The sequence below is a fragment of the Procambarus clarkii genome, chromosome 49 (assembly GCF_040958095.1).
Source record: "Procambarus clarkii isolate CNS0578487 chromosome 49, FALCON_Pclarkii_2.0, whole genome shotgun sequence".
NCBI lineage: Eukaryota > Metazoa > Arthropoda > Malacostraca > Decapoda > Cambaridae > Procambarus > Procambarus clarkii.
Window position 1 is genome coordinate 7721701 of NC_091198.1, and position 72089 is coordinate 7793789.

The following is a 72089-nucleotide window of genomic DNA, read 5'->3' on the forward strand; positions in this document are numbered from 1 at the left end:
CACTGTTTGTTTTAGATTCAGTTACTCTGAACAAAAGTTCCAAGTAACGGTGAATACCAGAATTATCCTCACTAATAAATAAGACTTAATTGAATTCCTCAGTGATTGATTGAAATATGATTCAATCTTGCAAAATTAAAGAACAATATACGAGGTGAAAAGAAATAACCTATATCGCGAAGAGAGGTGAATAGATGAAACCTTGAAAAAACAGATGTATCAGAGACACGTAAGAAAGTACTCATTCAGTGAGGGTGGTAAGCAAGTGGAAGCAGTGGAAGTCGGTAATATATAGTTAAGAACATACGGTATATCATTGAACAATCTTTTACAAGATAATTAAAAGGTCCAAGAGTTACATGTAACTTTTTCTCAGTGAGTTAAGTAAGCATAATTAGGCAAGCACACAAAACAGGGTCATATCTCTCCCACTCAGTACGGTACATGAGGCGTCGCCCACTGCTGCTACACCCTCCGGCAAGCACGCCCATGCTTAAGTCTCCACTCATGCCGTCTCGCACACCCATCTCCAGATATATAGCATTGTACGCTCACGTCTAGTCCGCCCCCGCATGTCAACTCCCACACGCCCATGCTTGTATTTCTGCTACCGCATGCCCACCCATACAGGCTCATGCACACACTCCCACGCCCGTGTACACTTCTCTGGCCACCTTGACTCACCTCTGAGCACTTGACCCCGTCCCATGTCCGGGTGCTGATCTGAAGACAGGACCCCCATGAATTTGACTACGTTAAAGAATCGGGGGCCTTCATGAATTTGTCATAGAAGTGTGGAAAAGAATTGGCTCTGAGAGGCTGGTTCTAGGATGTCAGACAAGGTGTTGTTTCCAGGAGACAAGACAGTGATGATTCTACGTGAGTAGACAAGGGTTGGTGCCAAGTGACCATATAAAAAGTGCTAGGATAAAATAAAAACTGAATGGTAGATCATGCAGTGTTGAAGCTAGAAGACCAAGAAGGTTATATGGGAATTGGGAGATCATATAAATGCTAGGAGACGAAAATAAATACACGATAAAAGGAATATGTATATAACATGGATCAGTGGATGATAAGCTGCTAGGATATTAGGAATGGGTATGAGAAGACCAAAATGTGGTATTGGGAGTACAAGTGGTAGCCAAAAGAAGACCAATGAATAAATACTTAAAAGAAATAAGGGCTATCAACAAAAAGAAATAAGGGCTATCAACACTAGAAAAACAATGGTGCAGGGTAAGTAGCTAAGGGATGATACAAGAATCAAGGGGGATAGGGCTAAGAAGTCATTTTAAAGGGAGAACTACTGACTGGCACTGGTAGAGTGATGTAGAAATATTAAACTAAGGTGGCACTGGTAGAGCAATGTAGAAATATTAAACCAAGGTAGCACAGGAGCAAGTGTACCCCGGTAAGTGGTTGGTTGGTGGTAGTGGGAGATGAATGGTAATCCTATCAGTCAACTGTGCTTACATTACTGTACGTACAAGGGTTGAGCTGGGTGGAAGAGCACCCAGTTATAGTTAATTACACTACGCTAAGAAAAACTGTAAAAAATTGGCAATTCTTAAAATAAAAGATTCTGGTAAATAATGATCAGAGGGTGATCACCTCCAACCACAGCTGTTATGAAGAAATTTGCAACATTAAATTATTGTGGATACTATACACAAATTCTACACCCCCAAAAAATTATTCCATCTATTATAAATCTTCAGAGGGTATCGTTTGCAACGATACCATGTCTGGCAATGCCAGAAATATTGAAGCAGCTACGCATTTTCGCTTTTGAGATATCGTAAAGATATCAGCACCCCCACCTCTTCACCATTTCCTTGATTTAAACTGCAAAAAAGTGTGTGAGAGTACAACAGGCTCACCATAGCCCGTGCTACTAGGAACTTTTGTTCCTAATAGCTAAATCTAAAACAACAGCTACATGCACAAATGTGTCAATAGGGGTTGCTGCACGGACCCAAAAGGAATCTGCCTTACCATACAAAAGTCGAAGGTTTCATGCTGATACGCAGTCCAGATAATGCATAGAAACAAAATTACTTGTTGCATCACTTAAACTATGTACATAGTGAAGTAATGCACGATGATGCCAAACATGGTATTGAATTGAGTGTTACCAGCAGCGATGGTCTCAAGTTGTATAGTTAACAGAATAACGTTTCTGAGATAGGAATTTATGTAAAACAAAGCGTGAGCCACGCCTCTCCATTATAAGCTTTAGAAATCATTTTCTAATTACACAAGTTCTTAGATTTCTTAAAATCTTGGTGAGGATGGGAAGAAGATATTAGAACGCTATACACGTCAGATCATGAAGTATAACTGACAGCAGGGATACGGAATCTTCGAAGGAGGTTATTTTTATACAGTTTAGCTGGACAAACCCATCAGATGAAACTGGCGTACCCTTCACAAGCCATGGGCTTCTTCCTTCCAGACAGAACAGTGGACGTCATTGACTAAATGAAGAGGGCGTGATAGATTATTTTGTATTTTTTCTTATCTTGAAATGCACGAATTCACATACCGAGCCTACATATCCTGTACTCTCATACCCCCGGACTTACTCGTATCTAGAATTACGAAACTGAATAATCTTTTTAAACTAGATGACCCAAGCTCATACCCAAGTTAACCTCACAATTGTGCATTTGTCTTGCCCATACCAACACCGCCCTGGCCGGGGCATGAACTCTCGGCACTGGAGGCCAAGGTCAGTGCTCTAACTACTAGGCTAGTGGCAGGTACGATATAAATAAATTTGACTTTTAGTTGATGATGTGCTTCCAGTAAGAAAATATGCACGAAGTGTCTAGTTGGTATACCCCAGAAAGGCAAAGAGGTGGTTAAATATTGTGTTGAAGGATACTAGAAGATATAAACCTCACATCTTCATGTCCCCTTAAAAATGCCAAGGTTATGTTTCAGCTAGGTATTTATATTAGATGAAAAACATTGGTTAAAATCCCTTGCTATAGTAATCACGAATAACTTTACTTTAATGATAAATATTTTTTGTTGGTTAGCGAAATTTAGTGAAACAAAAATATATATGAGCGTATTTAGCTAGGGACCCGAATTTGTGGTAGACAACGTTCCCTATACACGGTCTTAAGTATTTAAATGGGATTATCTTATAACTTTACTTTTCTATCTGCTGCAGGCGTCTTATTATGTGAACAAATCTTATCAGGTAACTTTACACTTTGTATTCATATTTAGTATTCTTACCGCGACGAATACAAATTAGAAATTGTAACTTGAAAAAATTTACGGTTATGAACCTGTTCAATCCTGTGTTAACTGTAAAAAAAATTTGATTGTAAAGTAAAGGCTCCTAGCATTGTACTGCCTAAAATTAAAGATAACGTGTTGCTTGTAAAAGAGAACACGCTAATAACTGGAGACAACACTGTCACTACGTTTATACTGATTTAAAGACAAAATCCACAAAAGTCTTCATGATCTCGATTCTTGTTAGTGGAAAATGTTTATAAGTTTGTGACTAGCATATATTGGCAGTCCATCATGCTGTACAAAATAGTATGATGATTATATACGTTGTGCTTAGATGTATCATCGGTTGGTTCGTTTAGCCTAGACTTTGCTCAATATTAAATGCGCACAGGGTGGTTTGAACAAATATTATATTTTCTCTGGGAATATAGCACTGTGTTTACTGACTGCTTGATGTTGCATTGTAGTTTTCAACTTTGGTAATGTATGGACATCTCATTGTATTTTTAAGGTCATTGTTATGTTTTCGTTATTATGCAAGCACTAAAAAAAATAATTTTAGATTTTATTCTACAACATAGGGATTACAACAAAATTCTACTGTATTATACTATACGTTAGCATCGCAGCAGGAAAAACACACACACTATTTGGGCAAGACTGAAGTTAGTTGTTTCATTTACTATGCGTCCCATACTCAGAACTCCTAAGTTCATTTAGTTAAGCAAGTAACAATTTTACGAAACTAGTTACACTAGTTACACAAACTATGACTTTTTTCGATTTCTGTTATAATTAATAATATGAGATATAAAAGTTTTTACACAAAATGGCTAAATTCTGCCATTAAATGAACTTTGTCTGGTATACACACAAACATACACCAATTTATTACCATTCATCCATTATTAATATCAAATGTAATGTATACTGTCTAGTTTTTTCCTCTCGCCATTACTTGGTGCACAATGGTTGTACTCTTCAAATCACTTGTGTTGTCCCGTATTGAGTACTGCTCAGTACTCACTTCCTCCTTCAGAGCAGGAGAGATTGCTGAAATAGAGGGAATACAGAGAACATATACTGCACGCATAGACAAGATAAAGCACCTAAATTATTGGGATCGTCTCAAAGCTCTCCAAATGTACTCACTAGAAAGGAGACTCTGATTCTGCTATTGAGTTCAATAGGTTCTTCTCTTCCATTGGTTCATCCCTTGCTAATGATATTCCATCTTCCAGTACTGACATTAAGGACTATCTTACAGGTAACTATCCACAGTCTATGTACCTAAAGCCTATTAATTCCACTGACGTCAATGAGATAATCCTTTCCCTTAAAACCAAGTCTGGTGCCCTTGAGGAGATACCAACTTTAATCTACAAAAAAGCCTCCAGATCTTTAGCCCCTGCTATTGCTTTGCTCTTCAACAAGTCACTTGAACTCCAAACCTTTCCAGATATTCTAAAAAAGCGAGAGTAACGCCTGTCCACAAATGTGGTGATCTCACAGATGTTAACAACTACAGACCTATATCAATCCTGCCAAACTTGTCAAAAATTTTTGAAAAACTAATCTATAAGCAGCTTTACTCATATCTAGCCAAACTCAATATACTTAGCCCTTGCCAATATGGCTTCAGGCCCAAAAAAAGCACTAACGATGCACTTATTAGTATGCTTAACTCGATCAATACAGCTCTTGATAAAAATGAGTTCCCTGTTGGGTTATTTGTGGACCTGCGTAAAGCTTTCGATACTGTCAACCACCAAAACCTTCTTCTTAAATTACATCATTATGGTGTCAGAGGACACTCCCTACAATACCTCAAATCCTACCTTACTGACAGGCTCCAATGTGTTTCTGTGAATAATACAATTTCTCCCACCCTACCCATCAACATTGGTGTTCCCCAGGGCAGCATACTTGGCCCTCTCCTCTTTCTCATCTACATTAATGATCTTCCAAATGCCTCCCAACACCTCAAACCAATTCTATTTGCTGACGACACAACCTTCATTTACTCCAGTCCTGATCCCCTTGCTCTGAATGCCACAGTAAATACTGAGCTTAATAAAGTCCATCTGTGGCTAACTGCCAACAAACTCACCCTTAACATTGACAAAACTTTCTATATTCTGTTTGGCAATAAATCCTCTAATCAAATAAATCTCAAAATAAACAATACCCAAATTTGTAACAAATTAGATGGCAAATTCCTTGGCATTCTCATTGACCACAAGCTGAATTTCCAGGGACACATTCTAAACATATCAAAAACTGTGGGCATTCTTTCTAAGATCAGATATTATGTACCACGCCCTGCCCTGGTGACTCTCTATTACTCCCTTACCTATCCATATCTCAACTATGGTATTTGTGCTTGGGGCTCTACTACCCAAAATCACTTACGTCCTCTAATTACTCAACACAAAGCTGCTATTAGGACAATATCCAATTGTGGCCCCAGACATCACTCAGTACCCCTACTCAAATCTCTGAATATGTTAGACATTAAGTCACTGCACATTCTCTCATGTGTATTATACATATATAAAACGCTAAACTATAATGCCAATCCTGATCTCAAAAGCTTCATAGAAGGTTGTAACAGAACCCATGAGCACCACACCAGAAATAAATACAGTTTTGATATTCCTAGAGTACGACTTAATCAAACCAGAAATGCTCTACAAATCAAGGGGCCCAGGATGTGGAATGACCTTCCCAACCATGTTAAAGACAGTACCTCTCTCAACCAGTTTAAGTTAAAAACGAAGCTATACCTAATAAATTCCCTGTAACTCACCTTACCCCTCTGTTGTCAACCCATGTATGTTTTTGTTTTTTTTTGTTTTTCAAATCAACGCTGTTTGAATGTAATTTTCTGTAATAATTTGTAATTGTATTTGTGCTGCTTTTTCAACAATGTTCCCCCCTCTTTTACCTCTATTTTTATTTGTACTCAACACATCTTATTCTTTTTAGCTTTAGTCATTAATGTTTTTCCTGCCCGAAACGCTTTGCGTAATAGTGGCTTTAGGCATTGTATGTACTAGCTCTATCTATAAAGCCAACAAACTTTGTAAAATCTCTTTATGTATGTACCTTACCTAAATAAAATTATTATTATTATTATTATTATTATTATTATTATTATTATTATTATTATTAGATACCAAATAATATACACATGGAAAATACTAGAGGGACAGGTCCCAAATCTGCACAGTAAAATAACAACGTACTGGAGTGAACGACATGGAAGAAAATGCAGAATAGAACCAGTGAAGAGCTGAGGTGCCATAGGCACAATCAGAGAACACTGTATGAACATCAGAGGTCCACGGTTGTTCAACGTCCTACCAGCGAGCATCAGAAATATTACAGGAACAACCGTGGACATCTTCAAGAAGAAACTAGATTGTTTCCTTCAAGGAGTGCCGGACCAACCGGGCTGTGGTGGGTATGTGGGCCTGCAAGCTGCTCCAAGCAACAGCCTGGTGGACCAAACTCTCACAAGTCAAGTCTGGCCCCGGGCCGGGCTTGGGGAGTAGAAGAACTCCCAGAACCCCATCAACCAGGTATCAACATTAAGTCTGTCGCTCTCAACCAAAGACGCCCACTGGGAGGGAGTTAAGAACAACAATTAATGAGAAAATCCAATTACAATTAACCCAACAATTAATATAAATTACAATTACAATAAATCCAACAAATATTAACTCCGGATATCCGACGAACAACCTAACCAGACGTTATATGATGATATCCTTATCAGTAGAAATAAAAAGTAATTGCAGTTACCTAATACCAGTATTGTGTAAAACCTTATTATAAGATACAGGATTTGTAGATCAGAGTTTAAAGGGAATTTGGAAGTAATAATAATGCACCTAACGTCATCTGTCGGCAGGAAAGAACACTTTCAAGTTTTTTTTTTTTTCAGGGATATTCCTGCGCGGGCCCTAAGCCTCTGGCTGGCCCACTAAGTGTTGCTTGTTTCTGTTTTACTTGGCCGGAGTATGAGTATTTATTACTCGTATGGTCGCTTCAGTAAGATTTTGCCATATGTGTTTAACAACTTCTGCTCTGTTGAATCTAAGTTGAAATCTTAATGGGTTTGTAACTGTGCACTGTGTTAGATAATGTTCCAGTGGTCTGTCGGGCATTTCTCCACAGTGTTGACATTTCCTCTCATCTTCCGGAACCTGTAAGCCTATTTCCCATGCACATGGGTATCCAAGCCTGATGCGATGTAAGTGTACTTCTGTTGCTCTACTGCTCCCTTTCATCAAACTAAGTGGTTCGTAGTTGGTTGAATTCTTGTACCAACCCGCAGATCCTGATGTTGCAACTGCTGTGTTGTGGTCACTGTACATCTTTTGCATTGCTCTGTTTCCAATTACTTTCTTAATCTGTGACAGACTCTGTGGTATGTAAATGTCTACATTTCTTCTCTTAGTTGCAAGTTTTGCAGCTTCGTCTGCAATGTCATTTCCTATTATTCCTATATGACTTGGCACCCAGTTGATAAGTATCCGTCGGCCTAGTCGTTTGAGTGTTTGCATTAATGATATGACATTTGTGATCAGATGTATGTTATCACATATGTGTTCTTGTTGCAAGGTTTCAATGGCGGTTCTCGAATCTGTATGTATGATAACATGTTGTCGGTGTTGAGCAAGAGCATGTTCCAAAGCTTTTTGAATGGCTAGCATCTCTGTTTGTAAAGTCGAACACCCATTTGAGAGCCTCCAACTATTTACAGAGTTTCCTGCTTTAACTGCAGCTCCGGTTTCTTGTCCCTGCTGGTCTACTGATCCATCTGTGAAGCAAGTAAAGCTGTCGGATGCCATGTTTGCTCCTATATGCATCTGTGCAATGTTACGTAGCAGATGAGGATTTGTCTGGTTCTTTTTTCCTTCAATTACCATAATCTTAAAGTCTGCTGGCAGAGATTCCCAAGGGGCTTGCATAACAAAGTCTGCGTGTATTTCGTCGACACCCTTCTCAGTGACTGTGTTTGTTATATCGAATGTATTGATGGTGTTTATCGCACAATGGGTCCACCTGTTGCTATTGGAGGCTCTTCTGTCCAGAGTTAGTGCTCCAGTTAGTTATATCTTTAAGTGAACTGATTCTAGGTCTAGTCAATATCTTGGTCAGCATGCACGCAGCGATCCCTTTTACCCTTATTTCAATCGACGTTAGCTTGGTTTCTAGTCTTAGGTTCAGTATTTTAGTCCATCTGGGAGCTCCTGTTATGATTCGCAATGCATCGTTTTGAATAACCTCAACGTTTGCCCACTGACCAGGAGAAAGAGTGAGTAAGGCAGGCGCTGTATAATCAACTAGGGAACGAACGGCGTGTATGTAAAACATTCTTAACACTTTGTGTCCCACTCCTAGACGGGGACCTGTGATTTCTCTCTTTATATTTAGTCGTGATTTTGCTTTCTCCTTTAGATATTGAATTTGCTTGTTACTTTCAAGTGGCCTGGTAAATTGTTGCCATAAGATACAGCTTATGCCATCTGTTGGCATCAAATTACACTATCAACAACAGCCACCCTTCAAATTACCGCTAACGCCATCTAGTTCGTCGCCCATGCACTATCAATAGCCAAACAGCAGCCCATAAGGCGGGTTGTTGGGCGGCATACTCCCCCCCCCACACCCCCGAGCTTCCATGTCATTGGTAGAAACCCTGTTGACATTCACCACAACAGCCAATCACAGGAGGGGATCAGCTAAAGGTGCCACCCACTTAATAAATCATCTTTATTCAACACACTAGCCCTGCTTATGACATTCTGCTTCAATTTTAATCTACCTAAAAAGTCAAATGTTAATTATTTAAAAGTATTGATAAAATATTGCAGGACATAACAGGTGTTATAGAAAAAATGGTCTGGCTACTTTACTTGTGTCGTCTTCAGTGGGCGTTGCCTCACACAAATAATAATAATAATAATAATAATAATAATAATAATAATAATAATAATCTATAAATTCGATGATCCACCCTCTTATTGGAGTACATTATTAAGTGAAATGAAAATGTCTACCAGGAACAAAACATGTTGTGCAAAAGGACGCATTTCTTGATTTTCATTTAATTCATAGTGTTGGCATTCCCTGCAACAGCCAATCACAGGAAGGTATTTGCTACACACTTAGCCTCATATTGAAATTATCTGAGTGTTCAATAAATACACCGATCTAGCTTAAGGCAGTCCGTTTCATCTCTTATCAATTAAAAATAAAAAGTTGTTGCATAAAATGGCTAAATTCTGTCGTTAAAAAGAGCCCATAGTAGATTTTGTAAAAGAGTTGTGTGGGAGGGGTGTTATACCATTTTTCTAAATATATTGATATGGGTGTTGACTTCTCTATTATTGTCTATTATTAGTCAGAACAATGAGTAAGGGCTCTGCGCATAAATGCGTTTATTACACTAGTTTTATATCCAGGGGGAACAGTGCCAATGTTATAGGAGCTCTGGTGAATCTGACAAAAGTCTGTTATTTCCTATTCTGTTTCTATATATGTCGCACGATTAAGTATTTCGTGTTTGTACTCACTAATTATCATAAAATATAATTATCAAACAAATAAAGAAAAACATCAATCCTGTATTTATCAATTTAAGAAGTTAAAACACTTAGTGCTCACAAAATACAACCAATGAGAAGTTTCACGTGTGAGATGTTTTCGGGCGTGTGAAGTAACTCGATATATCTTGTCCAATCTGCGGATCTGTGGCACCGCAGCCATCATATGGCATATGGCTCAGGATTACACTGAACTTGATGAGGTCCATGTAGTTTAACAAACATAAGTGCTGATACATGATTTATGAGCATTCTAGAGCGTGTTGTTGTTATTATCAGGTTCATGTGACTGAATTCACTCAGCAGTACTACATAAGAACCATGTAGTACTTTTTTTTTTTTTTTTTTTGCAGGGATAATCCTGCGCGGGCCCTAAGCCTCTGGCTGGCCCACAAAGTGTTGCTTGATTCTGTTTTACTTGGGCGGAGTATGAGTATTTATGACTCGTATGGTCGCTTCAGTAAGATTTTGCCATATGTGTTTAACAACTTCTGCTCTGCTGAATCTAAGTTGAAATCTTAATGGGTTTGTAACTGTGCACTGTGTTAGATAATGTTCCAGTGGTCTGTCGGGCATTTCTCCACAGTGTTGACATTTCCTCTCATCTTCCGGAACCTGTAAGCCTATTTCCCATGCACATGGGTATCCAAGCCTGATGCGATGTAAGTGCACTTCTGTTGTTCTACTGCTCCCTTTCATCAAACTAAGTGGTTCGTAGTTGGTTCATGTAGTACTGCTGAGTACTACAAGGTACTGAGTACTACTGCTGAGTAACACCTGAATAACTCCAGGGTGTTTTATTACTAACGCTCTGAGAAATAAATACTAGTGTCCTATTTGCCTTATTTTGATAAATAGGCAGTTGTGCATTGATTTTTTGGCTTTAAATTCTTACTAATAACTCCCAGATCCCTTTCGCAATCTCAACGTCATCTAGTTCATATCTTGTAACTCTATCATCATTACCCAGCCTCAAAACCTTACATTTGTCAGCATTAAACTTCATCTGCAATTTTTTGACATTTCAAACCCTTATTTAGATGATAGTCATTTTCTCTCCCGATTTTCATATCGTCGGCAAATTTACAGATATTGCTACTCAAACCTGAATCTAAATCATTTATATATATTATGAATAACAGGTCCCAGGATTAACGTTAACATCTTAATTAATATTAAGAAAACATATAAAGGATTACTAGTTTGAGACAAGAGCTAGCTAATGATATTTGTTAGCACGTAGAGAGGCATGGGATCAACAGCCTACTCTGGCAAGTCTTCGATGCATTATATATGATGACATCCTCAACAGTAAATAGTAATTGAAGAACATAGCAGTTCATAGCAATTGAAGAAGATAGCAGTCTCCGTGGTGTAGTGGTAAGACACTCGCCTGGCGTTCCGCGAGCGCTATGTCATGGGTTCGTATCCTGGCCGGGGAGGATTTACTGGGCGCAATTCCTTAACTGTAGCCTCTGTTTAACGCAACAGTAAAATGTGTACTTGGATGAAAAAACGATTCTTCGCGGCAGGGGATCGTATTCCAGGGACCATAGGATTAAGGACTTGCCCGAAACGCTACGCGTACTAGTGGCTGTACAAGAATGTAACAACTCTTGTATATATCTCAAAAAAAAAAAAAAAAAAAAAAACATCTGTTGCCTAATACCAGCAATGTATAAAACCTTATTTATAAACTAAGGAATTTGTAGATCAGTGTTTAAAGAGGATTCGAAAGTAGTAATAATACAGCTAATGCCATCTGTCGACAGAAAAGAACACTATCAACAATCTTAGTAGCAATCGAACACTTAGTAGCTCTAAGATACAGCTTATGCCATCTGTTGGCATCAAATTACACCCAATGCAAAATACAGGGTGCCATCTATACAGCTTATGCCATCTATTGCTTCGACATTGCACTATCAATAGCAGAACAGCAGCCCATAAGAAGGGTTGTTGTGTTGCAGTAAGACTTCCTGTGCATGTATTTCATTGGTAGAAATTCTTTGTTGACATTCACCACATCACCCAATCTCAGGAAGGGATCACCTAAAGGCTCCACCTACTCAATATATATCATCTTTGTTCAGCACACCAACCCTGCTTATGACATTCTGCTTCAACTTTAATCTGCCCAAATAGTGAACTGTTACTTATTAATAAGTGTTAATAAAGTGATAAAATAAAATATTGCTGGATATAACATGTTATAGAAAAATGGCCTGGTTTCCAAACTTGTGACGTCATCAGTGGGCGTTGCCGTGAAACAAATAATTATAACATCGATGATACGATGTTCCGCCGTCTTATTGGACTAAATTATTCAATTAGATGGAAACTTCAGTCATGTACAAAAGAAACAGGTTGTTGCGCAAAACGACGCATTTCTTAGTTTGCATATAATTCACAGAAAGTGTTGACATTCCCTGCAACAGCCAATCACAGAGGGAGCTGTTATAGACGGTCGCCCCCCCCTACTGACGTCATCAGGAGCGTCCAGGGCACCTATCTAACTAATAGCATCCTGTTGTGAATCCCATGATATCCCGTAATGAGTTACATTAATTTTCCATTATATATATATATATATATATATATATATATATATATATATATATATATATATATATATATATATATATATATATATGTCGTACCTAATAGCCAGAACGTACTTATCAGCCTACTATTCAAGGCCCGATTTGCCTAATAAGCCAAGTTTTCATGAATTAATATATTTTCTCTAATTTTTTTCTTATGAAATGATAAAGCTACCCATTTCATTATGTATGAGGTAATTTTTTTTTTATTGAAGTTAAAATTAACGTAGATATATGACCGAACCTAACCAACTCTACCTAACCTAACCTAACCAATCTTTATAGGATAGGTTAGGTTAGGTAGCCGAAAAAGTTAGGTTAGGTTAGGTTAGGTAGGTTAGGTAGTCGAAAAACAATTAATTCATGAAAACTAGGCTTATTAGGCATATAGGGCCTTGCATAGTAGGCTGAGAAGTGCGTTCTGGCTACTAGGTACGACATATATATATATATATATATATATATATATATATATATATATATATATATATATATATATATATATATATGTGTGTGTGTGTGTGTGTCGTACCTAGTAGCCAGAACGCACTTCTCAGCCTACTATGCAAGGCCCGATTTGCCTAATAAGCCAAGTTTTCATGAAATAATTGTTTTTCGACTGCCTAACCTACCTAACCTAACCTAACCTAACTTTTTCGGCTACCTAACCTAACCTAACCTATAAAGATAGGTTAGGTTAAGTTAGGTAGGGTTGGTTAGGTTCGGTCATATATCTACGTTAATTTTAACTCCAATAAAATGAAATTGACCTCAAACATAATGAAATGGGTAGCTTTATCATTTCGTAAGAAAAAAATTAGAGAAAATATATTAATTCATGAAAACTTGGATTATTAGGCAAATCGGGCCTTGCATAGTAAGCCGAGAAGTGCGTTCTGGCTACTAGGTACGACATATATATATATATATATATATATATATATATATATATATATATATATATATATATATATATATATATATATATATATACATATGTCGTACCTAGTAGCCAGAACGCAGTATTTGGCCTACTATGCAAGGCCCGATTTGCCTGATTAGCCAAGTTTTCCTGAATATATATATTTTTTTCTTATGAAATGATAAATGATACTTGGATTGATAATTGGCTTATATTCGCTTAGGGTAAGGTGATACAGGACATGATTGAGATGAACAAGTAGATTTTTTTTTTTTTTTTTTTTTGCAGGGATATTCCTGCGCGGGCCCTAAGCCTCTGGCTGGCCCACTAAGTGTTGCTTGTTTCTGTTTTACTTGGCCGGAGTATGAGTATTTATTACTCGTATGGTCGCTTCAGTAAGATTTTGCCATATGTGTTTAACAACTTCTGCTCTGTTGAATCTAAGTTGAAATCTTAATGGGTTTGTAACTGTGCACTGTGTTAGATAATGTTCCAGTGGTCTGTCGGGCATTTCTCCACAGTGTTGACATTTCCTCTCATCTTCCGGAACCTGTAAGCCTATTTCCCATGCACATGGGTATCCAAGCCTGATGCGATGTAAGTGTACTTCTGTTGCTCTACTGCTCCCTTTCATCAAACTAAGTGGTTCGTAGTTGGTTGAATTCTTGTACCAACCCGCAGATCCTGATGTTGCAACTGCTGTGTTGTGGTCACTGTACATCTTTTGCATTGCTCTGTTTCTAATTACTTTCTTAATCTGTGATAGACTTTGTGGTATGTAAATGTCTACATTTCTTCTCTTAGTTGCAAGTTTTGCAGCTTCGTCTGCAATGTCATTTCCTATTATTCCCACATGACTTGGCACCCAGTTGATAAGTACCCGTCGGCCTTGTCGTTTGAGTGTTTGCATTAATGATATGACATTTGTGATCAGATGTATGTTATCACATATGTGTTCTTGTTAACAAGTAGATGAATGACATATGGGTATTAAGCCTATTGCATGTGCTATTTTTTTGCTTCAACTGGTTCGGGGGTCTTGAATTGGGTAAAATGTAATTATGTGTTAATTGGCTGTTGATTGCTGGTTTTGACTTTTTGATGTGAAGGGCCTCGCTGAAATGGAGTCTCCTGCTGTCGTTGTATCTGTCGATAATTTCTGTGTTGCTTGTTAAGATTTCTCTGGTGATGGTCTGGTTGTGTGAGATTATATGACCTTTGATAGAGCCCTGTTGCTTGTACATTGTTAATCGCCTAGAGAGAGAGAGAAAGAGAGAGAAAGAGAGAGAAAGAGAGAGAGAGAGAGAGAGAGAGAGAGAGAGAGAGAGAGAGAGAGAGAGAGAGAGAGAGAGAGAGAGAGAGAGAGAGAGAGAGAGAGAGACGTTATTGTCTTGCCTATTTACTGAGATCTTTGGGGCTGATAGTTCCCAAGTGGGCATGTGAAGGCATAGACGACGTTGGGTTCTTTCAAGGCGTTCTGTTTGGTGCCTGGAGAGTTCTTCATAAGAAGAAGATGGCCAACCAATTAACTTAGCTAAGTAAGTTACAATCTTGATGAACTAGCTACAAAATTCAATGCACATCGTCACATCAACAATGGGCTCGAGACCGACCACAAGTACAGTTTCTCAATTAAGCAACTGACATATGCAGAGAGTTAGTGTTGTTGAGCTGGTGAGCTAAGTTAACTCATAGTTGATATGCTTATCCTGCACACCGCCCCCCATCCAGGGGGCAGCGGTGGACAAGCTACAATCACTCAGTTACTACCTACAGCTAGCAAACTGGGAATATTTGGCCATGATTTCTGGCAGCTGATTATTTTGAATTAAATATTTACATATCTCTTGAACATTTGTTATAGAATCGTCTCTAAATTCACGTATCTTTTCGCACTCCATCACATAGTGACGGAGGGTGTGCGCATAATTTTGTTGACACAGTTTACATTTGATCAGGTCTACATCAGCAGATAATGAAGACTTCCCAGAGATACTTGTAACCGAGTCTAAGCCGAGTAGTAGTAACATCTAGAAGTCTGCTGATTTTATTGCATGAAGTGCCTCTGTAATCCTTTACACCACCGCCCACGGGATGGGTATGGGGTGCATAATAAAGAACGAAATTGAATTGCTAGTGGCTTTACAAGAATGAAAAACCTCAATGCAATGTACGCTCATAAACCCAATGCAGCTTCTTGCATATAAATAAATAAATAAATAAATAAATAAATAAATAAATAAATAAATAAATAAATAAATAAATAAATAAATAAATAAATAAATAAATAAATAAATAAATAAATAAATAAATAAATAAATAAATAAAATACGATGTGTATCGGAAATATGACTCGAGCGTTATTTTTAAAGCGGAATTCAGGGTTCAGACGAGTCCGAGAACATTTCTTTATTATGCACCCCATACCCATCCCGTGGACGGTGGTGTAAAGGATTACACGAATCCGAGAACATTTCATTCATTCGCTTTGTCACCTGCATTCAAATTAGTTTTAGTGAATCGTATTTCGTGGATAAAGCATAAGGGTTTGTCAGCCAAATAACAAGGGCATCTTGGTTTGCAGTATATAATATATTTCATGTTCTATGCCCACTTACCGTTTTTTTATTGGGCTTTGTTGCGTACACTAGAAATATAACAGCGGAAAGTTACTCGTTATTACCGGATTACATGCAGCTATATTTTCTTTAATTATTAGTTAATGTTCAGTTGTAAATTACCGATAATCTACTATAACTCAGAAATCATATAACATTACAGATAACCAAGTGACTTTTTTTTTAGATTGGCAACGTTGTGTCTGGGGAAAAGTTTGTTTACATCAGTGAGGTGAGTGTGTGGGTGAGTCCCTCAGTGGTGTGTCTCCTGCCCTCAAGGTCTCTCCTCAACCTCCTGCCTCACGCACTCACAACGTACCATTGACCTAAAAATCCTTTAGCTTCTAAGGGGTAAAGTAAAGGTATGAATTTCCATCTGTAGTAAAGGTGGGGAGTCATATGAGAGTTGAGAAGCGCTGAGGCTCCTGACAGTGGGAGCGGAAACTGGGAGTGGTGAGGTTCGAGGGTGACCCCAGAGTACTAGGGGGATGGGGGGCTTGAGGCGACGTTAACTTTACATGTTGTTATAGATTCAGCTACTCGGAACAAGTTCCGAGTATCACGGGCTATGGTGAGCCCGTAACTTAACTGGCACAGGAGCGGGGCAAGTAGCACGGGCTATGGTGAGCCCGTAGTGGACTTACCCGGCACGGGAGCTGACAAATTTACATAGACGGCCCCATATATATGTAAGCTAATGAGTGCGGTGCTGGATATCGCCTTTGAATTTGTCAGTAGGGTGAAAAAGGTTACAGTTCTTGACGAGACCCTGAAGTATGAATGAGCTGTCATGTAAGGATATGATTTTGATACTGCTGTATCAGTTATGTGTTTAGTCAACATGAATGATTCCCATTAACATTGAAGAGGCTTCATTTACTAAGCTCAAGATTTCTCCCATTATTAGTAATTTTATGTCTTTATTCATCGAATAAGGCAAGTCTGTTATACGTTTTTTCTAAATACTGTATGATAACATGGTAACAAAGTCCAGCATGTAATTACCTTAGTGTAGTTACATGATGAGAGCTTCACTTGTGGTGTCGCCTCTTCCTAGCACTCTGTCATATAATGCTTTGAAACTACCGATGGTTTTGGCCTCCACAACCTTCTCAATTAACTTGTTAAAACCCCCCAAAATTCACGATAGGGCCGTGCATGTAGTGAGAAGCAAACATAGTGTACCTGACTCGGTGATGTAGTTACAATTGCCTTACAATACAGAGGAGATATATTTTTTTTTCCAAATTTAAAATGCATAATAATAAATTATAATTTATTATTATTAATAAAATCAGTAGGAGAAAATGAGGATGATTCGAACCCCCACACACTGGGTACTTCCAAGCACACGGTCTAGACCACTACACCATGTCGCGGTGGATTCCATCTCATGTTTGACACCAAATGCATGACAGAACTGAGAAATTAGCTAAAGAATATGCCCTCGAAGAAGCTGGTGACCTTGGATTGCCAATAAGCAGCCTGAAAAATATAATACCCTAAAAACTTCAACAAAACTTTGTAGATCTAAGTAAAATCTATAAACCTGTTCCAACTATCATAATATTATCATATAAGAAGAGCCACATATATGTCATGTAAATGTGGTTGTGAAGGAATCATTGATTAGACCTTAATGTTGGAGGCCATAACATTCTCATTTACATTTACATTCTTGCAAAGCCACTAACACCCATAGCATTTTGGTGGGCATTATTATGATTTGTAATTCCTTTTTGAGATAGTTAAAACATTGGCTTTGAATTATTTCAGATAGTATATATTGAAATGAGCCTACTAAAGCTGAATAGAAGTATTTAAGAGCATCAATCTATAATGCACAGCTCATGGCTTTAGCTTTCTTGAATTTCCTATTTAGTCATAGTCTGTGCCAGAACTATCCTCTTGTTCATAATTGTACCTCCCTTCTGCCTTTAAGCATTTCTGTTTCATATATTCCATCATATTCTGTACTTATTTAGCCCTTAATTCCATTTCCTATTGTATCCTTGTATTCTTGTATAATTTCTCCTTTGATACAATATATTTTCTATTTGGTTTTGAACTCTTTAAACTCAATTGTTAGTTCGAAATGGTCACTGGCACCTACTGTTATTTGGAAATCTATCCTCTCTTTATCTGCCTCATTCTGGGCAAAGGTAATGTCCAACACTGAAGGAGGAGCACCTTTTCTGAACCCTAATAATCTCCTTGATGTTGCACTACAAAATCTCTCTTTGTGGTTTTGATTAGTTCAGTTTTCCAAAGTAATGAGTTGATTAATTCACCCATGACTAGAGCTTTACTCTTATTCTAATAGCCACATCTACCACACACGTTTTATGATTATACCAATAGTTACATTGCTGTTCTCATTCCTGAAGTGTTTTCCTATTATTTACTTGGAGGTTGTATATGACTGGTATCTTAGTTTTCTGGTTTCGTACTGTTACAATCCCTGTGATGTAGTCCTTGCCTTTATTGATGTATGGTACTGCAAGTTCTTTAACAAAAATTCATGCCTCCTTTATCACAAGACCTCAAACTGTTCTGTATATATCTTTCATCACTTTTTGATACTTCCAGAGAATTTTAGAGGTTTTGTCTCTGATGTCAGTACCTTGGGATCTTTGTTGCTCTTTACTGTATGTCATATTTTTTGTTTTATGTACAGTACCATCATTTGTGAACCAATTTTTTAAATAAACAATTAAACAGTATTCTCTCATTTGTTGGTAAATTTGGATGAGGTGGAAGGTGAGGAGAGGAGGGAGGGGAAAGAGAGAAAGGTTGGGAGGGTGAGATGTAGGGAGGGAAGGTAGGGAGGGAAGGTAGGGAGAGAAGGTAGGGAGAGAGAGAGAGAGGGAGAGAAAGGTAGGGAGGGAGCAAGAGAGAGAGAAAAAGAGGTAGGGAGGGATGGAGAGAAAGATAGTTAGGGAGGGAGAGAGAAAGGTAATGGCAGAGGGAGGAAGATGTAGAAAGGTAAAAACAAAAAGAGAAAAATTTATGAAGAGTGGGAAAATTGTAGGCAAGGGGAGGGAGAAAAAGGTACAGAGGAAGGGCAGGGGAGAGAGAAAGTTACATAGGGAGAAATTTAGAGAGGAAAGGAGGGAGAGAGAGAATGGTAGAAAGAGTGGGAGGGAGAGAGAATGGTAAGGAGGGAAAAAGAGAGAAAGTTACAATGAGCTGGAGAAATGTAGAGAGGTAGGGAGAGAAAGTGGTAGGGAGGGAAAGAGAATATAGTATTACAGAGTGAGAGAGAGAGGTTGGGAAAGAGAGGGAGGGAGATCAGAGAAAGAGGTAGGGAGGGATGAAGGGGGAGAGAAAGCGAGGGAGAGAGAGAGAGAGAGAAAGTTAAGGAGGGAGAGAGAGAGAGAAAATGGGAAGAAGGAAGAGAGCACAGTCCTTGCTCCACTGATTTTCCTTGTTCTCACATCAGATATAGACAAAGATACAAGTCATAGCTTAGTGTCATCTTTTCCAGATGATACAAAAATCCAATTGATACGTTTTAGTATATGATTGATGCTAAAAGATATTCATCTCTTTCCAGAGTAAACACATGTGATGGGTGATGTCGGCGAGGAAGAGCTTGAGGTTATACGAGGTATACTTGTGGAAGTACAGCTCTCTCAATTTTTTACAAGAATACGTGATGATCTTCAGGTAGGATAATCCTAAGCTCTTTCATATAAATACGATGGTGGTATATTGATACAAGACAATGCCGTGCCGTAGTGGTTATATCCTTAATTCTTCTGGGAAATTAGAAGTTTAGGCAGAATGTTGTTACCTTTTTCACATGTACAGTTTGCACTGTATTGTATTACTCTTTAATCAGGTATTATCTGTCAGTTTCAGTATTTATTTTAAGAATAAAATTTTAATGAAATTGACTTATATTGTACAGGACTGCTGATTCTTATTATGTTAATGCTAATTTTAAATGAATTTTTATTATAACTTATTTTTCTCTTTGAAGGTTACAAGATTAAATCACTTTGACTATGTTCACAATGAAGATTTGGAACGCATTGGTCTTGGGAAGCCTGCTGCTAGGCGTTTACTGGAAACTGTCAAGAAAAAAAGATCAGCAACATGGAGAAGAAACCTAGTGTCAAAAATTTTGCCATCTGGTAGTTCCACTTTGAATAAAAATAAATCTTTCACTGCAGCTGATGAATCACAAATATCAAGTCTGACATGCTTAATTCAGGAAAAGGTGAGAAATTGTCCTAGCTCAAGTTTTAATAATTTATTTAAATGGTACATATGTTAAACTTGGTTATCCAATGACATTGCTGTAGGTATTTTTTAAATTAGTGAAAAATCTTATGCTTTGTGCAATTTTAGACTTGCATTCCCTGCTATAAAGTGGTAGGAGAATTGTGCTGTGGGTTGAATTTTTGAAATGTTTATCCACAAAGGGCAGAATTTACTTAAAATCTGTAGCCTGGGTAAATTACTATCATGCTATCATTTAGAGAATGAGACCAGTGCAATATCAAAGACCATAAGAATAATTGACATAGGGAATTTTAATGGTAAAGTAGGAATGTGCTCTTAAGATAATGGGTATAAATGGCCTACCTTGTATGAAGGGGCTGGGAGAAAAACAATCTAGTGAGAGAGGGTGGGAGCCGACATGTGTTAACTCTTGAGCTACGTGTCACAACCAGCAATGTTTTGCTATTTATCCATAAGCTGTGCAACACGATCAGGGAAGTTTTAAAGTACACATACTGTAATAGAAAACTCCCTCTGGTACATGGGGCTCTCATCTGCTTCCTCTTACTCCTTTACCTCTCATCCTTTAAGCCTATAGTCTTCTATACCATTCATCCCTTTCCACCTTTCAAGCTTCTACCTCTCTCTTCTTTTCATTACTATTCATCACATTTTGATCGTTACAGTGATGGCTTAGCAGTGGTGAACAGTTAACATTGTTAAGTCCTCACTTGTCTTCATTAGATGGCTTAGGAGCTACCATGGGATATTTTGACGTCTTGATATTCATGGTTTGGCGAGTTAAAAAGTTACTGGATTAGTGATCCTTTTGGCGATTTGTTTTCGTATTTTAGAGATCTGTAGAGTTTAGGGAAGAATTACCAGAACTTGAGTACATAGTGAGATTTATTATTCAGATAATGCAAAATGTCTATAAATTTTGGAATGTATTTCTTGGTGTGATTTATGGGGGAAGGTCAGTCAAGTTTAGGTGAGGTGACCAGCAGGGCAAGCTTGATTGAGGTCCCAGAGAACACTCGGCAGCGTTCATAATGTATGGCAGATGTTTAGTGACAAGTGAAGTGGTGGTGTAGTGCAAGAGAATATTATTATTGTAGTATGTATTAAGAATAGTGCATAAAAATAATAATTCTAATTAAATTATTTTTTATGCAAGAGGCAATTTACATTATTTGTTATACAAGTGGCAATTTTAAGAATAGTTAATAATAGATAAGAATAATAATTTAGATAAGTATTTTTGGGTATATTCATTTTACTGTTAGCATTTTTCCATGATTTTAGCTTTATACTGTAAGCAATCCATCTCCGAATCACTGAACTGTAATTTTTATTAAATATCAGCTTATTTTATTCTCAAAATGCTCTTAGGAATATATTTTATATGCAGTATTAATAACAAGCACGTATTGTACATATTTTTGGACAGGATCTTGCTCAAGGACGCAAAATAGGCGATGGAAGTTTTGGTGTTGTCCGTATTGGTGAATGGACGACTTCCAGTGGCAAAGTGAAAGATGTGAGTTTTTCAACTTCAGTTTTTGGGAACTTGAAACTTTACATACCATTATGGTATTTATTATTTACATAATTCGCTTTATGAAATAGGATGTATCAAGCCCATTTTACTCCTATTATATTTCTGTATACCCAAATTTTATATACTGTATGAGCTCACTTATCCGAATTATATGGGAAGGACCCCCCTCCATCCCCCTGTCGGATAAGCCAGACCTGTGGATAAGCAGAATTTTTACAGGGGAAGTCCAAAAGTGAACATATTTGCAATTTTTTGTACCACAAGAAACATAATTTGAATTTCTACACACACACTATATTAAAAAAATACCCTGTATACCAGTACAGTACTGTAATTTAAAACTGAAATTTCAGCTTGCCTTGTGCTGTTTGTCTTCTTGACTGATGATGCATACGGTGCTGCACAGTAATGTATATCTTTAAATAAATAATTCTTCAAAATTTACATTACCAAACTAACACAACACTAATGTTACTGTATAGTACATTGGCTAGGTAAGGTCAGTTTTGACTGCCAGCTACTGAAGCTATTATATATTATTATAATATAATTATTGTTATATATTATTATAATTATTGTTATATATTATTACAATATTAATTACTATTTTATCTTTATAATATATTATCATTATAATATTTGAGTTGTGTGTGGTAGTCCCCGGAGGACTCGCAGTCCTTCCCCGGGAGGTTCTGCAGGGCCCTCGGCATGTCTACCAGTTTGTTGCAGGAGTAGAACTAGGGGCGGCCCTTCAGATTCTCGTCCTCATGCATGAGCTCGTGTCTCTGGCACCTTACAACCAACTGCTCCGGGTAGATGGGACTCAACGTCCTGGAAAGGCAGCTCTTTTAGGGGAAGGAAAACCCTGATCTCAAACCTCTGCTGCCTCGTGGCCATACCCACTTTTGGGACGAGCTTCAGGAATCGACCTCGAATAAAAATCCGGAGCTGGAACTCCTTAGAGAGTTCATTGTTGACTTCAACTTCGTACTGGCAGCTCCTGCGACGGGGCTGGAACCAAGTGTATTGGCGTTTGTCTTTCTTTTGGACAATTTCAGCAAGGTGGAGAGGGAAGACTTGCTGCATAGGGTAACAGCTTCTCCTCCATTTCGACCTATCCAGGCTTTACGCCTTGGAGAGGACACGCAAAAAATATTCTAAGTTATATATACAGTGAAGTTCTTTATGTTGGTTTAGGTAATTGCTATGTTCATCATAGGATGATGGGAGACCAGGAGCTGGAGTTCATTTGATTCCAAAATATTTTGTCACCTATGGTGACTTCTGGGAGCTACAGTACTGTATAGTATTTGAACCATATATGGGCAATGCTGGTATTCAAACATTTACACCAAGTGTAATCATCATACACATTAACAGTATAAAATTGATGAATATATACTGATGAGACAGCACTTTAAGGGCTACAGTGGAAATATTTCAACAATGATGATGATCAGAATTAATGGAGGCTTAATGGGGAAGTGAGTTTAAACACACTTCTCTGCATGAAGATTATAAATTGGGACTCCTGATATAATGGAGTACATATCTTATGGAATCCATTAACTGGTCACCAAGGTAACATAAGTGTCTAAATAATGAAATCAGCTCATTTGTGAATTTATTTACCCATTTTCATTACTTATGTACTTTTAACTTAGTGTGTGTTACTGTGTTCCAGGTAGCAGTAAAAATATTGAAACAGGATGTAATCAATGTGCCTGGGGCTCTTGATGACTTTATCCAGGAGGTTCAAGCCATGCACCAACTTTCACATCCTAATATAGTAAAGTAAGTACAGTAAAGGCAAAAACCAATATTATCCTTTTTCTCCTCCTTGGCTTCCTTTCTGCCACCATCTTTCCTTCTCCTCCCTTCCTCTTCTTACTCCCTCCCTCCCTCCCTCCCTTCTTTCCTTTGTATTACAAGTCGTCCTCTTCCTCATTTTGGGTAAACACCAGGTATACTGTATCCTGTGGGTCTCCCTCTCTTTTTCTTGTCAGCTTCTTGATGTATTGGCACACATTGTTTGTTTGTTTGGTGTGTCCACTAATTTTGCAGTGTTTTGTCACCCACTTAAGTGTACTTTGTTAACCAGTCTATTTCTATGTGATTAAAATCCCAGAGTGCTATAACTCTTGCTTTTGCTTCCCTTGTTCCTTTGGCTGCCTTTCTGATATCTTCAGATATGTACATTGATATCACAATTACATATCTCTCTCTTTCTTGGCCTTCCTGTATTTAGTGCGAGGGCTGTAAATAACCCCAACAACTATCTTCATATTCCCCACTGTTGCCATACCTTGTGTATAGTCCTACTAAGGTAGTTGGATAACACCTGAATCTGTTGCCTCAAAGCTCTAATGTTGTTGTATCAGTGGACTTTTCCTTCCCTGTCCTTTCCTTGCTTCTATACCAGGTATTCGCTTGGGAATATTGCATCGTCTGTTATTCTCATCAGTTTCATCTCCATAACTGATAGTATGAGGTATTTGAAGACTTTGTATTTGGTACAGACGACATTCCAGATTCATCTTCCTTTATAAGCTGAACTTTTTGTTAAAAGTTCACGTTTTGTGGACTTTTTCATTTTTGAGAACATGTTTTCTCTTGACTTCACCACTTGTTGAAGCCCTGAACAGCAGATTTCCTGCATTTCCTGATGAACTAGTGGCAGGATGCAATATATATTTACTAATATAAAATAGTGAGAGGGGAGGACTTTGCTGTGGGTAAACACAAAAGCACAACTGGGGCATGGGACTAGGTGCAGTGATCATGCCACAGCAACATAGTGGCTGACTACTAAACTATTGTACATAAGCCTCTCCTGAAGGTGCCTGGGGTTGGACTCACAAACAAATAGATGGAATAATTAGAAGATTGAGGTTCAGAAGAAGGGTCAGGAGGATAGTCAGATAAATGATGCTGCTCTATTTAAGTACAGGGTAATCCACTATTCCTGCTATATGTGAATGTCTGGCTAGACGAACTTGATGTACTGTATTGTATATACTGAACAAGTTAGGTGTCACTAGTATTGCAGCCCTTACTGCTGGCAGATGTACTACTAGTACTTTGTATTATTTACCAAAATTGTGATGCGAGTTGTCTTGATGCATTGTTGCAAGTTCAATATTGTTTTCAATAAAGTTTGATTTATTTTACAACAAATAACAAATTTTCTATATTAATAAATTCTCAGAAATGTTGAAAAATTTTACTGAAAAATATTCCCTTCATACAAGCACAGATATTGAAATACTGTAATGAATTCTTTGTTATTTGATTGTATTATTTTTCTTTTTTTCATCATATTTGGAATGTAGGCGGCCATCTAGTTTGTTTGTCATTATTGATGGGCTGTCACTTTTAATATCTCAACGAATTTATTAATTTAAATACTGTATGTGTTTTGTCAACAGGTTGTTTGGGATTGTACTTGGCAATCCTTTGATGATGGTAACTGAACTAGCTCCCCTCGGGTCCTTGTTGGATCACCTTCATAAACAACTTTGTCATGTATCTGTTACATGTAAGTATAGGTACAGTACTTTTTTTTTTGTATTTACCGGTAATTAATTTGTGGATCACTTGCGGAGTTGTTTGATGTTTCTTTTCTCTGTGAACTTTGCAATTGTTTGTTGTGCTTCTCTTATTGTTTGGATGATTCCTTTAGTGAGGGTGATAGTAAAGAATCCCCCTGTTCCCTGTGCCTCTTGTGAGAGGGCCAGGTTCTGGCTCTGGTCTCTGTTAGGCTATTAAGGACTCTGGGGGATGATGTGACTTACGTGTGGAGCTATCACTGTGTGGTAGGGAACTCCAAGGTACAACCAGAAACTGGCATTTCACTACATTCAATACTTTATTTTTTGCAGCTTTATGTGAGTACGCAGTACAAATCGCTAATGGTATGAAGTATTTAGAGAGTCGACGGTTCATTCATCGTGATCTCGCTGCCAGAAATGTACTCATGACATCTGTAGACAAGGTGAGCCAGTTTATATATTTATTTCTAATAAATATATAAGTACATGTATACTGTACTGCATAATCAATTCACTCACATGAAAGTGGTGACATTGTGGTCTGTTTAATTTTTGTACCGTTTTGATATGTAGGACTTTAACTGTTAATCCCCTAACTGTACATCTAAAATTATGTTGATATCCTGGTGTGTGTAAAGAGAATCTTTGTGTCATAAACCATTACTTACTGATATTGTACAAAATACAGTGGTACCTTGGAATACGAGTGTCCCTGTATACGAGTTTTTCGGAATACGAGCAGGATTTGCTTGGAAAATTTGCCTCGGAAGGCGAGGGTTGCCCCGGAACACGAGTCTGTTGATACACATACATGCCGACTAGCGCGTGGTAGCACGGCGATTGCACCTCAGTTTACCAGTGTCTCGCGCCCAGTGACTATCCCGCCTGAATTCTTCACAAGGATTTACAGTTTGTCATTTTTTTGGCCATTTGAACATAAAAGTTATTATATATCTCGCCATGGGTCTCAAGAAAGCCATTGCTAAGGTTCAATCTAAGAAAGTAGCTGTGAGTAGAGGCAGTAGAGGATGTCCCTTCTTGATTAAGAAAATGTGTGAAGTATGGGAAAAACTGCAAAGTTTTGTTGAAAAAACTCGCCCAGATAAAGCTGTAGCAGGCCGTTGCATTGACCTTTTAAATGACAATGTGATGTCTTACTATAGACAAGTGTTAAAATGTAGGGAAAGACAAGTGGTCTTTAGACAGATTCTTAGTAAGACAAGCAAGTCCTAGTGGAATGCAGGCAAAATGTGCCAGAGAGTGCACACCAGTGAAGTCCTCACTGCCTGATGTTATAGTAGAAGGGGACTCTCCTTCCAAACAGTAACACCTCTCCTCCTCCCTCCTCCTCACCATCTTCCATACACCAACAGCCGTCATCAGCAAGGGTAAGTAATAAGTTGAACATAGTTTTGTAGGTTTATTTAGATGAATTAGGTATAAAATTTAGTTTGAAGTGAGGTTTTTGGGTAGTCAAGAACGGATTAATTCATTTCCCATTGTTTCTTATGGGGAAATTAGCTTCGGATTACAAGTTTTTGGAATATGAGCTGTCTCCAAGAACGGATTAAACTCTTAAACCGAGGTACCACTGTACAAAAGAAAATTCTACACATTTTATGTCATATTTCATATGACATATGATGTCATATTTTGAGGGATAATTTTCAAGTTGACTAATTTGTAATTGATTTCTCATACTACCAACATCTAACAGGTAATGAAAGCTCTAGCAATTTGACATGGCATTACTGGTTTCTAGCATGAGCATCAACCAGTGCATGATTCAAAGCCAACTGTTGCTTTGCCCCACCTTTTAGCATTCATGGCTTTATGCCCATTTGAATGCCTTGTAATTGGTCCATCTAGTTTTTAGGGACCCAGAATTGGAGTGTTTTTGAATTCCACCTTGGTTTTCTCCATGTCTCCCCTTTTTCCTTTAGGTGTGCCCTACTTCCCCTCCTCCCCATCCTACTTCTGGCCCCAAAACATCTGAGGGTTTCAGAGTCAGGGCAGGTCTTAGCTTGGTGTGTGGATTGGCCTTCTCCGGTGGTGGGTCCTTCTTACTCTGGTGCAGAGGCACTTCAGCCAACTGGTCCTGCTGAGGGTTCAGTTTTCTTTCCAACTGCCTTCTTACTCTAGACCTTCTCCTTTGGAATCCGCTGTTTTTCCCCCAGACATTGGGCATGGACTCGGTCTGTCCCAGAGCCTTTTTGACAAGCAGCTGGGATTGAAGGGAGAGCCCAGTAAGGGTCCTTAGGTTTGTTTTGACCCCTCTCGGTCCCTAAATTACTGTATATGAAAATGTAGAATTCATCTAATTTATTTCCTTTCCTAACAATAAATCTTTCCAATTAAATTCATTAAAGAACTTGCTATGTTCCCTATAGTGTTCTTTCTTGAAATAAAGTTTTTCCACTATTTCCCTTTCTCTAATCTCTTCTAAATCTTGAGTGGAGGTTGGTACTGAATGTCAAATATCTTCTTCATTTCTGGTAAATTCCAAATCCAGCAATGATGTAGCATCACTGCCTCTCATTCTTGTGCTTACCCACCAGCTTCCTGCCACCAATAGATCCCTCCCATAAAACCAGCACTGAATGCAATTAAGGTCTTTTTCTTGTGGTTACTTTGGCACCCTGGACCCTCCTTTCCTTTTTGCATTGATGTTGGGTTTTTGCGATTCGGCAGCTGAAGAATAGCTGGGAGGTTCATCTGAACTGGTAGCTTACAGTGCTGCCACCTAGTGGTGGTCAGTTGCTACTAGTGGGAGAACAGCTTGACTATATATTATGACACGTTGTGGGATAATCAACTAAGGCGCGTCTGGGATCATCCCGTAGGTAGGTTCAAACCCTCATCATGGCCCTTGTGGATTTGTTCATTGGGTTACTTGTTTTCTGATTTTTTTTATTTACCTTGCTGTTACCTGTGGCTTTTTCCTTGGTTAGAATGATCTTGAATCTTCTGCTTATTACACCTCTGTGAGGTTTTGACCTTTGGTCTCTGGTAAGCTTTTAAAGACTCACAAGAGCCTAATATGATTTGAAATGGGTGGAGTTAACTAGGTGGTAAGCAACAGGGAGCCCCAAGAGATCCACTATAAAGAAGCATTTCATTGCATTTTTTTTATATACTTATCATGGTCCTCAGAGGCACAAGATCTTGAGTCACAGCACATTCCTTACACAGGTTGGCTAATAAACAGTTTTGTTGTAATAATCCCTTACAATACAGTATGTAGTATTCTTATTACTGGTACAGTACCTTGACTTTTCTGATATTTGCATGCATGCCTCATATTTAATCTGTGATATAAAGAGCAATCCCATCTCTCTCAATTCCTCAAGCTGCTTCAGCCACAGCAAGAACACATGTAGTAAAAAATTCTTTTACACATACGATTTCCAGTGCTTTTATAAATATTGTGATGTTTTTATTTTGCTTTTACAATTGCAGTATATATATTACTAAAACCAGTCTTAAACTTGAGTTTGTACAGGTTGGTTTAGCCTCATCTCTTGGTGATCTTGATACACTTTTTTTTCATAATGCTGGACCTTTTTATTTACTTCTAGATTTCCCGTTTACCTATTCTCTATAAATAAAAACTCGGAGTAAATTTGTTGTAACTACTGAACTGTAAACATCAGTTTCACATAGTTTAAGAATTATTACCATCGCTAGAAGCTGGTATGATTATTTCATTTAGGTCTATACAAATTTATTAGAAGAAGTACTGTATTGGTGGCTTTATAAAATATATAATTACTCTCTCTACTAAGTAACCAATGTAACCTGTTGTTTATAAATAAAATAGCCTCTTGTTTATAAATAAATTATTATTATTACTATTATTATTACTAATTATTATTATTATTATTATTATTAGATGAAGATTCACAATATCGTGGCTGAAAATGTTGACCAAACCGCACACTAGAATTAGAGAGATGGCGACGCTTTGGTCCGTCCTGGGCCATTGTCAAGTTGATTGTGTCGTCGTCTCTTCAATTTGTAGTGTGTGGTTTGGTGATCATTATTATTATTATTATTATTATTATTATTATTATTATTATTATTATTATTATTATTATTATTATTATTATTTATTACTACTACTCTTGTTAAATTTCGTTAGCTAAAGATTGGTGACTTTGGTCTTATGCGGGCATTACCGCAACAAGAGGACTGCTATGTGATGACTGAACAGAAGAAAGTACCATTCCCTTGGTGTGCTCCAGAATCTCTCAAATCTAAGCAGTTTTCACATGCATCAGGTTAGTGTCATGACTTTTTATTCACTGAACATTATTAAAAAAAGTTTCTATAGCAAAGCCGTTTGGGTTGTTAATAAGTTAAGGCACTTCCTTCAACAGCCTATTAAAGTTTTTAAACTTTAATAGGCTGTTTAATAAACTTTAAAGTTTCTATTAAAGGTTAAATCCTGATATTAAAAATCAAATACCCTAATCTGTTATTTGTTTTTAATAATGGCCAATAGATAAATTTGATAGTACAGTTATTAGAAGTGATAGGCATAATTCTTGTGAGAAATAGAACTTCATTGGATCTGCATTTTCATTCAATAATTTAAGGATATTTGTATACATTACTATGTTTATTAATTAATCTTTTATGTAATACAAAGCTTTAAAATAGTTTACTATAACAACTTTTAAGGAGTTTTAGGGAATGATTGTTTTTTAAATATATATACTGTATGACCATTTTGAAAATGTTGACGCTAGGATTTTCATGTGGGTAGACAACATAGAGGACACGGCAATCCTCTAGTCTGATATTAATAGTCTTTCAGTAGGTCACAGAAAATATGATGAGTAATGAAGGTAAGTTCCAGTTAGTGCACTATGATAAAGACGAAAATATGAAAACAGAAACCCACAGTTGTCTCATGTGTCATCATGCAGGGTTTTTTGGATTATGAGTGGAGCTAATGTGCTCATCATTCTAATATAGAAGAGCCCCTTTGCCAGTATTTGCTGTAGGTGAGATGGCTCCCATGTGAGGCTTATTTATGAACAAATTTATGCTGCTCTGCCTGCCATTGAAGTTCACCGATTTCTTACCCATATCTTTATAGGACTCTATAGGTCAGTTTATATTTGGTACCACCTTTTAGGGGGGTTGACATAAGGCAGATTTTTTATAGTTAGTGTTGGTAGTTTGGATTTCCTTTGATGTACGTCTCATTGGAACCTGTTCTGAGCTTGAGAACCTGTTTGTCCCAAGACCCTTCTAAGTGTCTGTTATACTAGCCAAGTAACTCCCAATCAGTACCCTTATTTGTTACTGCAAAGGCACTGTATTATCTAATATATATATTTATGATTTTGTAGCATCGGTATTCTATATATTTTTGCCAGACTTCACCATGATTCTGACAATGTGCAGAGGATCACCATACCTTCATGAGTGGCAGCATAAATTAGCTGAGAAAGTCTTTTTCACAAATTCAAATCATAATGTTTTGTGTCGCCCAGATGTGTGGATGTATGGAGTGACGATGTGGGAAACGTTTACATTTGGAGAAGAACCTTGGGTTGGGTTAAATGGCCAGCAAATTTTAAAGAAAATTGATCAAGAAGGGGAACGTCTTTCCTGCCCACCAGCCTGTCCCAGTGATATGTATGACCTTCTTTTGCAGGTGAGTGAAAAATAGTACTGTACTTTCTCCATAATAAGAACAGTACTCTACTTGGATATTATACTGCATTTGAGAAACAGTTATGTCTATAACCAAAAGAAATGCCAATAGATGTTAGAATTCCATTGATTGTTATTTTTTTTAATGTTATGTTATTTTCATGATTACAAATAAATAAAGTGTAATGCATGCTCAGTAGTATGGACTAATTTGAACCAAAATTAGCTGGCCCATTTGAAAATTCTATTGCATGTGACTTTTGTTGAATTTTGCCTATACTGTATTTGTTTCTAACTCCTGTACTATATATTTTCTGGGAGAGCCCCCTCAGTAGCTCCCTGATGCTGCAACTTGGCAGTGACCAAGCTCTGGAGAAACACAACATGCCTCTAGACTCACGCATGTCTGTCGGGGACTAGGACCAGAATCTGTCCTACTTAAATAGGCAAAAGGGAGCATGGGGATAAAAAATCCCACAAACGTTGAGAAAACCCCCCACCAAAGGCAAAAGCACTCCAAAACAAGCAACTCCTGAGGAAAATATGTAAATACATATTTACATATGTAAAAATGTAACAATGCAAATATATATATTACCATAGCTAGACAACTGCCTCGATAGAGTTGCCCAGACTGTCTGTAATTACATAATAATCAGTATACATACGTAATTATAAGGGAATTTTATGCCATGATTACAGCATTGGCATAGTAAAATAATCATGAAATGATGGCAGGATATTTTCATGGGTTAAAGTACTGTACTGTAAACACCACTGCATTCATATACAGCTATTATATCCATATTAGCATCATTGCTGTGAATCCCAGACAGTAATAGTTTAAATCAATGTGCGATAACTGCATTACTTGGCGAATCAAAGTATGATAACTGAACTTCAAGGGTTAATTCTAGTACCTTGTTGCTTATTTCATCAATATTTGTGTATAATACTGTAACGTGTTAATTCTTATTTTGCAACATTCAGATGGAGCAACGCTGGCTCATACTGGCCTCTGGCCATTCTCTGTCAGTTCCAGTTCATTAGCTGCTTTGGCCCTTTTCACTTGATATGTATATATAAAAAATGAGCATTTCTCTCGTCCAAATTTCTGTTATTGTTTAGTGCTTTAGTCTTCCTAAAGTATTTTTCCATATCTTACCTTCTTTAGAAAGGTTCATTCTTATTGTTTACATTTCTCAATACTTCTCTGGCTTTATTTCCTTTAAAAAAGCACGTCTTTTATTTTCTAAGGATGGCATTTTTTTATTGTCATTCAGTATTTTTGTAATTCTCAAGTAGTCGGTTTAATTTTCCATTCTGCTTATTCCGTAAACATTCCTCATAATTTCAGTGATTATCTTTTCTTCTTATTTGTTTCTATATCCATGATATTATGTTTTTTCTTGGCTACAGAAAATTATTTCTGATTCTTTCATGTGATTTTTTTGCAGTCTGTGACTATTCTCTGTTGACTTCCTCACCGTATCTCTGATATCAACATTCATATTGATTTCCCAAACCGCCATCATCATCTGGTCTATTGCCCTTTTGTCTTCGGTTATTTGTGTATAGCTGCATTTCATTCTAGATTTATAATCTTCCAGCTCATGTACTGATTTTATTTTCTCGTTCATTCTCCCTATTGCAATATTTTCCTTGCTTCACTTCCCATTAATAAGTTCTTTCTTCTGAACTTTTATTGTAGCTACAGTAGGTACCTTTCAGTGCCATTTTTTTTTTTTTTTAGTTTTTAGTTAGCTCCTCAATTATTACATCTTGGCAAACAATTCTTTTCTCCAAATTCACCTGCGCTTATTATTTTGTTTTCATGTTATTTGGCTTTCACTCAAAATGCTGGCATCACAAAAACCCTCATATTCTGTCATTTCTATGCTTCTTTAGCTCTGCATCCTCCTGCAATTGGCATACCTCCTCAACAGATTGCTGCTTCAAGGACACTGACTCATCCATGGAATGATTTGGCTGCCCAACAGGAACAACTCTCTTTTGTCTGCAAATTTTTTGTCTTTTCTACCAATTATGTCCTACTGAATGACGTTAATGGGACATCACTAACATACTCTCAAATTCCTGCACCTTCGTCATTAGGTAAGATCTGGGCTGCAATCAGGAGATTTCTGATAAGCTTTCTGCAGGGGTGTGCTAATGAATCAGTCAGCTGGTGTGTTTGGGTGGGTTGGCTAGTGTGTGTTATAGTGGGCTTGGGGGTAGGTGTACCCATTTGGGGAGGGGTGTGTCTATGGGTATGATCGAGCTGTTAAGTTTGGCTGTGCAAGGGCAATGTCCATATGTGGTTAAGCTGGTGGATGGGTAGTCGCTCATGGGTGGGCTTGGGGTTATCTGTTTAACAGTGTAAGTACAGTGTAACCTTGCTAGTATGGACTAATTGGGAACGTTTCACCAAGAATTCTAGTTCTCTGATTATTTTTCAGTATTGGCAAGTCTGATTTTCTTACCCAAATTGTACATATAAACAACAAAATTTTATATAATTTTTTTTAAATATACTGAAAGGTAAAATGGTTAAAGAAAAAAACAAGAATATGGGAAATGGGATTTTGGGCTAGCCCCCCTCTTAGTAGTTTCTTTTAAGTCATCGCTAGCATGTTTAGGATATTGTGAAAGCACGAGGCTGCTGGTTACTATCTAGGAGTACTGGGGACAACAAGGACCTTTTCAAAACATTTTGGCTTCCTTCATTAGGGTGAGAACATCATTGTGATCAGAGATCAAACAACTACCAAGGTGACGCTCCTTGAAAAGACTGAGAGGCACATCAATACACTCAATCTTCCTTCAACTAATATTTGGCAACACCGATTGCTAAACTAAACTCTGAACACAGCAGTCGCCCACTAGACTAACCATGGGAGGTTGCCACAGTCATCTCTCCTTGCTTGTATGTGAATACTGTACATATAGTGTTCCTTACTGAAATTTCTGCCTCTAATTAGATACATTAACTGGGCACCGTATGGCCTTATTTGTTCACTTTGATGTCAAATATAGTTGAACTATTGCTTGTCACCAGGGATCCGTGGCCTTCTGTTTCTGGGGGTAGGGGGGATGGGGGGGGGGGAGTGATATTTGACTTGAATCCTTTGAGTGTGGTGGTGCCTTTCCCTCTGTCTTGATATCAGGCACTGAACTCGGCTCTTCCCTGGGGTCTTCATATTGAGCTTCCAAGACTGGAAGGAGCCTGAGGTGGGTTCTTGGATTCCTTTCAGCCTGTTAGACCTCTGCTTCCCTCTATAGAGGGATTTGATCCACTCTGTTGGGGGGTTTTCCTTATCTTCCTTTACTTTTGAACTTTTTTTCTTGGCTGCTTCTTCCCAGGTTTGCTTCTGGGGTCCCATTCAGTGTCCATGGTTGTGTTATGTTCTGGAGGATTCAGTTTTTGGTTAGGTCAGTTTTGCAGTTCCAAAACCATACTTCCCAGGGTCTTTGATCAGGTCTGCTTCCTCAAGTACTACACATTACGGTACATGAGTTTGCGGATGTTTGGCAGGCTTTTCAGGATGTTCCGCTTCTTCAGGCTTCTTTCTTTGGCTTCAATCTGACTGCTTCCCTGGTGATTCCTTTGCTGAACTGTGATGGGGGGAAGGGGTCACCTCCTTCCTCCTGATTTACTGCTGAACTTCTCATTATGCTCGACTTCTAGCTTCTCATGGCTTGATTTCCCTCACATATCACTTACAGGGTGTTTGTCATAGAGGGACCCACATTCTCATGGATGGTTTATCTTGTTTCCTTCCCATTTCCATAGAGTAGACCATTGACAAAGTGACCTTCCATTTTCTTTGATATTTTGTGTTTCCTTCAGGTGGTGGCTGGCTCAGCCTTGGTATCTGGCTCTTCTGACCCGATTTTTGTCATCATCTGTCTCATGCTGTCACCTCTTGTCACTCAGCTTTGATGGAGCTGCCCTTATTGGTGTACGGTGTCACTTCTTCCTCAGTACTGTTTCGCCTGTTGTCTTGGGCTTTTTCATCTCTGTTCAGTTCATGGTCCTCCTGAACCATCTTTATCTTCCAAGAGAGGTGTTGGGGTTTCTTTCCTCCTCTGTTTTTGTTCCTCGAGTCTGGGTTCCCATTCTTGAGGCTCTGTTTTTATTGACTATATTTTATCAAAAGGTTTGTGGCCTTTCAGCGCCTGACTGAGGGTCTGAGGATGTTGGATCCTCAAGCTCCTGTTGGTGACCAGCTGCAACTAGGGGGTTCAATCTAATTACTGAGTGAATCTTTTGTAGAGTTATTTACTTTTTGGGTGCTTGCTTTGGTGAGGGTGATCATAACACTTCCCTGCTCCCTGTGCTTCTGTGAAGCAGCAAGTTCTGGTTCTGGTCCTCAGTCGGCCATTCAGGACTCCTCACGCTGATGTGATTCAGTAGGGGGGTAATGTGAGTAATTTTCAGATCTGCAAAACTATTAATGAACTGGCATGCTTTTTTTTTCAGTGCTGGTCGCATGATCCCAATGAACGGCCAACTTTCTCCCAGATATATGAACATGTTGCAGCCATTATGCCTCATGTTATGAAAGCTATGCAGCCTTGGGATGAAGAAGGCAGATTGAAGGTGGAAGTGGATGATCTTATTGTAGTTATTGATGGCAGGTGAGGCTGAACACTTCTTGTTCTAGTTTAGATGTCTACAGTAAAGATTTTCCTATGTTCTTTATTTTTTATTTTTTATTTTGAAGCATTTGTACTTTTCCATCAGTTTTAATGCAATATCTTTGTAATTCCCTTCATATTGACTGTGTACTTAAACATTTATGATGGTAAAACAAAGGTTCTTTTTTGATATTGGCCATTATTGGCCATTAGTTATTTGTATAACTGTTTGAATTTATTATTGAGGTTTTTATGTCCATGGGAGTCTAACCCAACAAGTTTTAGTCCATTTTCTGGAATTTGAGAAATACAGTAAATCCTCACTAACGACCCTCGTTCTAATGCATTCCTTGGTCTGAACAAATTGTATTGAGTACAAATTGTTCAATGGAGCATATATATGTTTAAGTGAGGATTGCTCATCCAAGCTATTGCGGAGGCCGCACGTCAGGAGGTGGCTATATCATCATCCACGATCCATATCCCAAATTGTTCGCAAATGATCGCTCTGTCCTATGAACAGCCAAAATTCAATCACTTTATAATGCTGCTTTATTATGTGTGAATAGTGTTTGTTACCCTAAAGGAATCTTAGCACCTTGGTGGTCTGGCCTCTGCGGGTTCCTGAAGGTAACCTTTTCGAGCTTCCTGCACCACTCGCGAACCACTCGATAAGTTTTTTTTTTTTTAATAATTTTTCTCGGTTATTTGTTGTTTATAGCTTTAAATTTGGTGTCAAAATGTTTGCAAATAATTTGTCTAGAGAATAGATGCAAAAATGAAAGTGTATTTATAAATACACTTGTGCAGTATGTGTGTATTTATAGATACACAAATACAACTCCTTAAAAGGGAGCAGTAGAAGCAGTGAGTGATATACATGGGATCCTTGAACTCATTGGGGATTTTCTGGCCCTGCAGGAGAATAGTAACCCAACATGAAGCCCAGGCACTGGGATGCTACGCCAGACCTATATGATCGTATAGGCTGTTAATGACTAAGGCCATGCCCCCACTTTTTTTCCCACAGGAGAGGAAAGAGGGGGCATAGACTTAGTCCACATGTAGATCACCAACACATCCAATTCTGGGTCCCTAAACACCATAGGGGCTAACTCTGGGGCACCCAACCGATCATAATGCTGTGAACACCTTAGTCTAGCAAGAGTAGCTCTCGAAGCAGCAGTTGCCTAAATGGCAATTTTGCAACTGCAAATACAAGGAAAGGCAAATACAAGAAACAACAAGAGAAAAAAGACCTGGTAGTAGACATAATCCCAACACTAACAACAGATGATCATGTGAACAGGATAACATCAGCAGCATATGAGAAGTTAACAAACATAAGAATGTTGTTTAAGAATCTAAATAAAGAGGCTTTCAAGTCCCTAAACACTGCCTATGAGACTATTACTTGGGTGTGCAGCTGCAGCATGGAATCCACACCTTGTGAAGCATAAACAGAAACTTGAGAAAGTTCAGAGGTTTGCAACTAATTAGTACTAGAATTGAGAGACCTCAGCTATGAGGATAAATTGAGAGAACTTGGCCTCACATCTTTAGAGAGACGAATTGAAGGAGATATGATAACTATATACAAGATCTTGAGCAGGAATAGCCAAAGTGGATGAAGGAAGGCTATTTAAATGAAAAAGAGGTAGGACAAGGGTTAGAAAAGCTATAAGGAAGTTTTTGTTCCCAGTACGGGTTGTCGGCAAGTGGAATTCATTGAAGGAAGAAGTAGTTGAAGTCACTTCCATCCACAACTTTGAAAAGAAATATGCTGAAAATGTTAATGTGGAGAGAAGTAATTATTGGGCCAGGTATAAATGGTTAGGAGGCGAGGCATAAAGAGCTGAATCTCATTCCCCTGCAGCCAATGATAGATAAGCAGTAATAGGTAAGCAAATGCATTTATTTTTCCATATTATAATTTAATTTTCTGATTTTAGATTTTCCAGTATGCTTAAATTGATAAAGCGCTTTTATTTTCTTAAATCATGTTTATAGGTTTTTATTGTTATTGTAATTAACTTGTCTCATTACAGTATATTTAACACTTTTTCATAAAAGTGTAAAGAATTATTGGAGGCAGAATTAGGATTAGAATTTCAGTCACATTCTTCCATAAATAAAGTGTTCCAGAAAGTAAGAGTCCAAAATGTATCTATACAGTACTAGCACTGTTTACTTTTATTGCTTGTGCTGCATGTAAATTTAAGTATTAATTTTACAGTTCTGAAAATTACTGGTGGAAAGGTCAGAACCAGAGAACCTTTGAGGTAGGGGATTTTGCACGCTGCATTGCTGATCCCCAGAGACGTTTAGCAAATCAAGACATAAGCACACCTCTCCAGAACTCTTTCATTCATACAGGTATCTATATATATTTTCCAAAGTTTATGTTCGGTGCTTCAAAAGATTAATATATTGCGCAGTGAAAGAAAAGTTTAATTCTCTTGCTGAAACATTATCAGGTACGAGACTGATGGAAGAAGTATGATTACAGGTTAATGGCATGTAAGGATAAAATACAAGTAAGTATAGTTAAGTTGCTAAAATCCTAATGCTTCGATTTGAGGGAATTTATATTTTTTGGTAACCAGTGTGCAGGATATCTCCTACTCAAGTAATCTCACTTTCCTTTACTTAATACAATTTTTTGGCTGACTCCTCAGTAGCTTCCCAGTGCATTAGGCTCTGGTGCTACAGAGACTACCTTAATGCTACCAGGACTCTGGACTTGCACTGGTTAAATGAACACAAACAATATACTGTACATGGATCAAGGGATTCACTAAAGCTAGCTCGTGGTTCGCTAGTACCGATCGTCGCCAACAGGCACCCCGAGCCCACCTGCAACTGGCTCCCCTGGTCAGTTCTGTTGATGTTTTGGAGAAAGGTTCTCCATCGGCTCCATTGGGAGCCGGTCGGCCAAGCGGACAGCACGCTGGATTTGTGATCCTATGGTCCCGGGTTCAATCCCGGGCGCCGGCGAGAAACAATGGGCAGAGTTTCTTTCACCCTATGTCCCTGTTACCTAGCAGTAAAATAGGCACCTGGGTGTTAGTCAGCTGTCACGGGCTGCTTCCTGGGGATGGAGGCCCGGTCGAGGACCGGGCCGCGGGGACACTAAAGCCCCGAAATCATCTCAAGATAATCTCAAGATATCCATAACATTGAGAATTCTCCAGTAGTGCTCCAGTCCTCCAGCTCTGGAGGATTGGGGCATTCATCATTATTGGAGCTCTACTAACACCTTAAAATGTAAAATAGTAAATAGTGACAGCATTCTTGATGTGCTGCATATAGGTTTTACTTTGTGCTTCTTTGAAGTTAGTGATGAGGTGCACTGCATTGTATTTACTTGAAAACTGTTGAGATTTCTTTGTGCACTATTAATCCAAATTTGATATTAAAATTCTCCAACAATGTTGGATATTTGTCCACATATTGTGGGAGATCTATCAAGTAGCATACAAAGCTGCTCACTTTGTGGACATACATCATCTGCCTTGGAAACAGAAAGTGTAAATTTCTCTATAGTGAAGATGTGCATAGACAATATTGATGACATTTCCTAAGGTTGTTGACATATTTGGTCAATACCTGTCATTTGTGCAGGAGAGATCTAGCTTGTTTTGTAATAAATTTACAATTTATTATGTAATAAAATTCATCTTCAAAATTCTTGATTTCAAGAATGATTTATGCTAGGGAAATTGAAGTGTTCTCTGCAATTAATACCATAATTCACTGACAATTTCACAGTTCGTTTATATTTAATCCTACTGTCACTCAAACTTAACCTTTCCCACATGTTCGCATATCCTTGTGAATATTGTATTGTTATTACTGTGTTTCCACTGTATATCAACTGAGCTTGTTACTTTAGAATTGTATTAATCCCTGCTATTATTGATACTATGGCTCCTTCCGTTGAAGTTAACTCTAACTGGAGAAGGAATTTCTGTAGTCCTTCTATTTCTGTAACTTCTGTTTGCTTCTCTCTCTCCACTTAAAATGCAAGCTTCTAATTCACTAGTTAAGGTAAAAAAAATATTTTGTTTTTCTTATTGTGGTTCAGGCATAAGTGATGTTTGTTAATGTAAAATTTCAATCAGGGAATTAAAATTAAATCTTCTTCCGACCATATTCTGTTTTATATCTAAAATAATTTAAATGGAAAATAAGTATTTGCAATATTGTATAAATTTCTTCTTTCATAATTATATTAATTCTGTTAATTTTGTCCTTATAGGTCATGGAGGAATAAGGGGAAAAACGTGGGGTAGTCCAGCCTTTATTGATGATATGTATCTCAGGAACCCTATGGAGCCCCCAGATAAACTTGGGAAGCCCATGTCACCTCGAAGAGTCAGTAAGTACAATAAATACTAGTATTTAATGTCCTTACCACGCTATGTTATTAAAGCACATAATAACCCCATGCAATGAACACTGTTATTCTGTAGTTGGGACTCTTACTGGACCATAATTTTTACAGACAAGAAAGAGTTTTGATCAAATGATTTTTGTTGTAGCTGGGTTCCTCTGTACTTAAATTCAGCAATCAAGTTGATTATATTTTGTAGTTATAGACTCTACAAATGATACAAGTATTTATTTTTGGTGAGACCATTAACTGAACATAAAAAAATAGAAATAAAATTGACAAAATCAAGCCTATTCAAGGATAGGAAATGAGAAAAATGGTTTGATATGTTTGCGAGAGATGGAAATTTAACTGAGCTCAGAAAATGTAATGGGCGATTATTATAGATATTCCATTTAACCAAATGCTTTGGTAACAACAAACTGGAAGTATTGGTCAGTAATGCATTACAAATAAGACTGCATCTTTTTACAGAATACCAGTCCCTGCGGCTTAAGCAAAGTCATCGGCGGCAGTTTAACTACAACCGTTTAGTAAATGAGAAGTGGCCAGATGATGTACCAAGAGCACATACTCTGAAGTCTCAGAAAAAAAATTATGGAAAGTTAGTATATTGAGGAAATTGATGACAAGAGAAAGTTGAAAATATAACCTAATTCATATAGTATTTTTTAAGCACAAATTTTATTCAATTTCCTCTAAAGAATTCATCTATTTTAAAATATTCGTTTACATTTCATATTTTATGTCATGTTTGCAAGTACATTAATATAATATGAAACTAATCACCATTTATTAATCAAATCCTCATTTTAGAAATACAGTGCCTATTTTATTAAATCTATGTGAACATTCTTGTGGGCATTTTACTATCACACTTCATCTGAGTAAAATATTTATCTACAGAGATGAGCCTTTGATAGATCTGTCAGAGGCTGGCCGACAGAGGTCACATTCTGTTACAGATCTACGAGCTAGCGACTCTTCAGAAGTCACTAGTCAGTTAAGGGGTAGTGTGTCCTCCCTCATTGACTTGCCAGTGCCAACCGCCTTTCCAGTGTATGGAAATATAAACCCTGGTGAGTTTGGCTCGTTATGTGTGTGATTACAAATTTTGTTCAGGTATTATCTTTAGTTGGCAATTGGTATAGTATATTATAGGTATTTTGACATTCCCATAATAAGTGCATGAAAACCACAGCAAGTCAGTAGTGTTACTACTCTGCCTGTTAATAGTGTTCATTTATTTACAGGCAGATTTATTTATTGTTCATTTAAACTGTACGTCAAAACTGTATTAATACTTTAATAGTAGTTCTTTAATGTTGTATGTATCAATGTTTGTGATGCAATTACTTGGTGATTGATGTACAGTACTGTATTTAAACATTGCCTATATCAATTTCCTAACTTAAAATCCATGTCAATACATTTTGTTTATGCTGTATTTATCCTTTACTTGACAGACCAACTCTGTACATTACACTGAAGAACTCATATAAATAATGTCAACTCTTGGTTTTATGCACAGATGCACTCCAAAAACCCTGCATACAGTCTAATTGCATTCATTTACTTTAAGGAACTTATGGAAGAAGCAAAATCTTTCTAAATACAGTATTACTAATTTTATTTTTTAAATATGAAAATAATGTACTGTATATACAGTAATATTGTAGTTTATTTTATTACTAGATCTGAGAAGCCTTTAATATTTTGCTGCCTGAAATGAGTCATCCACATGTAATGTACATGTGTTGAGAGGCTATAGTAGTTTTTTTCTATGTAAACTGTGACCTTTGCTTCTTTCAACATGATACTGAAGTGAGCTGCAGAGTTAACACAAATGATTAAATTTAAATCAGGAAACCTTGTGCTGATTGATCATAAGTCAGCCCCCAGCCTCCTTTCTCTCTGTTGAGGGGGGGGAGTCAGATTCTCTTCCTGGTCCTTGGTAGATGCTTGTGACTCAAAAGGTCCTGGTGTAGTATTAAGTTTAGGAGCTAACCAGGTGGATAGCTTGGGAAGCCGCTGAATGGACCCAATAGAAAGGGACTTTTCGGTACATCAGTACTGTATTTTTGCTAAAGGTGATACTATATATCTGACTTCTGGTGATTGATGCCTGGTTTGTCTGACTGAGGGTTCATCATACTCGTCTTGTCACTGTGGTGAGGTGTTCTATGTGTGTGCGCCACATGGACTGTTTGGGTAGACACTTTGTAAATCCTGTTTCCCTGGTCACTTATTCTAAAGTTCATTTGTCTGAAGTCTAATTTTCTTTCCAATGGTCAAAGTTGTTATTATTTAATGACAGTTTTGCTAGTATAGTACTGCATCATGCTTAAACCCCCTTGGAATGTTAAGGATCATTTTTAATACAAGTTTCTTTGCAGTAATTGGTGACCAAGATCAACCTACATACGAAAATGTAAGCAGTACGTCACTTAATGTTGCCTCTGGAATGGCCCAGCAACCTCTTAGAGTACCTATCCGTCCCTGCCCAAGCCCACCCATCCACCAACTACAAAAAAAGCAACAAAATATGCCTCAAACTCATAACCAACAAAGTAGCCATCTAGAAAATAGACTCCAGAATTGTGTTAATTATGAAGAAGATTTACAGTCTCAAAATATTGGAAGTCATGAACACCCAGAACAGTATCGGCATCATCGGCAAGCCCCACCTGTACCCACTATCTATTCAAATTCTTTTGGGGATTCTGAAGATTATTGTGATAATTATGATGATTTTGATGACTCGGAGTGGGATGATGATGTAGTATGTGTGGATGATGACACACATTCAGCAGAGAACAATATAGCCATTGGATCACTTGACCAGTGCCCAAGCAGTGATAATGTGTGCTATACTAACGATAAAAATAGTGAAAAGAATGATCGAACTGTTAATGAGATGAGTAATTGCAGTAGAAATTATTCTAACACAAGCGAAGCGTCTGACCCATTTGACACATCTCATGTCAGATGTTACGACGAGCCACCATTTGAGTCTCCAGATAATAGTTGCAGCACTAATAACTCTCCTTGCCAAAGTGTATTACGAGGCTCATTGTCTGATACTCCAATGGTGAACATGTCTGCCAATATTTCTCCATTATCAGAGAGCCAACCTGACTCCTTGACAAATAATTCTCTACTAGATAATTCAGTGCTTAGTTCTTCACCAAGTAGAGTCACACTAAGTCAGTCTCCTGTTATAGAGAGTTTGCCCACGTGTACCTCAAAAGCTTCAGTGCCTTTATCAGTTTGTCCAAGCTCAAATTCTATTGGTATTTCATCTACAGTGGGAATGTCCCATAACTTACAAGCAGTAAAATCACTCCATAATTCTTTCCCAAGTAGTTCATCTCAGTCAGGCAACATGACTGTTTCAACACAAGTCTTTCCATTGATAAGTAACAATCTGAGCTCACCAAGTTCCCATTTGGTTCAGGGCATTCAAGAAAGTAGTTGTATGAAAGATTTGAATGCACAAATTAGTAATATGTGGATCAGTTCCATTTCTCAGTCGCCTCCAAGTTCAAACTTGTTACCAATCTCTCTCACACAAGGAACATTATCACCACGGGTTGAACAAAGTCACACTTCCACTTCATTTGCATCACCGCCGTCCTCAATGTGGATTAATCAGCAAATGTTGCATAGTAACCAGGGTAGACAGGCAGCATTTCCTCACACTTCTACTACCAGAGAGTCTTTGTTATACCCTACCCAGATATCCACATTGCCTTCAGTATCAACGCATAATGCTCAACTTGCTCTCCCAGCACCATTAACTCCAACTACAGCCACACTACCAAGACTCGATCCTGCTTTCATTGCTGAGTTAGAAAAATCACTTGGAAAAGATCAGGCCTCAGCAAACACCTTTACTGGTAAAGACAAAAAAGTTAACAATTCTTCAAGAAATTCTGTTACTTCAAGTTTTACTGCATCTTGCCAAAGTGATAGACAACAGTCATCTCAGAATATCCAAGTGCCAGCTCTGCTCCCTCTACAACAAACACCTGTATCAAGACAAACAAGTTTAGCAGTTGCAGTCACGTCTGTGAATGAGTGTCAGAACAAATTTAAACCACATACCAGTGTTCAGTTACAACCAGTTAGCAACAACAGTGCCTTCTCTGATTTAGATGTTCTTACTTCATCAAAAACATTAGGTGTGTTGCCTCAGCAGATAGTAGACACTGGGCAGTTTTTCCCCAAAACTGCTCATGTACGACCATTCATTCAATACTCTCCAACTTCAACATCCAACCAAAGAAGCATCACTGCTGGAAGCCTGGGGAACCATTCTCAGGTACCAGGTACTACAGGAAGCCTCATCCAACAGAGCAGTACAATTTCTACAGCTTCGGTACACACACCATCCTCGGGTAAACCACTAGGTGAGGTCAGAAATATTGATGAAAGATGGTCAAGTCAGTTTGGAGATCTGAGAACCTCAAGTGCAGTTTCCAGTTTAAGTAGCATATCCCCCAGTTTCCAGATGAGTTATAGCAGCCAACCACCTCAGCAGCAGGTGCAATTTACCCAGAAAAGTTCAGCCACCTCTGTTTCTTCTGTGCACCCATGGTGCGAATCAGCAACATCAAAGTTACCAGCATCAACAACAACAACAACAACAACAAAGTGGACTTACACTCCAGAGCTCTGTGCTACAACCGACAGTTGTTCTTAGTCCACAGCTGACTGTTAACTACAACCAGGTTAGTGATTTATATTGGTGCCTATTATTAATTAATAATTACTTAAAAAATGGTAAGTAATTTAAGCAATTTATATAATTATTTAGAGGTAAGGTGGCATGTGAGTGTGTAATGGCATGCGAGTGGGCTTTAATAGTAAACAAAATTTTCCTTACCACTTGCTCCACTTCAAATTAACACTTGAAGAGAAGATATCACCATGTGTTAGTCCAGTGAAATTCTGCTATCATATGACAATTTAAGTTTTCTTTCAATATATGAATATTGATGTTACTCAAATGGATCCAGTTGATCAATATTGTGTGCCAGCTGTCATGGAAAACAACAAAATAATTTGAAGAGTCAGACGTTCTTCAGCTCCTGGTCTCCCATCATCATATGATCATAGCACTTTCCTAGGCCAACATAATGCTGTTACTGTATAAAATTACTACTTTTCTGTGGAGAGCCCCGTCAGCTCCCTGGAGCTATCGGACTGATATTAGCTATATTAGTCTGGGGCTTCAGTCGATTGGAGTTCTGCCTACCGGGGACCATGAGCAAGAACCTGGACCCCCCCCCTCTTCTCAGAGAGGTGCAGGGAGCAATGGCCCAAGGAAACCCCACTGTTTTTGGGAGTAATCCCTCTACCATTGACCGGGGTTAGGCAACCAGAAAGATAGGCATCCCAAAACAACCACCACCTGATAGAAAATTGCAACCTAAGACCAAACAGAGACTCAGATTACCCCCCCCCCCCCCCAAAAAAAAAAAAAAAAAAAAAGGAAACAAGCAAACGTCAAACAGCCCGGCGTGCTGCTTGTTCACACAGCTTCCCCCCCCCCCTTCCCCGGAGAGGGAGGAGGGAACCCCGGATTCCCGTGCCCTCAGCCCACTCCTCAGTTCAAAGACTGAAGCCCACTGGGGCGGTTGTCGACTCTGGCCTCAGTTTCCTGCCAGGAATTTGTGCCCTTGTGGTGTTGCCTGCTGAGTGTTAGCAGCTTTCCAGAGGGGATCTTGGGTTGTTGATGCTTGCTTGGTCGGGCCGTGGGTGCATCATGTGTTATGTATGATTGCGGCTTGAGGTTATCTTGAGATGATTTCGGGGCTTTTTTTAGTGTCCCTGTGGCCCGGTCCTCGACCAGGACCTCCACCCCCCAGGAAGCAGCCCGTGACAGCTGACTAACACCCAGGTACCTATTTTACTGCTAGGTAACAGGGGCATAGGGTGAAAGAAACTCTGCCCATTGTTTCTCGCCAGCGCCTGGGATCGAACCCAGGACCACAGGATCACAAGTCCAGCGTGCTGTCCGCTCGGCCGATCGGCTCCCCATTACCTGCGCTCCACGGTCTCTGTACCCGGAGATGGTTGACCCAGTCTTCCTTGTTCCCTGTTCCAGGACTCGGGGTCTCTCAGGTTGTCCTCTGGGTTAATCGGTCCAACCAGCCTGTGGTCTATCCTCGTGCCCTGTGATGTTCATAAGTTTGGTGCTTTACCTGCCATCTTTGGTGACATGTTTTGGGCAGCCATATGGGTACGGGGATTTTAGAGGTTGAACTGGGTCCTGGCATCCCTGTTGCCTGGTCACCGCTGGTCACCGTTTCTGGCCCTAGTGGGGACGGTGTATCTTTAGGTTGCAGGCTGCAGCCTATTGTCTCAACTTCGAGTTGAGGTGCGAGTGGCGGCCGCCTCCTGGGTTAGTCCCTCTTTTCCTTATCTTTGGTTAGGTAGCTCTGGGGAGCTGTAGGGGCTCCCCCACAGAAAACCCGCGTTGAATGTAATGAAACGGCATTTTCTGGGTGAACTCCCAGAGGCTCCCCAACACCCTCCCTCCCTCCCTCCCTCCCTCTGGTCAGCGGTTTTTGTGTGTTTCTTGATGCTCAGACTTTGAACTGATAGCTGGAGCAGCCGGCACATGGGAGGGGGGGCTGTGCGGACGATTAATGAGACGGCGTTGGTGATGTTTGCTTGTTTGCTTGTTTTAGTTTGGGAGTTCTGCCTCCGTTTGGCTTTTAGGTAGCAATTTTTACCATGTGGGGTTTGTTTTGTTACGCCTACCTTTCTGGGTGCCAACCCCGGTCGATGGCAGACATGGAATGTTTCCAAACACATGGGGGTTTCCATAGGCCATTGCTCCCCTAGTGCCTTTGATGAGGGCCAGGTTCTGGCTCAGGGCCCCAGGTAGGCAAAAGATGTCCAATCGACTGATGCCATGGTCTAATACATACATATCAGCCCAGTAAGCTCCGGGGAGCTTCCGGAACTCACCCAGAAAATAGTGTTTCATTACATTCAATCCCTTTTTTTTTATTGACCCAGCTCCTCTTCACTTTCCTCACTAATTTCTTCATGTTCTGCACAGGATATTCTGCAAGCTGGTTTAGTACCTATCAGTATAGCCATACTTCATGCACATACTGTATATGTAACTCCACACACACACACTCATATTCACATGCATGTACACAACATTCATATGACTCAAATTAAAATACAGTGTGACAGACAAATTCTTAGTGAAATACACTATAGTGCTCACTCCACCAATCTGTCCTTGGTAAACCGGCCCAACTCTTCTGAAAAAATATACATATTTCATATGGTTTCAAAGATTTTACTATTCCTGGATTTAGTAATAAATATAAATTAAAATAACTTATTCAAATGTGGAAAGTATTTATTTCATTGAATATCTGATAAAAATAGTATAATAGTTGGTTTATAACTTTTCTTGGGAGGAGCTTCTCTGGAGGCTCACTGGTGTTTATCTACCTGGATACTTCCACCCAATTTAATCCATGCCAGAGCCCTCTTAAGTCATATAACCCTACTGAGGGACCAGAGGCAAACAACCTGGCTGCCTTTAACAAGACACAGGGAATTTCTTTGGGGGAAATTTTCTTCACCAAAGGGTTGGGTAAAGATGGGGAAGAAAGAAGGATGGGGGTTGAAATTCTGGAAGGGAATGGAAAGTGAGGAGGATGGAAAGTTTGGTTTCCTGTCCACCTTAGATTGGATCACTGTGATTGGTAGTGATGTCGTTGGTGAGTTGAGTTCTTGTTAGTTGACAGGTGGTATGGTCTCTTAGGGGAGTGATGGTAAGGCATTTTTGCTTTGTTTAGGTGTTGTGCTTCATTTTTCTTGTGTTCAGCTGTTCACCCTTCTTTGCTGTCTGAGATTGACTCCTCATTATTATGGAGCTGGTGAGTGAGTAATAAACTAGATCAATGATTTCCAGGTCAAGTATGTCAGTATTGCAGGCTAGGTGAACTGGCTCTGCTTCGATGACCCATCTGATGGGTCAGCCTTTTTGATTTGCACTCATTCCATGATACCCCTGCCCCTCCCCCTACCTCCAGGTTGGTCAATTTGTCATTAGGTTGTTCATCAGCTCCAAAACCGACTAGGGCAGCTGGCCGAGAGTTGGGACCAGACCACATAGTGATGGTAATTGGTAATAATGAGTTTTGAGCTAGCTTGAATAAATCGCTTGTTCTGGGTGAATCATATGTGGAATTGTTTGACAGTTTCAAGGTTTTATTTTCTATGAACCCTCAAGTTGTCTGTAAAACTCTGCCGACATTCTGGAAGCTGTTTCTGCTAGGATGGCAGAAATCACCCCAGCAAGTTTCTGCAAGTTTCAGCAAAACCACCCCCTGTGTCTTACTTCCTGTGTCTCTTGAGGGAAGAAAGTGGGGCTAGGTTCTGGCTCTGGGGCCCTGGGACCAGATTAACGAAGCAGTTATGCAAGCACTTACGAACCTGTCCATCTTTTCTCAATCTTTGGCGACTTTGTTTACAGCTATTAAACAGTTAATGGGCTCCGAAGCACCAGGAGGCTGTTTATAACAATAACAACAGTTGAATGTCAAGTTTTCATGCTTGTAAACTGGTTAATAAATGTAACCAAAGTCGTCAAAGATTGAGGAAAGATCTACATGTTCGTAAGTGCTTGCGTAACTGCTTCGTGAATCTGGCCCCTGGTAAGCCAAATAGAACTTCCATGGCTGATGTGATCTTTTAGTATGGAGTGATCTCAGCACAATAGCTTAAGGGAGCCACCAGGGTTCCTCCAGCAAAAGGCATTACATTACAATCCATGCTGGGTTGTTAAAGGCTTTTTCTTTGTTGGCCCTTGCTTCCAGTTGTACGGTGCAGGATCTTCATGCTCTTCTCCAAAAGTGTGGATTTTGGTTTTCGACCCTCTTGGGTGATTTCTTCGTCTGCAGCCTACTTGTTTTCTGGCCGAGTAGCTAGTTGGCTTCTGATGGTCCTATAGTTATTACTTCTTGATTCATTGATTACTTATCCTTATCCTTGTTTCTTTGTTTCAAGGCTTGTTTGTCTTGGGTTGTCAACAATGTTGTACACTGTAACCAGCATTCAGTCTATCCTCGGGCCCGTGAGGATATTGACATTCATTAGTTTGCAGCTTGCGCCACTGTCCTCTAATATGTCGTGTGTTGATTTCTGGGCTCGGGTTTTGGAGGTCTACTTGAGTCCTGCAACCCGTTCTCGCAAATTTAATAAGTCAATATTGACTTATTAAATATGTGCATAGGTGACATACTTAACATAATAGATACCCTTAAAAAGATTCATAGAAAACACCGACCTTACCTAACCTTGTTAGTATCTTAAGATAAGCATCTTATTGCTTCGTAATTACAATTATTACCTAACCTATAATAGGTATAGGTTAAGTAATAATTGTAATTACGAAGCAATAAGATGCTTATCTTAAGATACTAACAAGGTTAGGTAAGGTCGGTGTTTTCTATGAATCTTTTTAGGGGTATCTATTATGTTTAGTATATCACCTATGCATGTAGTTAATAAGTCAATATTGACTTTACGAATTTGCGAGAACGGGTCAAGTCCTGACAGCTTGTTACCTGGTCTCTTACAGGCTTGTGTTTTCCTTGGTAGGGTTCCAATTCTGGACTACACCTTCAAGAGGTTGATCTTTGAAAATAGGACACATTTTCCCCTGGTGTGTCCTGTTTTCTGTAGTTAGCCACTGAGAACCACTGTTTAGTCTTTCTAGAAAACCAGCATTGAATGTAATGAAACACCTATTTCTAAGTATCCACCGAGGCCTTGATGGATCACAAGACCTAACAGATGTGTTGGTTGGCTTCTGTTCTGTTCATTATTGAGGGTTGTTGATAGGAGCTAGCAGCTGCTGCAACCTAACTGCTGAGTAGATAGTTTGTGAAGTACTGTAATTTGTTGCATTTTATTTACCTTCTGTGAATCTTGCAGTTGTCTGTTTTGTTTGCTTCCTTCTGATTTTGGTAGTTTGATTCTTCACTGAGAATGATCATGATTTCCCCTGCTCTCCATGCCTCATTGAGGAAGTCAAACTTTGGCCTTCTCATTCCCAGTTGGTTATTAATGACTTGTAAGGGCTGATGTGACTTTATAAGTGTGAATCTATCTCAGGCTCAGGCCATCAACAGGGAGCCACTGAGTCCTCCTCCCAGAAAGAGGCACTTCATTACATTCAGTTCATTTTTTTTTATAGTTGGGTAGCATTTAGTTAAAATAAGCTAAAGAATAAAATTCCTGTTGTGACCTATGACACTTTATATGATACTGTACTGCATTTTTTTTAAAAGCCTGCTTGATTCATCTTTAACCTATTTGCTTGCATCTTACTGTGTCTTCTTTCCAACACTTGGGTCCTGGCTTGCAGATGGTGTGTGGTGGTGGGAGCAGTAGTAGGGGTGATGTTGCCTCTGGGGCAGAGGTTCTAGTTTGCCGTGTTGCTGCTGTTGTGCCCGGGACTTCTGAGGCTGCTGCTCGCCAGGCACTGCACATAGCCAGTGGTGATTACCAGGGTGCTGTGCGCTTCCTCAAGATTGAGAAGCTTTACAGGTCAGGTTAACAGCTTGGCAAGTGCTTGCTTTTGTAATTAGATGCTTATACTGTTTTGATGCCCTTAGTGAAACTTAAAAATCTATTTTGGCTCTTATTTTATATTTTTAGAAGTATTTTTATATATTTATATATATATGAGGTGTTCCCATATTACATCTTGAACCTTCTAGTGGTAGTTAGAAAGAACTGGTCCCATATATTGGTTAAATACATTTACTAGTAGGATTGTAATTTTTTAAGTAAAATTTTGAAGACATTTCAAGACACTCTTTTAAACATTGTCAAGGAATTATGGGTTGATTCATACAGGAATGTAAATTTCTGAAACAACCCAGTTGTAATATGACATGATACAGTGTAGGTATACCCTATTCAGGCATCTCCTGAAAGGATATCTTATAGTTTTCATTAAAATTTATTTACAAAATTTAGCCATGTTCGTGTGATTCCTAGATAATACTCTTGTGTAGCAACTTGTATAATTAAAGAATTATATATGGTGATGCAAGGAAAATCTATAATGTATACAGACCATATAGTGCCTAGTAAGTTAACCTACTGCCACAATATCCTGGCTATTATAACTGTGGGAGCACTGATATATATTGAACATTTTGTTAAATTATTTGTGCTAAATCTGGTATTGCATGCAGACCTTTTTCAATTGTCATATTATGGCTATACATCTTGACTCATTTATCTGTGACTTTTAAAAGCTCTGTCTTAGTAAACCTCTGAAGAATTACAATTTAAATGATGTTTAAATTGTGAGTGATGTCAAATTTGTGGGATAGATGTGAGCATGTAGATGGGATGACTTGGACGAAAGAGGAATAGCTTTGTTTGTATAGTACATAATAGACAGCATTTATATTTTTCAGTATATTTGCTGTATCAAAAATACATCTAATTTCTAAAGAAAGAAATCTTATGATTATGAGTAATGTTCAGTACAACTTTAGTTTACCTTTTCATTATATATTGTAGGCCTACCTAAAGAAACTGAAAGATAAGTTGTGTATTTTATATAATTTTTCATACTTATTTTATTTTATATTGTATTATAAGAGCTCAGTAATTCTGGCAACCCTAATTTCCTAGTTATCCGAGTTCATGATTTAGCTTCATACTCTCGACTCGAATAAAACTATGGCTTGCCATGAAAGTTCCCTAGTAATTGCCCTGCTCTCTGGATCTCTGTGAGGGGGCCAGGTTCTGGCTCTGGTCCCAAGTAGGCTAAACAGAACTCTGCAGCTGATGTGACCTAGTAGTTGGGAGCCATCTTAGCGAGATAACTTCAAGGAGCCACCAGGGCTCGCCCAGAAAGAGGTGTTTCATTTCATTCAATGCTGGTTTTTTATTTTTTGGACATTCCCGGTAAACAATTTAATTAACTGGAGTGACTGGCTAACTTAAATGGAGGAGGGCAGTGCTTTGCACACCTGAATTTATTAACAAAATATTGTTTACTGCCTATACTCACGATCATTAATTTCCAAACATTTTGATACCTAGATCAGTGTTCTAACCCTTGAAATACATTTACAAACTGAAAATTAATATACCAGTAAGCATGTTACTTTTTATGGAGCAAGTGACCAAAAGGGATGGTTCACTTTGGACAAAAATGTATGCACCACCATAATGAAAGTGTTAAACAAATCCTTCACGTCATTGTCTTTATTGCTTGGTCATCCTTCATCATAAGGGGTGAAAGTTATTATTATTATACTGTATATTGCATATGTGTAAAATATATATTGTTGGCCAAGACAAATTTCTGTAAATTGCTTTTCTTACTTCAGATTGGGCATGGCAAGTAAGGATGAGTGCGAGTACATCTTAGAAGCCAACAGCTGGGAATTAGAGCGTTCAGCATCAGCTCTTCTTGATAAATATGCCTAAAGTTTCTCTTATGTGGTATTGTTTGTTACCCTAGTTATCACATGAATGAAACAAACTACATAATTTATCACTATATGAACAAAAAATAGCTCTAACAATCAATGGATTACATGTATTCCATGTGGTAAGCTTTGATATGCTGATGATTATATAATGATAATAAGAGAAACCTTTCTTTTATAGGGGATAAATTATTGTTCATTTAGCATTTATAACAACTTATCATTATTTCATTCATATATACTACTTAGACTTATCATCTTAACTCAGTAGCTACATATATTTAGTTTAAAAAATGTATTTAATTTTAGTTATAATTTGATAACAAATTAGTAAGTTTTGTTCTGCTGAGCATCGATTTACCAAGGAAAGGTTCATCCAGTTGTGATTTTCTTTTTCCCTGGGAATAATTAAAAATATGAAGTATCTTCATTCTTTAATCAGTGTTTGTGATTAGTTACCATTAGTTTCTAATTTCAGACCTGGTTTTTCATACACAATTGTTTTATGTTAAGAGGGAAACTTTTATATAGAAAGGAAGAATAGATCTGTACTGACAGTTATTTCATTGATATATATGAAACGACAAACACGATACAGAATGATCTGATTGTATTCCTAACTACTTGTGTTGACATTTGGAAAGGACCTGGGCTAGAGAATTATAGCTTAAGGTACCCAGTGAAAATCTGAATATAAAACGGTGCATTTAGTTTTAGTTGGTCTAATAATAAATCGTGGTATTTTAAGTAAGTTATGAATAACTTATTTTTATTGAAGACTTAAATTATTATAATTTCTTATTGATTTGAGCTGTGATTTTCAATTCAAGTGGTGTAGTCACACAATTATGCTGTAATGGGTGACTTGTTTTGAAGTTTAACTGTATCAGATTTTGCCTGAGCTATGATGAGCTGCCATCATGCTCAGTTCCATATATGTATTTGATTGTGCATATGGTTATCTAGTAGCATTTGCAGACTCAAGCTCCATTTCCTGGGTTTCATATTTCTACTTATCTTGACTCCTTATTTTTGTTGTTGTGTATACTTAAGATGTTATGGAGTTAACCCTGACTCTCCTCTTCTTAATCATTCCACTTAGCCTCACAAAAAAGTCTCTATATCCCTAGGTTATGGTCCACCTGCAAATCAAGCCTATAGTCATGTCCTATAATTTTGGGGAGGCTTATTCTTTTCTATCTTGATCAGTGTCCTTAAGTAGCTTTTGCTTCTTAGTCATATGTCCTTTGATTTTTTCAACATACTTTAATCCCAATAATTTCAAGATTACTCATGTGGTAAACCTATTATATTTTTTTTTTGTGGGGTGATCCGACATAGTATACTGTATCCTGTAGGCTACTTTAATATTCACCAGAATGAGAAAATCAGTAGGAGTTATGAGGATGATTCAAACCTCAAGGTCTAAGGTGTTTGCTTGGGCATACCCAGTGTGCAAGTTCGAATCCTTGTGAGTCCTACTGATTTTCTGATTGATACATCGTGTGATTATTTTGTGCATTCACCAGAATAGTATAAACATTTCATGGGATTCTGTTAGAACCTCTGGTGATAGGCTTGAAGTTGTCAACTCCCAGATCTCTTTCCTTCTCTAACACAGGAAGATACACCCTTTCACTATGTGTTGCTCTTATGACTAATTTTCCATGAAACATTTTATTATTACCATGTATTGACTTGGGAGAAAACTAGTAGTTCACTTATCAAACCAGTTCTGTGACTTTTTTCAGCTTTCCTGGAATATCATACAATACTTGGAGTGTGCCTATTTAAGCATATACACTTGCAGATGTAAGGTAACTAATTTCAAATCTTCATCATCACAAATTTGTCTTTATTATTTTTATGGTATATTCAAGTCTATCCATATGTATATATTTCCAGTTTCCCCCCTCCAACCACCTTCCTGTGCTCTCTCTTTATATATATACATATATCTCTATCTCTCTCTATATCTCTTATCTCTCTATCTCTCATCTCTCTCTCTCTCTTATCTCTTTCATGCAAGTTAAACCACAAGAAAAAGGATGAAATTCAAAGTTTTTTTTATTTTATTTGTTCAATAACTGACACCTGTGCGTATGTACATGTTCCCTCCCTCACACACCTGCACACGTATGAATACAATGCATGTTGACACATAATGAAGGTGTAATTAACAAAGGTGTAATTATTGCACATTCACAGAGATTTTATTCACATAATACTCTTTTTATCTTCATTTGGGTCTTACTGTGAATTATTTTGTTATAAATACTTTTCCATGAAGTAGGTTTTTATACACATTCAATAGAAATGAAGGAATGAGTTCTGAGTGAACTCAAATGAGTGTTTGACAATACAATAAGGTAATAATAATGTAGCTAAATCTTGTTTGCATATTTGTCAGGTTTATATATTTCATATCCAGATACATTTATCTCTACATAAATACTGTATGTCAGTTTGTGCCTTGTTGCCTTTTTCTGCATTCCGAGCAAGATGGTGCCTGCAGAAGTTTTTTTTAGTGCACTATCATCTGGCTACCAAGTATAGTACTTCATATATTCACACCCAGCCAGGTAGGCGATTACAAATCTGAGATTTCTATTTACAAGTTTAATCATCAAATACATTTGTCTTAATTTTATGTAAGACCTGGGAAGTAGTACTTTATAATGAATATACTAAAGTAGATGCAGTAATTTTAATATATAACAGGGTAAATTAAAGCCTGGAAAGAGAATAGAAAAAATCTTCATGCAGTGGATAAAACTATAATAAGATCCAATCTTGATTAATGCATTGGAAGGAGACTAATGGTGTCTTAATAACACAATATTTTTGTAAGTAATTTGACCATTAGATGCTTTTGATATCTATTACTAAATTTGATAACATTGAATGACTAACATCTACAAACTTAAGGAACAACTTGAATACACAGATGTCTAGTGATCTCATAACTGTGATGGGTGAGATTCCATAAATTAATGTCCTTTTCTTGTGCTACTTTTGCAAAACCATCAGAACTTAACACAAATGTTGTAAAATCTTTATAGCCACACACAAGCATTTTTCATTTTGGTATACCTTTCTTTAAGGTTTGACCCAAAGAAGAAAGACCAGATCATTTTCTTATGTGGTGGTGTGGCTTATCATTAATATGTAGTCTAATTGATAAAATGAATGTACGAATGAGATTTGTTTTTTCTTTACTATCTATATTATAGTCTACTTTGCCTGGGCCCCTTCTCCCTATAAAGGAAGGAAAAGGGGGTAATGATAATGTATGTATATATACACTTATTATTTAATATACCATTAAGTACATAACCAAATCATACATGAATACTTGCAATATATTTTAGAAACCATCGCTGGGTAATTCTTAACATAACTAGAAGATAATAAGATAATTTGAACATTTTATTCTGAAATAAGACTGTGAAAGGTTGTTAGACAATAGAGAAAGGACAAGCATAATTATACTTAAGTCTTGGGTTTGATGACCACTGCCCAGGACAAATTAAGGGGTTAACATTCTGGTAAGGGTCAGCATCACATTGTAACGTAAGCCAGGACCAAACACAAAATGTGTTACTATATTCACATGAAATATATTTAAAAAAATAATCTTACACAGTGAAGATCTTTGTTGGGAGGTAAACTCTGGAGTCATATGATGATGGAAGACCAGGAGTTGGAGGACATTTAAATCAAAATTATTTTGTGGTCTCTTATTACTACTGGGACAGACCATTGATGGACTAGAACTGAAGGGGTAACATTGTATTCAAACATTTAACATTTAAACAAAATGTAAATCTTCATATGATGAATGCAATTTACTAGACAACATAACAATCACACTTTGAAAGTTAATGGAACAGATCTGGAGCTGTCAGAACTGCTTCCTCCCACACTTTGTAAAATATGTAGATTTTTCCAGAAGATTTCAAATTATGCCTTCCCAGTGTTCTTTCAAGCCATAGTCTCCTCTCACGATAAAGTCTGCTGAGTCTTTTGCCTTCTTTTGATACTAAACTGCTGCTATATAAACCACTTATGAGCAGACTGATCCAATGCTATATGCTTTGAGTTCTTGAACATTTTTCACTGAACTCTTACCACCACTTTTCTCTCACTTGTACTCGCCTAATTGTGCTTGTGGGATTAAACTTCAGCTCTTTGGTCCTGTCTCTCGGCTGTCAACTGGTGTACACGTTCCCAAGTGTATTCGGCTCTTATCATGTCTACATATGAAACAGTGTATGGTGTTTGCCTCCACTACATCACTCCCTAGTGCATTCCATTAGTTAACTACTGACACAACAAATTCTTCGTAATGTCTCTAGCTCATTTGGGTACTCGGTAGCCACCTGCCAGTCCTTGTGTGAGTACCAACCGTGATCTACCCTATCAATTCCCAAGAGAATTTTGTGTGTTAATTATGCCTCCCTTAACTCTTCTGTCTTCCAGCGCCGTGAGCTTCAACTTTCGTCATAATTCATACCTCGTAGTTCTGGAACTAGTCTGGTGGCATACCTTTGAATTCTCTCCAACTTCGTCGTATGCTTGACTAGGTATAGACTTCACACTGGAGCTGCATATTCCAGGAATGTTCAGACATATGTTGTATACAAAATTCTAAAGGAATCCTTACACGAATTTCTAAAGGCAGTTTTGATGTTAGCCATGGGAGGTCTCAAAATAATTTAGTCTGATGTAATTCAACTCCTGGTCTCTTAATTCATATGATGATAATGTACAGTGAAAATCCATGTTGATCCAGGTACGTGCTAAGATTATTTTGGTAAATTTTTTGTGGGGAGCCTCTTTGGCTCCCTAGAGCTATTGGACTGATATACGATATTAGTCTGGGGCATCAGTTAATTGGAGTTCAGCCTACTGGGGACCTCAAGCCAGAACTTGGCTCCCTCAGAGAGGTACATGGAGCAATGGCCTATGGAAATCCCCATGTGGTAAGGAGCATTCCATGTCTGCCATTGACTGGGGTTAGGCACCCAGAAAGGTAGCACACCCAAATATCTGAGGGTTTCGGAGTCAGGGCTGGGTTTAGTTGGTGATGAGGCTCGGGCGGCTTCGGGGGCTGCCCCATTCAAGTTGGAGACGGAGGCATTCGAGCCTGTTCCTCCTGCTGAGGCTTCTGGGTCTTACCAGCAGATCCCTTCCTTTGCTGCCTTTTCCCTGGACTCTGCCTTTTCTTCAGGGGTAAAGCGCATGGATAATGACTCTGCCCCAGGGCCTGGTTTGGAGGCTTCCAGGGCTGGGGAGGAGTTGACCTGGTGGGCTTGCCCCCCACCTTTTGATATCGCTTGGATTTTGGTTCCTTCTTTGTGCAATTTGTTGTTGCAGGGAGAGTGGTTTTCTTACCACCTCCTCTGCACGAGTATGATTTGGGGTGGGCTCCTCCCTAGGTTCGGTTCCGGGTTCCCTTGAGTTCCTCAGCTCCTTCCTTCTGAAGGTTTTCTGCTTCTTGCGTCCTGCCTAAGGAGGTGCAGAAGGCTCTTGCGGGTTACCTCCTGTATAACCCGGATTTTGCCTCTGTGATGGATCCGTTTTCATTTGAGTACGATTCTTCTTCCCCGTATTGGGTGCGTTATGAAGTTCCGGTGTCATCCTGGCTTGCAGACTGCCGTTTCTTTTCGCAGGGAGCGTGAAATGGGTTTTGTTCAATTGACCCGTGTGCTTCCTCGGGATGTTGGCCATGTTCAGCTGCATGTGCAATTTCCCACTCTTTCAGCCTCCTTGGCAGCTGAGGACTTGTGCACTAGTGGGAATTTGGTATCGGTCTTGCACTTCTTCTTCCATTCTCGAGTTGTCCTCGGACTGGTTTGAGGTGGATTTTGAGGCATTGAGTGCTGGGTCTTCATCTGGGGCGCTAGCCTCGGCTGCTCGGGTGTCAGCCGCGCTGTTGAAGCTGTGCTGATACTCCGAGAGGCAGTCTCTCTGTTATTTGCCTATCGCCTCGCATTCCGTCAGGCCGTGCTTGCTCACTCCTTGGACTCTGCTTGGACCCCTGACTCTTAGGTTTTCGTCTCCTTTTTGTCTGTCGCTGTTTGGCAGAGTCTGCTGTCACGCAGTTTCTGCAGGAAGCCTCGTCTAGTTATTGTTCTATGTCGGATTTGTTGCCTATTTGTGGTGGCCATTCTAGGGTTTCTCGGAAGGTCATACCAGGTCTCTGGTTGAGGTGAGCCTTTGGTGCCAGTTTGAGACGGCACCTCCTTCGGAGCTGGTGTCATCTGGTCGGCGTGCTGCTTGGTGGTTGGCTTCACGTAAGGGTCGTTGCCTCTTTCGCGGTTCGCTCAGTTGACGGGGCGTTGGGGGGAGGCTCGCGCTGTAAGTTCATGCGTTGTCCCACAATTTGTGGGTGTTTTGGTCATATCCTCCTGCCTGTGGTGGCGTTGGGCAGCTGCTCCTCCTTTGAGGGGTTCAGGGGTGGCCGGGCAGGCTTCTTTCCCTTCACTCCGTCGGGTCATCTTGGAGCCTGGTCGGGGAAATGACCCCGTTCCTCAGGTGGGTCGCCTTCCTGTTTTCAGTACCAAAACGGAACTGTGCAGATCTGAGGTTCATTCTGGACTTCTCCCATCTGAACCCCTGGATTCCTTGCCCCTCCTTTTGGATGACCACTGTCCCAAGTCCTGCTTCTTTCGGAGCTGGGTTCTTGGATGGTGTGTCTGGACCTCCAGGACGTGTATTGGCATGTCCCAATTCATCTGTAGTTCAGGGACTGATTAGGTTTTGTTGTGGCACGGCAGGCTTACCCCCTTTTGTTGCCTTCCCTTCAGATTGAATCTGGAACCTTGTGTATTCATGCATCTTACCCGGGTCATGGTGACCCGTCTGCATCTGTTAGGGGTTTGGGTTCTGGCCTACCTCGACAACTGGTTGGTGTGGGCTGCCAGCCGGTCTTTTTGCCAAGGGTGTGGTTCTTTCCCAGATGATCGGATTTGGGTTCCTGGTGAACTGGTGGAAGTCCCATCTGATTCCATCCCAGGTTCAGGCCTGGCTGGGATTTGTGTGGGACTCTCGGACCGCTTCCATGTCTCCCACTAGCGGTGTTGCTGCAGTTCACATCTGGTGAGTGTCTTAACGTCCTGGCGGACGGCCTGTCTCAGTTCATTCCCCTGTCCACAGAATGAAAGGTCAACGCCGACTCCTTCCATTGGTTCTGCCAGTTGTACGAGCTCCCGGAGGTGGACTGCTTCAAGTCGGCATGGTCTCAGCGTCTCTCGATTTATAGGGCTTCCTGCCCCGACTGCGGAGCCGTTAAGGTGGGGTTACCTATACCTCTTCCTCCCCAGGTCCAGCTGTTGCTTCGGGTCCTGGCTAGTTTGGAGACTTACCACAGGAGAGTCGTCCTGGTGGCTCCTTGGTGGCCGGCTCAGCCTTGATTTCAGGTGCTGCTTGCTCGGTGTTTGAACCCTGGGCGTTTTCCATGGCTCCACCTCTTTCAGCAAATCGGACTGGTCCAGTACGTGGCTGGTTTGATTTACTCCACTTTTCGCGTCTAGTCTTTTTGACGCGGGTATATCACCACGTGCATGGTTATCAGGTGGCTTCGTTAATGGTGTCCCTCCTGCGAGCTTCATCTTGGCGACAGTATGAAGTTTCCTGACATTCTTTTTGCCATTTTCTCTCTTTTTCGTAGGTTGTCTTCAATTTCTGATCGAGTTCTTTTGTCCTCTCTCTCTTGGCTTTTTCAGGACTGTCATTTGATGCCTAATACTGTCACTTCTTATCGTGTGGTGCTGGTGGAGCCTCTTCAGCTTGCGTTCGGGAGTGGATGTCACTTTGGCCCCCGTTTTGCAACCTTTCTCGTGCTTTGTTTCACCTCCGGCCTTCTCGTGTGCCGCCTGAGCCATCCTGATCCTTGGACCAGGTGCTCTCTCTTCTCTCTCCTCGTTTGTTTGTGGTGGCCCCTTCGGTTCAAGATTGTTTTTCCAAGGCTCTGTTTCTGCTGGCATTGGCCTCAAGGGGGTCGGGCTGGTGAGCTTCATGCTCTCCTCTGGCACAGATTTTTCTGCTCTTTCGGTCCTAGTGGTTAGTTTGTTCGTTTGCAGCCGTCTCCTCCTTTTCTGGTGAAGAATGAGACGGCGGCCTTCCGGAAGAGTCCCTGGGTCATTGATGTTTGGTTGGTCAGGCTGGGGATGCATCATGTGTTGTCCTGTTGCTGCTCTTCGCCGTTATCTGTGCGCCTCGGCTCCTGTGGCCGGGGGACGCACTTTGGGTTGATCCGGTTTCCCTTGTTCCCAGTTCCAGGGTCTCACAGGTCATCTGCAGGGTTATTAAGTCTAGCCAGCCTGTGGTCTACCTTCGTGCCCATGACGTTCGTATGTTTGCTGCTTTGGCTGCCGTGTCTTGAGCTGATATTCAGGCGCAGGGTTTTGGAGGTCGAACAGGGTTCTGTCCACCCGTTATCTGGTCAATTTTCCTGGTTCCAGTCATTTGTGTGTGGCTTTGGGTTGCAGGTTGTAGCCAGTTCTCTCGACTGAGTTGATGTACGTGTGGCGTCCACCTCCAGGGTAAGTCCCTCTTTTACTGTACTTGTCTTTGGTTAAGTAGCTTCAGGGAGCTGAAGGGGCTTCCCACAGAAAACCAGTGTTGAATGTATTGTAATGAAACGCTAGGTGAACCCCGGAGGCTCCCTAGCATCCTCCCTCCCTCCCTCCGGTCGGTGGTTCCATTTTGCTTTTGATGCCCAGCCTCCGAACTGGAGGTATGAGTAGGCGGCGCAGTGGGGGTCCTGGGCTTTCCCTCCCAGGGAGGGGAGGGCTGCGCAGATAAGTGGCATGGCGGCGGTGTATGATGTTTGCTTGTTTCTTTAGAATTTGGGGGAGTTCTGCCTCTGTTCAATCATCGGTTTCAACTTCTTGGCAAGTGGGGTCTGCTTTGTTATGCCTGTCTTTCCGGGTGCCTAACCCCGGTTGATGGCAGACACGGAATGCTCCCAACCACATAAGGGTTTCCATAGGGAATTGCTCCCTGTACCTCTCTGAGGGGGACTAAGTTCTGGCTCATGGTCCCTGGTAGGATGAATTCCAATTGACTGATGCCCCTGACTAATATATCGTATATCAGTCTGATAGCTCCAGTGAGACTCTGAGGCTCATCCAAAAAATGGAGTTTCATTACATTCAATGCTGGTTTTTTACCTCAACATAAATATACTGTATCTCATTTGGATTATTTTTGAAAATGAACAAAATTTGTTCTTTGGTCCCTGCTCCCATCACACTGCTATGCTGGTGAATGCCAGAAGGAATTTTGATCACTGCCCAAGCCAAATTAAGTTTAGATAAACTACTTTGTGCATTTTCAAACATTTTAATGCAGATCTACTGGTTCATAAAGAACAAATATATTAATGTACAGTACTAAGAGTACCATATTAATGGGTACAATGGTTGAGTAGTTATTTGACAATCCAATGGTCTCAAGTTCAGATCTCCTCCAAAACTTGTTTTCTAATTTGGTTTTAATTAGTCTTAATAAAACAGTTTCATTCCCACCTTGTCATTAAAACTACATTTCATATATCCAGCCAAATGTGGAAATTGTTTTCTTATCTCAGTCTTGTAAAAGTGCATTTTTTCACCTGTGTTATAAATGTCTGACTGTTCTTGCTTGGACCTAGTCTGATAAAAAAGGAATCTCATTAATTATTATTGATGGATGTAAAGCTTTAAAAGTTTGGAGATGAAGCTGTCAGTGTGTTTTATATATACAGTACTTTGTTCCAAATGTAAAGAAGGCAATATGAATGTCCAGAATGCCAGATTAATAAATAACAAGGAATTACAATGATATATATTTATTGAAGATCCAGGTTTCAAATCATTCTTTGCCAAGCATACTGCTTTCATGTTTGGAAAACAGTTTATCTTTAATCAGTTTATGTGAAATGATACTGTACAGTATTTGAAATAGTGCATATAAAATGTAAAAATTTTGATATATTCTACCAGGTTTTGTTTCCAAATAAAAAGAATGTGATATTTTAGCATTTTATAGTGTTGAAACACACACTTGTCTTCTGAATTGTATGTACAGGCAGTTCTCTGACTATGAATGTGTTACATTCTGAGAATGTATTCATAAAGCAGTTGTAGTTGTTTGAAATACAAAGCAAGATTTTCCATAGGCACAATGCTATCAATGGAAGATGTGTTCCTGGGCCATCAAAAATCCTCAAATTTTTTTTCAGGCATACTGTATAATATAAAAACATGGTATATTATTTACCTGGAATGAGGTAGTTGTCCTGTTTGTCATAGTTACTTTACGGTCGTGCATATCCTTGTTGAATGTCCTGACTTCCAGGACGAGTGTGTGTCTTGCTTTCCAACCGCCCCTCGTGGTCACTTGTCCCTCGATAGAATTCTTGGTGAATCGGATACTTTGATATCGTTCGCCTTATGCGTTTCTGTTCTTGTATTGGCATCCTTGGTGATATTTAGCGCCCTCTGATTATTCCACACATTTGATGGTGCTACATAGCCTTCCTGGTTTGGTGCCTTCTTTTGATAATTACTTGTCATAGTTACTGGTAACTGTTCTTGAGTGAAGAGATCTAGTTGGAAATGGCAGAAGATGGCGATGCATGGGTGGCGGAGGGAGGTGATGCATCAGTAACAGTGGGTGGCTGGTTATTTTAAGTGTCACTGGCTACGTTTGATGGGTCGGTGGCAAACACCTGTGAGTCACTTGTCAGTGTCACAAGCTGCTGTAGAAGTCAGTGGTTTTGGGTCAGACTTTTTTTTTAAAGAGTGTTAAGGCAATTGATAGTGACTTTTTGAAAGGTGATTGCTGGACTGGAGACTTTATCAGAAAATATTTTCTCCAAGTACTTTGCACAACTGTCTTCTTTGATCAGATGCAGGAATTCTCTTTGGCCTACCAAGGACCAGAGCCAAAACCTGGCTCCCTTTCACAGAGGCACAGAAAGCGAGTGACAATTTATCACCAAAAATCTACCATCTGTTGGCCACCAGATGAGTTTGAACTACAATTGTTAACCAAGTAACAACCATCATTTGCCTTGTAAGCTCATCTTTCTTATGCAGTGGTTTTTGTTTTGCCACTAACTTTCTTGCCAATTTTCTCAGTTTTGGGTTGATCTTGCATTTCCCGTGCCAATATGAGCAAACTAGATTTTCATCCAGAATTTTGGAAGGCCATGGTAATCTCTTGGGTGCCAAAGCCTTAAGCACCAGGAAACTAATGTACTGGGGGAAAGGGTGCCTAGAAATGGCCAAATGTTTGAAAATCAACTATTTGTGAACCCAGAACCTATTTGGAATATGACTCAGATTGTGAAGGTGATACTTTATAGTATTATGATTCATAATACTATAAAGTATCACCTTCACAGGACCATTAAAGTATTAATGAGGGATAAAAAAAATTGTCAGTGCTGAGAATGTGTAGGAAATAAGCATGGAAACTTAATGTGTAGTGGTGGTGGAAGTCAGTGCATTAGTACATAGGAATTTACAGTCTCAATATCTGTGATGGAAAGAGGTTTTCACATTGTTCTTACTTCAGTAAATAATTAAATGACTGATAAACTGATAAATATGTATTTGTTTATACTGCAAGGTACAGTAATCGGCCTTGTTTATTTTACAACTAAACCAGCATTAATAGGGTAATGATGAAACATACAATGAAAACAAACAAATTTGGAATGCATTACCAAAAACCTGGTAATAATAACAAAGAATATGATGTTCTCTTTGTTAGTAGTAATAATATATATTCCAACAAATATTACATTCCTAAGCAAAAGAAAAACATGTATAATAATAATAATGCAGTGCCCTAACAAACAATAAGTTACAAAAACTGACCTCTAGACGATGATAAATGCCTAATGTTTTCTTTGTTAACATTTTGACTGTTTCCTAATAATGTCATATTTACAGTTAAGTCCTCGACCTACTCTGTGTTCTTCTAAGTGTGTTCTGAGATTTTATTGACTATCTTCTTATTCTGACATTTTCTCCCACAACTTTTGTTGCTATTGGTAATTTTTTCCGCTCCATATGTATCAGGAGTTCTACTCGTGATCTCACTCTCTCAACTTTATTTTTTTTTTAAATGCACAACTTCCATTCCAGAAATTAATTTGTTTGCTACAGTATTTTCAAAGAAATATGCAGAACACATTTACATTAAAATGTTGCATTTAAAGCATGTTTTGTATTTTCACTACAGCTACCATTTATACTGTCATTCTTATATTTTTCAATATTATGTTCAGATATTCTAAGGCCATGATATTCACTGTGATTAGTGTATTTTTTTTTAACTTGTGGAAAACGAGTAAAAAAAGAATTCTCACCAATGGGTGTACGATTATTTACATGACTGTAAATAATGAAAACAAGACCTTTGCAGGTTACCTTCTGTGGGAAATAGCCATTATTACCCATAATATGATCTTTAGAGCCAACTACAGCTTTAAAATAATTTCATGGAGTGTGTGTACAAGTAAAATCAATATCCTGAACTTTTATACCCTTATTTGAAAATATCCAACTTACCCTCGGCACAATTTCTCAATTTGTCACTCAAAAGATCAGAAGTCAACTTATTTTTATAACTGGTATGCAAAAATGTGCAATCAGATATACATGATACTAAATTTAAATTTACCAAGAAACAATTATCTTTTTCACTAACACAATTTGTAATAGCATTTTCCGTTCACCCATCCTCATGCTGTGCAGTCAATGTTCTCAGTACACACCTGGTGTGATGAGACATGTGAAGTAACTTCCCTAGCTATGCTCCTGCTATTATTTTCTGACTCTCTATTAATTTCAAAATTTAGCAAAAGTTCTAGGGAATTATCAGCAGTCACACAGCATAACTCTGATCCTCCTTGACTTTCAAGAAGATCTTCAAGTGATCTTTCAAATGTAGGATCAGTGGGAGTCTTAGATGAAGATTTACTGTTAGGAGTACTAATTAAATTGCTTAAATTCCATGAAGTACCAAAACTCCTATCCAAGTATGGAGTTTTATCTTTTCTTTGATGGGCAAAACTTAACCCACTTTCAATTTTTTCTATTTTGCGAGTAAATGTGCTAAGTTTAGGTTTATTTTCAACAGGTATTTCTTTAACTTTATGAGATTTGTCCAACTGAATTTTATCAGTACCTTTATAAAGAACTTGTAACCTTCTTTCCCCAAGCCTTCTTGCACCATTATACAATGCATTTTCATGATTTTCAAAATTATTTAATTCCTCTGCTGTAAGTTGTACATTTTTTTTTGGAGAATCTGTTAACATTGGCATGGCACTTTTGTTATGAGAATGATCCCATGTATCATAATTTTGAATCTGATCAGTGTTCCTATAAATATCATATGGAACAGTGCTTGTTGCACTTGAATTATCAAATTGAGAACCCAAAAGCATTTCTATGCGTCTGATTTCCCATTCACTGTTCGTATTGTTTTCAGTATTATTACAGGTTTTAGCATGTGTGTGTTTAGGATGTTCATATTTTCCTTGAGAATCATGATAATCTTCATTTTCATGAAATATAAATGACTCTTGTGGAATTTTCAGTGGTGCCCAAATTCTTCCTTTGTGTCGTTCTGGACTTAATGAAAGCATCTGTCGTACACGTGGAGCACCAATCATGAGACTTGACGTTGAAATGCTATTTACTGCTCTTTTCTTATTTTTACCACTCTGTTGGAATACGTTAGATTTCTTATTCCTGTTATTTTCTTCACTTTTCTTTGCTCTATTTTTTGAATAAAACTCGCTTCCCTTTTTGTCTACCTTGTGTTCCTTAATCGGCTTTGAATCGACTCTTTCTGGCGTATCAAAATCCGAGTCCATAATCGTCAACAGAGTCACATTTTGTTCAGTGTCCTCAAACACCTTAGTTCTTTTATTGCATTTATGTGTCTCAGTGTGTTTCTTGTTCTGCACTTGTTTATTCTTTATATCATCTATATAATTGTTATGCTTTGCTTCAATGTGTGACAAATCTTGTCTTACATTATCCTTTATTTTGTATGTGACTTTAGTTTTCTTCTTTTTGTAGCTGTTTATTTTATCAGGATTATACTTAGCACAAGATCCCTCATGCAATTTGTTTCTCAAAAAATCATCTCGACTAATTTCATCCTTGATTTCATGATGTGAACTGTCATTTTCTTCCAAAATGCATTGTTGCTTCCTACTCTTATTAATACTTTGAGCCTGTTGTTTCCCATTCCTTATAGCATTGGTATTCTCTTCAGTTTCTGTACTGCCAGTTTCATTTTGAATTAAGTTGTATTTTGTATTCACCTGCAATATAGTTTTGATTCTCTTGCTCCTGCTTTGAGTACCAGATGCTTCTTTCTCTTTTCTCTTACTGTTCCCATTTTCCTCTCTTGCCTCATTCTTCTCACTCTTATTTTTCACAATATCTTTCTTCATGTCCCATTGTGAAATATTTTCATCTCTAGAATTTCTATTGTCATCAACCTTCCTGTTCATATTCCAATTTTTCTTTTCTTCATTTTTACTCTCATGGTTTCCAGCTGGTATCCTGTGTGTCTCGCTCTCTTGATGTTTAACCGATTCTCCTCTATTAGAGCACCGTCTCCCTTCTGAACCTCTGAGTAAATGCTGATGTCGTGACTTCTTTTCAATACCCTCCATTTCCAGCTGAAGAATTAATAGTATTTAGAATTATTTAATTTAATCATCTCGGTTTGATTAAAACAGTCAAATTAACTAGTCATCACCTACACTGAAAAGGGCATTTAGGAGTTCAATTTCCACACTCCAGCTAGACAAGTTCAGTTTCATGACAATGGTCAAGATAGGTATCTCCTCAGGTAGTGAGATGAGTACACAATGGTATAATGACATGGGGATGTAATGAGTACAGGAGGTACAAAGGATGTAATGAGCAAGGGGTGGTTTAATGAGCACAAGGGGTGTAGTTAGCACAGGGAGGTGTAAAGGGTACAGAGGATGTAATGAGCATGGGGGGTGTAACGAGCACAGGGGGGTGTGATGACATTACTTTTAAAGAACACAATAAAGTGGCTGTAAGAAAAATGACAAGTAAAATAAGAACAATACAGTATTTGAGACAAGAGGTGCCATACCAGCGACGATTCTAAAATAAAGTTCTAAATATCTAAATACGTATACTGTATATAAATTGACTGAATATGAATTCTGCACAAAAATGTGCATATCTCACCTTTTAAAAGTATTTGGTAGTAAAAAATACTGAAGATAGCAGTAATACAATTTTATTAAACAGGTATCAAGATAAACACTGCTCAATAATAATACATTATTACACATTTTACATCTGTTAAGATATGAATTTTTATTTTTTTGATCAACATACCTTAAGTAAAAACCTTGAGAATGGTCCATGGATGGATGTAGGTCTAATGAGGCAAATTCTTGAGTTCTTTCTATTAATGTTACTCCCATGTTGCATATCATTTACAGGCTGAGATCCAATATTCTTTCCTCCACAAACACTACTTGAGGAGTAGTGTCCAAGTGTCACCTTATCTTGCTGTAATGAAATGAAATGCATGACAATGAATACTGTATATATATAATAATATAATATATCAATCAAATCTATATTGTAAGAGAGAATGTCTGTTTGTTTATCTGTTCAAAGTCGGAAGCCATACACTTGGGGCCCCAGGCTTGCCCAAATTGGCAGAGAGAATGGTCTGGGGTATGGGATGAATATAGGCTGGTTATGATTGTCAGAATTCAAAAGGGAACAGCGTGCCAGAGCCTTATTCAGACCCCCCACGATGATTTAGCTGTGTACCTGATGGACAGTGCCAGATGGATAGTCATATGGATAAATGGACAGATGGATGGATAGATGGCCAGATACATGTATGGATAGATAAATAGGTGCATAGATGGATGGAAAGATAGTTGAATGAATAGATAGATGGATGGAAAAATAGTTGAATGAATAGATAGAGGGATGGAAAGATAGTTGGATAGATGGATGGATAAAAAAATAGACAAATAGGAGACAGACACATACCCAGGCAATGCTGGGTACCATCTTAGTAATTTATATTTGCATGCATCGCTGGGATACATAGTACAAATATACATCAAAGATAATTCTCCATCTAACAGCTTGTATCATTTGTTATAGGGAAAGGAGGACCTTGACTTGGTTGCCTACTGTGCAAGAAAATGGACTTGTCTATGTATATAAGTTTGTGTTCATCAGAAACGTTGTTTCTTTATTTACTATTTGTTCCTGCAGAATCGAGCTATTAGCTCTTGGACCCCGCTTTTCTAACCAATATTTTTTCCTTTATTATGCCTACTACATACATTTCTCTGTAACACACACACACATCTCCAGGAAGCAGCCCGTAGCAGCTATCTAACTCTTGGGTACCCATTTACTGCTAGGTAACAGGCACGTCAGGATGAAAGAAACTCTGCCCTTTTGTTTCTGCCTCGGTCGGGAATCAAACTTAGGCCCTTAGAACTACAACTCCCGAGTGCTGTCCACTCAACCGTGAGGCTTCCCCCATATGCAATATGCATCTATGTATCTGTCACAATGTCTGTGTGACTATGACATGTCTGACTTTGTCTCTATGACAGCCTGTCTTTTCTATCATTTTTTATATAAAATCAAGCATTGAATGAAATGTCCTTCTCTGGTGGGCCCTCAGATGTCTGGAGATGTACCAGGCCTCTCAGACCCATCCTTGCCTAACAGAAGTCAAAACCAGAATCTGCCTCTATAAGGCATAGGGAAATTCAGGAATAGAGATCGGCATAAAACCAAGGAAAAAGCCACCAGAAAGCATTAGCTCAACAAGCAACTAGCTGTCCTGCACCCGATTGTCACTAGGTGATAGCATATGACACTCAAGGCTCCATCCAGCCTGCCCCCTCACTTATGAACTGCCCAAATCAAACCTTCTGCACCTCATGTGGAAGAGGGAACAAAGCAGGGATGGAGATCTATCAAAGGCCCAATAGCAAAAGGCATTTCATTATATATATTCAACGCTTGATTTTAAATAATCCACTACCCGATATGTAGAATAAATCTCGAACTTTGTCTATATACGACAAATGAGAATGTATGCTGTTTAGGATTGTAAAAGTACTTCAATCACATATGGTTAAGTACGCAATAACCCACTGCATTATAAGTAGGAGAACAGATCTCTAACCCTGTCTATGTAAAACAGATGAGAATCTATGTATGCTTGATAGCACTGAAAACAAAATTCCAATTACTTTCCGTGGTTGAGTGCTCAATAACTCACTATACTATATGTTGTCTAAAAGATCTCAAACCCTGTCCATGGAGGACAGAAGAAAATGTATATATGCTGGTTAGCATTGTAAGTGAATAATGGCCCCATCTGTGTTAAAAAATAAACTACAAATGGTATTTAAAGTCTCCGCGGCGCAGTGGTAAGAAACTCGCCCGGGGTTTCGCGAGCGCTTTGGTTTGGGTTCGTATCCTGGCCGGGGAGGATTGACCAGGTGCCAATCCTTAACTATAGCCTCTGTTCACCCAGCAGTGAATGGGTACCTGGTTGTTAAACGATTCGACAAATGTATTCCGGGGAAAATTAGGATTAAGGACCTGCCCGAAACGCTACGTGTGCTAGTGGCTTTACAGGAATGTAAACTCTTGTATATGTAAATACCTGTACAGTAATTTATTACCTTTTGAAATACAGGTATGTGATCTGTAGAAGCAGAACCCTTTTTAATCCTCTCACACACCATCCCCTCACTTCTCCATCTTTGTGAACCTGTAGATAAGGGTAATAATTAGCTGAAGATATTTTTATGAAGGAAAAATATGATTCTCAAGCTATATAGAGCACTGTTTCTTAGAGAGGTCCACTTGAACCTCCAATGGAGGAAGTTATAGTTAAGTAGTTTTGCCCAAGACAATTGAATATATCAGTATTACTGTTAAGTATTTCATATGAACCTGTATTGTATTTGTATGAACCTGTATTGTATCTGGATGGGGTTCTGGGAGTTCTTCTACTCCCCAAGCCAGGGCCAGGCTTGACTTGAGAGAACTTGGCCCAACAGTATGAGGTATGCACAAAGTATATTTCAGGGATAATATGAGGTGAAAGTTTTATCATAGTGTGAGGAACTGCATAGTATGTTTCAAACCAAAAGTAGGTTGATTCTCACTGCACATAAACAAGTGTGTCTGGATGATATGTCCCCACTATAACAATTATGGTGGGGGAGGAGTTAGGAAAGCCTAGATCTGCTAAGAGAGGAATGTGACCTGGAATTTTGAGAAGTACTGATCTAGAGCATAGGTGTCCAATACACCCACCACTAGTCACATTTGACAAATTAATGCTTGTCATTAGTGAAGACTTCTTCCAATTTCAAAACAGTATTACAAATTTATGTTTCTGTGCATGGACCCCTCAGTGGCTCCTGTGGAGCCACTGAGGGGACCTTCCTAGATCACTGATTATTCACCAAGCACTGAACAACTGAGTCCCATGAGAACATGTAGCTTAGCAAACTGTTCTGTCCTCTAATTACAGAGCAAGGAGCTCAGTGGAGAGCATACTTAAATCCACCATGGAGATAAACTTCCCTGCTATAATGCCTAGAAATATTTAAAATCACTCAGCATTGGTAAACAGTGATCTTAACACTTTCGCGCTTTAGATTAGAGATAACTCGTCACCGTTTTTTCTTACGATTCCGCATAACAGCCTACTTTTCTCGTCCATCGAAAAAATATTTCTATAAATTCCATTTTTTAACCGAAATGGATGGGGATACTCTCAGATTGGCCTTAGCCTTATGACTCAGCCTTATTGGGGTGGAACAGCGAGGAATGGCCAACAACAACAAGCATATCACATGTTCCCGACATAGATGCCAGCGCAGCTCCTCCTGCTGACGCGGCAGTTTCAACACCCGGCCCATCTGGTGCGAGGCGTCCTCTGTTCACCTCAACACCTCAAGCCCACTCATCAACCACAAATTCTGAAATGGACATTGAGGACATAGAACCACTTGATGTTTCTGATTTCATAGAAGATTCTACTACAAGTTTGGTGGTTCCTGTAGAAGACAATATTCCTCCAGTGCATCCAAGAAATACAAGAATTATAGATTCAGAACAACGTCTCAACTACAAGTTGACGCATGAATTCGTGCACTTGGCTAAAAAAAGAAGATGCCGTGTTTGTTTCAAGTCTGGCAAAAGGAGGGACGTGATATATGGATGTAAAACTTGTGATGTGGCACTGTGCGCTGCGCCTTGCTACACAAGGTACCACCGAAGAAAGATATTTTGGGTGGAGAAAAAAATAACCACCGGCAACAGCTTCACTCCACCTAAGAAACATCAGATGAGCAACTTCAGGATCAGAAGCCTGAAGATGGTGGAGTGAAGAAAAAATGCTCAACTGTTGATCTTCAATCAACATAGACAGGGTAAGTACACCT

At 38.8% G+C, this 72089-nt stretch overlaps 3 protein-coding genes across 17 annotated transcripts in view; 1 reads left to right on the plus strand and 2 right to left on the minus strand.

Moving 5' to 3' along the window:
* Nucleotides 1–527, minus strand: part of LOC138351288 (balbiani ring protein 2-like) — a 4613-nt gene extending 4086 nt beyond the window's left edge. Inside the window, exon 1 of the mRNA XM_069302921.1 lies at nt 433–527. Within this exon, the coding sequence (XP_069159022.1) occupies nt 433–527 (95 nt within the window). The remainder of the gene's footprint in view (nt 1–432) is intronic.
* Nucleotides 528–16228: 15701 nt separating this feature from the next.
* On the plus strand, nt 16229–55770 carry Ack (activated Cdc42 kinase). The gene is given in 18 exon segments (XM_045750405.2): nt 16229–16380; nt 19575–19687; nt 20004–20243; nt 21699–21788; nt 23494–23603; nt 25238–25347; nt 25691–25803; nt 29502–29640; nt 30865–31028; nt 35511–35668; nt 37905–38044; nt 39930–40049; nt 40539–40668; nt 40971–41143; nt 42461–44670; nt 44672–44797; nt 50476–50657; nt 52466–55770. Coding segments are annotated over 17 exon segments (4404 nt in total). The 5' UTR covers nt 16229–16380; nt 19575–19588; the 3' UTR covers nt 52566–55770.
* Nucleotides 55771–64157: 8387 nt separating this feature from the next.
* Nucleotides 64158–72089, minus strand: part of LOC123763285 (putative autophagy-related protein 11) — a 28451-nt gene continuing 20519 nt past the window's right edge. For 11 of the 15 annotated variants that reach the window (XM_069302960.1, XM_069302962.1, XM_069302963.1 and 8 more), the window contains 3 exons: nt 70314–70402; nt 67972–68148; nt 64158–67271 (listed from right to left, as the gene is read on the minus strand). In XM_069302960.1, coding sequence (XP_069159061.1) covers nt 65313–67271; nt 67972–68148; nt 70314–70402 — 2225 coding nt within the window. In that variant the 3' untranslated portion in view covers nt 64158–65312. The remainder of the gene's footprint in view (nt 67272–67971; nt 68149–70313; nt 70403–72089) is intronic. The other 4 variants (XM_069302967.1, XM_069302968.1, XM_069302966.1 and 1 more) reach the window with 1 other exon arrangement.